This window comes from Aplidium turbinatum, chromosome 1, assembly GCF_918807975.1.
Source record: "Aplidium turbinatum chromosome 1, kaAplTurb1.1, whole genome shotgun sequence".
In the NCBI taxonomy this organism is placed as follows: domain Eukaryota; kingdom Metazoa; phylum Chordata; class Ascidiacea; order Aplousobranchia; family Polyclinidae; genus Aplidium; species Aplidium turbinatum.
In genome coordinates this window covers 18,042,140-18,106,530 of record NC_137472.1, presented here as the reverse complement: position 1 = coordinate 18,106,530, position 64,391 = coordinate 18,042,140, and the positions used below count along the sequence as shown (strand labels likewise).

Genomic DNA, 64,391 nt, shown 5'->3' with positions numbered 1-64,391 from the left:
CCTCCTTTCATTGGAAGAGTTTCATTAGAAAATACGAAACTTTGTATAGTATTTCAGGAGTGTTCGAGCTGGAGTTCAAAATTTAGGTCATGTGATCCGAAAAACAAAGAAAGCAAACTTTTGAGTAAATCGTTGTGTGCTCATAATTGGCTTCAACGCGATAGCCTTCTAAGCATGCTCTTGTAGTTTTGCCCCATCAACACAATACAGAAAGCAATTTCCAGAATGACTTGTGATCATGTTTGGGCTTATCTTCACACTGCTTCATTTGTTTTCTTTGTCTTATCCCGGTTGTATTTTTGTACACCCACTTTCATTCGAATATTTATTATTTGAAGCATTCGTTGTTATAGTTTATCTTTCAAGAGTAAATTTACCTTTTTCTTACGACCTCTGCTTGCAATGTCTCTGTTCAGGTTTCTTTTGCATTAAGCGAAACTCTACACAAAATGCGGATTCTTTTGAGCTTTGTTGAGACGTGTGAAGAAAATAGAAGTGCCAGGTTCAGTAGCGTATATTTAAATATTTTGTATATTTAAACAATAGTCCCTAACAATAAATACTATGGACACTACAAAAAGTGCTCAATGCCAACCAAAACAGCCTAGCAGAACGAATTATATCAAATATAGTTGCTATTCACTTAAAAACCTTTACAGCCTGTTTCACCCTAATTGAGATCTAACAGTTGATTCACTTTAATACGGTTCAATAAAAAAACCTTCTGATGATCCCAATTTAGGTGAAACAGGATGTAAAGGTTTTTAGGTGAAGAGCAACTATGATTGATATAATTTATTGTTAATGCTTTGGTCATCACAAAATGTCTTCTTCAGTACTGTCTCTAATTTTTGGAGGTGTCGATTGTAGTAGTAGTAGTTTAGTTTTAATCCGGTGATGTCCCCGTTACCGAGGGTGGCTGCATTCACCTCCAATTGCGCAATCGCCTTCACACCCTGCCTCCACATCAATCTGTCTAATGCGTTTTCTTAGGTTTTCCTTGTTTTATGCGACCCTCCACTTGCAGCTCCAGCGCTTTTCTCAAAACATCATCTTCATCCCTTCTCAAAACATGCCCGTACCACTTCACTCCATTCGCCTTCGCCAATTTATCAACATTCTCAAATCAGCGATTATACAATAGACCTCCCCAATCCCCGGACTTTCTTTTGTTTTCTTCTATATTGTGACTTTTCTGCATGGGTTTTCAATGCTGATTTCAAAAATATGTATAAAAATTTTTTTCAATCAACGTCTTGGAAGTTATTCGCCGTTGCTTAGCAACAACTTTTCATGAAAATTGCAAAAATCCCCTTTAAAACCCCTTTCCTTTTAACCTAGTATGCTGATATCTAGATTATCTGAAAGCACTTCTTCTGAAGAATTAAAAAAAAATATATTAAAATTGGATAATCCGTACCAGAGTTATGACTGTTTAAGTACCCAGATTACGCAGTCACGCGTGACTGATTTTTGTTAGTTTATTGCCAAATGATACTAGAAAAAGGGTGAAAGTTGCTGTCAAGGGGTTTTTGGGGGTAAGGAGTTCAAAAATTATATTAAAAAGTGTCTCAGAGCAACAGAAAAAAAGTTATTAAAAAATTGATACCAACAGTCATGCGCATAAATGATTTTGTCGCAGTCGCTTCATTCCTACAACGAGATGTATTCCTTAGGCACCACAAACGTTAAATGCCTGGAGTCATATACAGTATAACGTGGAACCGATCATCTCAATGTAGCTAACATCTGGGTACCCATTGCACCTGATGTTAGAATACACGCTTCATTGCTCAGAAAGAGCTCTGATCAAGTGCAAGATGGTCACGGTCCGCCACAATTTCAATAGCATCTCTCACCCAGCATAATGTAGTCTATGTATCTAAATCATGTGGCAAAAAATGGATTAAGTCAGCTGAACTTAACGATAACCTTCTGTAATGCATTTCAGGTTTCACTATTGATCAGTTAGCATTTTCTACTTGTATCTTGTATGATTGTAAACGTATTGTATACACTTGGACCGTCTAATATTTTGTGTGTATTCATTTATCATGGAGCTGAGGAAGAGTAAAATGAACAATGGTGGTTTGCTTGGTAATTTGCAGCCTTTAAAACATTTTAAGGAAGGACAATTTGTACCAACTACTGGAGATGTTCTTCAGAAATACATATATCATCTTCAATTAAATCCTCGTAACCACCAGAGTGGGAAGCTCGCAGCTTGGGATACAGCAGTATGTCTAGAAAAAGTATGGCAGCCTGCTTGCATTCCACTGATGACAAAACAAAAATATCCAAAACAAAATTATTCGTTTGGTTGATGAATACAAGAAATACAAACATGCCAAAAAGGAATCTGCTGCCTTAATTAAATTTCGAGAAACACTGACAACACGATTTATGATATCTGCTAAGAATGCCGAAAATCTTATTAACAAAAACAAAACATTGCTACCAGAAGATAAGGCAGAAGATATTCAGTTTCTTAAATTACTTGAAACAAACCAACCAGCATCTCTTGGACCCCTTGATAGAAAGAGGTTGAAACGCTTCAAGAATTATGCATTGAAGAATCGAATAAAGGTAATAAAGTATGATGTATGTTTGTTCCCAGTATGCTTAACAGCCCAATGATTTTTAAAGTAACATACCTATTAATTATTGATACGGATGCATAAACAAGACACTTTTTACAGATAAATGCAGATTCTCAGCCATCTACCTCAGGACTTAATTTACTCTCCTCGTCATCAGAAGAAACAGAATCTAATACTGATGAAAAATTCATACATACTGCTACTACCACTACTCATAACAAAACTATAAGTAACTTACTAATTTTGTTTTAAATCTTAAAAGAGATGACTGGATAAAAAAACTGATATCACATGCTGACAGAGGGATCCTTATCAAACATTAGTGGCTGGAGTCGAAGATGCAGGCTCTCGACTGCGAGCCCAACGCGCTAACCACTCGGCCACTGCTGCCAGCCCTATTCTAACATCAAGTGCAATGGGTACCCAGATGTTAGCTACATTGAGATGATCGGTTCCACGTTATACTGTATAGCCTATGACTCCAGGCATTTAACGTTTGTGGTGCCTAAGGAATACATCTCGTTGTAGGAATGAAGCGACTGCGACAAAATCATTCATCTATGACTGTTCGTATCAATTTTTTAATAACTTTTTTTCTGTTGCTCTGAGACACTTCTTAATATAAGTTTTGAACTCCTTACCCCCAAAAACCCCTTGACAGCAACTTTCACTTGACAGCAACTGTCAGATAATCTAGATATCAGCATACTAAGTTAAAAGGAAAGGGGTTTTAAAGGGGATTTTTGTAATTTTTATGAAAAGTTGTTGCTAAGCAACGGCGAATAACTTCCAAGACGTTGAAAGAAAAAAATTTTTATGCATATTTTTGAAATCAGCATTGAAAACCCATGCAGAAAAGTCACAATATAGAAGAAAACAAAAGAAAGTCCGGGGATTGAGGAGGTCTATTATACAATGTACGTATATCACTATGTTTTTATACATCGATTATAAGATTATAATTCTTTATTGATGTAGATCAGCGAACTAAAAAGACAGTAAAATATCTTTTTTCTGCAACTCGTATTAGTCGAAGAACTTTTTATAGAAACGGAACATATCAGTACCCCACGCAGAAATTCACGTTCCCCCAGGAGATTTTATAGTTTACGACAGTTCCTGTTGCATTGAATCACGTTTACCCAGGATGTGTTGACAAAAATCCCTTATTTGCGTTCTCAATTGGCCAATGTTTGAAGATACGGATTTGTTCTTATAATTCTCAACTCGGACAACATGTACAGCACATACAAGAGATTAATCATGAGATGCAATTTTACTCTTCTTTTCAGGGCTGTGGAGTCGAAGGGATTTTGGCGTGTTAAAAATGTCGACTCTAGCTTGATACAACACGATGATTAGTAAAATTTTTGTTCACAATCCTTTTTTCAAAATACAGTTGGTTGTTCTTCGTTTGCGCTCTAAAATTTTACCAGAAAATAGAAGTGTTGGTTCTTGGCTCCGATTTCGATCACAACTTCAGTGTTCAAAAGTAATTTTGAAAAAGGACAAAAATTAAAAAAAATCTGGCAATTCCCAAAAATCTGGCAGCACTGGCGTCGGATTCGGCTAGTTATAAACCGAGGAATCGGAGTCCGTACATTTTTCGCCCGACTCTACAGCCCTGCTTTATATCGGTGAAGTTTTACTGTATTTTATTTTTCTTTCAAATTATTTCGTAACTGCACAAGCTACTTCAAAGTTTCTCTGCCAGAGCAATATTTTCATGTAGGTAACTACATAACAACTGTATTTTTGTACACACTGTACTTGTACACATTTTGCTATTCTGGTTATGGTTATCCATCTCATCTTATTCATTTTCTTAAATGGTTATCCCTTGTTCAAAAGCACGACCTTACACAGTTAGTGTGCTTCATCACCGGGCGGTCAACATGTTTTTTTGGACTACCCGTGCCTTTCGCTACCACTGTAAAATACTTATCGCTCCTGCAATCCTACACGAACATCTACAACCATCATGTATTCATCCGTCTGCTATTTGAATACAGCGCCATTTTATTGGTGTATAAAATTAACTAGTTGTCATCCAATTCATGAAGCTTATTAGTTGATAAAACTAAATGTTACATGAATCAACTATGCTACATTGTTTCTGGGGAAAAGGTGACAAATGCTTGGACAAAAAAAAAACAGAATTCAAAATGAACAGCATTTTGAAAATTGTCTTGTTTTCTTTTTCTGCGACACTATATTTTTCAAACGTTTTTACTTCCGGTTTTCTCGGCCTGCAAAAGCTATTACAAATGTGATTACAAATTAAGCCAAACTGCTTTAGTCTACCATAATGATTTTACTTTTCTTGATGTTACTCTTATTGCCGACCAGAGTGGACTTTGTACTGATGCTCCATCACTTTATAGACTTTATATTTGTCCTGAGTTGAATATCTTGCTGAATATACTGTATTGTTGAATATAAGTCAAACGATGGCCGCTTCAAACCAATGTATGTTATTAAATGCTTGGAGTTGAAGCAAGAAAGTAGTTCTACACCTAAAATAGAATGCTTTTACTAATGCATAACGCAAGATGGCTTATTGTGTGTTTTGCCGCTGTAAATAAGAACTTGTTTAGCTTAATGCGCGATGAATGCATTCTGCAGTTTCATGTTTGAGCAATGCAGTTCGGAGAGCATTGTTGGTGATGAAATGTCTTTCTGCTATTGAGTTGGGAACTTATGAGCTATTCAATACGTGGTTTATTGTTATTGGTGTGTAGGCTTGTTTAGACTCGGGATATGGTCAGCAGTAGGCTATGTACATGTAGGTCTACTTACTTGGTGCTTCAACAAATAGCTTTATATTGTATGTTACTGATTTTTTTACATAGCCTATATGTTGACTAGTTGCTTGTGTAATGTCATTTCCTGTGTTTGTTTTTCTTCCATCATGTTCAAATTTTATCTCTAACTTTTTTACAACACAAAAAATGCGAAACCGTACTGCGCAAATGAACATCTTCTTTGTGGACCGACCGTGTTCACCAGTTTGTAAATGTGTTTTTGATCTTCCGTTTTCTGAGATATCCTTATTTATATTTCCTTCCGCCAATTAGCTACTTTTGTTTTGTGGTTGGTGTTGAAGTTGGTTTATTTTGTTATGTCACAACGTTTTTGACCACCGGTTTAAAATTGCACTGTACTTGCTAGTCATCTTTACCACACCAAATTTGAATTTTTCAGAAACATATGTTTGTCTCACTTGTTTTTCTTCAGCCTGCAACTGTATTGTGTTCATGAGAATCCGAATCAAAAGAACTAAGTGTTTTCAATGCCTTGTATGTTAAGTCAGCGGCTGAGGAAAGGACTGGCTTTCAAAATGAAGATGAAATATTAATTTTCAGAACGTGTTCACTTTTGTTGAGTGTATTGGTGTAGACGTAAACCTAATTTCTAGTTAGCCTTATCGTTACATTTGTGTTTATAATTTACGTATGGTACCTACAAAAGCCTACATATCGATAGTGCTGCATTTAGCCTAATTACAATTTCTATTCTAGTTCTTCCGACAAGGGCTTATTCAGACAGCAAATCGAGGGTTATTTTGCATTGTTTGAAAAGATAGTCTGCAGACGTTGAATCAATGTACTAAAATACTGGTTTAATGTCGGCATTCTCAGTGTTGTGGCGACAGACAGCAGCTTATTCTCGAGGGATGAGATCTATCGTCTACTGCATAAAACAGGTTGCTCTCGTGTGATGAGTGACAAAGCTGCATGGTAGGCCTATAATTTCTTAGGGAAGAGAAAGCGGAAAACTGCATCAGGAAGGCCTATTTATAAACCAGCTAGCATATTGATGCAATCCGCAAGATAAACTTGCGTGAATGTTTGCTACAATCTATGTAGCCTAACATATCGCAGCCAACTTTAAGCTACAGTGCTAGCAGACAATTCTGAAAGATTTGAGCTACCTGGCCTACTGAGTTATGTGGAGGACGTCGAATTGTCTGAACATCTGCCCACACCTAGCTGTAATTGCTACAGCACCATTCCGAGTACCAGCATAGTAGTGGTGATGATCTTCAGAATGATAACTTGTTTTTCTGCAAGTAGGCTAGTAGGCCTACCATATTTTCATCGCCTAAAAAGAGGACACGTTTCGCCAGCGAGTAAAATACAAGTAGAATGTTACGTATGAAGAATTTTTTACATCCTTTTGGATAAATATAGACGTATGCAGCAAAAGTTACAGCAAAAAACAGACAAGTTTGTTTGTTTCTCGAAAGCCGATTTGTTAGATTTGTGTGACAAAATGAAAATGTGATAATGTCATAAAAACGTGACCAATCATGCAGTAGGCTATCTGCAGGTGGCCATGCCTTAACTTTTTTGAGAAAAAAAGGATCAGCTTTAACGAAATCATAAAATTACTTGCACGAAATATAACTTAATTGAAGTTGTATACAGCTGTTAATGAGATGCTAAGGACAGACTCAACTAAAAGGCGGTTTCTTACCTTGTAAGGCAAACCGGGGCTTGTTGTCACAAGGGGCGTGTTGTCACAGCAATTTTTTTGTACTTTTTTTTGTTTGTTTGTTTATCTTTATCCTGCATTGCGGGAAAGCGGACTTGAGCACTATGCATCGGTGTACGCCTTCCGACGTACACCTGACCCACGCTGCAGCCGACGGCAATGTCAGTTTCCGGTTGTCTACTCTACTTATGACTTAAATTTGGTACTACCCATTACTCGAAATCGATCACTAGGTAGAGGCAATTATCGTTAAGCTTCTTGCCCAGAGAAACAACAGCAAGTGCGGGTGGCTGGAGTCGAACATGCAGGCTCTCGACTGCGAGCCCAACGCGCTAACCACTCGGCCACGTGCTGGGGCGTGTTGTCACAATTTTTTTTTTACAAAAATTTGATTTTCTTGAAATCCTTTTGCGATTAAAAAGTTTAACTAGTGGCAAAAGGAAGTGTAAGTGGACAGCGTACGAATGATATAACCAAATCACTTGCATTGTATAGAGCAAAAGCACAAATCGAAAAACCCCAAACCTGTGACAACACGCCCCGGTTTGCCTACCATTGTGGCTGCATCATAGATTTAAGTCATTCTACATTTGCACTCACATAGCCTAAGTTGTAAGTATCCATATGCCACGATTTATTTTGAAATAGGCAGTATGTCATCATTGTCATGCATAGTGCACTTTTTTTTGATCATTTTTCGATTTGCTTCACTTGACAAATTAGCCAAACTATTAAGTTGGTAATCAGCAACGTTTACAAGCGCTGAATCAATACAAAACAGATCTGGGTAAAATAATAATTTATTGTAAAAGTGTGAGAACCTCAAAATGTAAATATATCAAACTCTTTTGCAAGTTTTTGCGTTTTTTAATGTTTCATTTCTTTGTGACTCCTTATTTTCATTTTCATAAATTGGTTGATCAGATCTCCTCAAATGAGGAAATTTCCTCACAAGTGGATTTGCAGTTCCACTTGCACTCATCGCTGACCATTGTTTGGCTTAGACAATCGCAAAGCAATGTGATAGGCGATGTTTCAATGAACGTCTAAGATTGTTTAGAACAGCAGATCAAATAGTACATCAATGTTTTTTTGAAAATCTATAAATCAGAATGTTGTACTGGTACAGAAATGGTTGGAAATTGGGAAAAAGTCACATAACAATGATATCCTGTTGAAAATATAAGCAAGAAAACTGAAAATGTAAAAAAAGAGGACATTTGAGCATTTTTGGGTGTCCTCGGAGGACAATTTATTTTTCTTCGAAAAAGAGGACAAATCCTCTTAAAAGAGGACATATGGTAGCCCTAGCAAGTAGGCTATGAGTTTATATTGCAAGGAAAAGAACAAGCTTCTGTTCAGTTTTTTCAGGGAGGCCATGCCTTCCTCAACTTTGAATAAATAGACTATGGTTAAAAAAAATCACCTCTACCAAAAAAAAAGTTTGAATAAATGTCCAAAACTGTATTATCAAGTGCTGATAGACCAACCGCTACATTTATTCGGCAAATCGGTGTTGGGTTTGCCAGTTTCAACGTTAGAACGAAACAAAAACTGACAAAAATCTATAGGGTAGGCCTCCCCTACAAAAACCGCTGCTGATTTGAAACACGTGTAAGTTATATGACTTGCTTTAGCCTATGCCTATGGTTGCCCGGTTAGATTGATACAATGTTATTGAGCGAGAAAGAAAGTTTTTAAAAATTCGAGAAAATTTAAATGCTATTTTCTTTTTTTTTGGGTGGGGGGAGAATGAAAGCTTTCTTTTAAAAATATAGGCCTACCTCTACTTCCGCACTGATCAATTATCAGTTTTAAACAAAAAGACGGAAAGACCAAGCACTGCGAAATCAATTATCAGTTTATTGTCTTGAGCAATCACTTCAAGGACATTTCTCCATTTAGGGGCACACAGTAAATAGATGGAATAACTTACAAGCAACAACACTTCATCAAACGGAAATTCAGGGGTCACCAACCTTTTTTGCATGCGGGCCGCTTTAGCACTTAGGAGAGCTGTGGCGGGCCGCACTAATAAAATTTTGGGTAAGTTGGCTCTTATGCTGGAAAAGAACGCATTTCGTATCCTGTATTCAGCGTTACATGTTCTTAAATCTTAGAATAGCCTACCGCAGCAACAAAATTAGTCGAACAACGCTACTGCCACGCCAAGCTCCTTTACCAACACTTTTGACTTCATTAACATTGCCTAATAAACGAGGCCAATTGTTTTGCACACGTACAGCGAGGCGAGCAGTTTTATCAGAATATTCATCGCCAAGCAAAAGTCACTTCGCTTCACAAAAGATATCTTGCCATTAACAGTTTCAGTAAACATGGAAATGTTTGACACATCGCAATACAGGCAACAATAGTGACCTGCAATGCAAACATATCAGAGAAAAATAGGCTCCAATATCAGGGAGAAAGAAATCAGGCACCATGAAACAAACGCTTGTGGAAATCACCGAAAAAACGTTTCTATCGTAACTCATGAACAGTGTTCTCTATAAAAAAGCAATGAATTGGTTTTTCATCCTTTTTGTGAGAGTCTATAAAACCGTTTTTCCTTGATTAGGCTATAGACAAATGTCACTTGCGGTGCTTACCAGCATGGCAAGAATTGTTGATTAACAACATTTTGCAGTACTAAGCTAAATATTTTCATAGCAGAAAAAGTCTTTAAGTTTATATATAAATTTTTTCCATTATTTTTCCTTTAGGTTTATATATAATTATTTATTATAAATTGAGTTGACACACCGACCTATTTTGCCAACAAAAACTTGCCTAAAGGAACACTGCTCGTGAAATCTAATTACGGTGAAACGCACACTAGGCTAATGTTTACAGGACATTTACAAACTTAAAATAAGCAACCCTATGCTCACACGGAAATATTGAGATGAATAGAAATAGCAAGAAACAACTTTGTAAAAATGAAAAAGACATTAACAACACGCAAAATTAACATCAACACTCGAAAACGAATTATGAAATGCTACATCCTATGGACTACGTTACTTTACAATGCAGAAACATGGACACTGTCATCACAAATGGTTAAACTGCGGGAAAGGGTCGCTAATCCTCCTCCGTTGGTCGACGTTGCCTTACATGCGAGAGTGGGAGCTTCCGATGTTGGGTTGCTCAGCGAAGGCAGGTCGACCCTTGTGTTCTATCAGAAACAACTTAGGTTTGTGGTACGTAACGAAGTACAGCAAAATCCCGAAAACGGATTTAGCTGCTTCGTGCCACAAAACGACTTCGTGCCACAAAAACGACAAAACGACATTTGAAATATGGATTTATAGAAGAATGCTTAAAATTTCATGGAAGGATAAAATCACAAACAAAGATGTAGGCCTACTATCTAGAATAGGCTACAAATCAACATGGAAATTCTACAAACAATTAAATCAAGAAAATTGAAATATTTTGGCCACATGATTCGCAATAATTCTATGCAAAGACAACTACTAGAAGGAAAAATGAACGGCAAACGAAGTAGGGGCAGACCACCAAGAATTTGGACTATGATATTGAAGACTGGTCAGGACTTATTTACAAAACTGCAGTAAAAAAAAACTCAAAACAGAGAAACTTGGCGTCTCATTGCCTCCAACCCTCGACGAGAAGAAGGAACTTAATGATGACGATGATACTCACACACACATTGTCGAAATTTGAAAACAGACGTTTTAATCAACCACTGGGACAGTGTGGCTGGACATCGCATTGAAATAACTTTAAACGACCCCTACCTAGAACTAGAATCTGATTGGTAGGTCGGTGGAATCGTATGCAAAGCGAAAATATGCTTCTCGGAAAGTATTTTTTGTCTTCATGCTCTTTAACTCCTCAAGAAAAGTATTTTTGGTTATAGCCTACTTGTGTGCTGATACCTTCCGTGGGCCGCACAAAACAGCGTGGCGGGCCGCCAGTTGGTGACCTCTGCCCTACATCAATTAATATATAGATACATAACATACATAAATAATTAAATGTTGTGCTGGTTGGTAGGTTAGTAGGATGACAGCAAAAGATCGCAGAGCCAACGAAGTCAGCTGCCACCCTCATACAAATAACAAAAAAAAAACACGAGAAGAGGCAATAACAGCAAAAATAGGCTGCACCAAAACAATAAACAAACAGAGCATCAAAGTTAGATATAATGTTACATTTATTCTAAATCCAAATTAAATCTAAATTGAAGTGTTGTTGCCGAGAATCTTGTTCCACCATTAGACGCCGCTGAATAGACAACAGCTCTTAAAATGCGTTGATCAAGCGAACGCCCCGAAAGTCCAACCAGCGCCTCTTGATCTTGAAGCATCTTTGTTCATGAAGTCACGCCCTAACCAACTGAGATATCGGGGAGACATAGTTTGAGACTAAAAGAAGTAGCCTAGACTGGGCTACTAGTTTTTCTCCAAAAGAGGTTGTTCTAAAATTTAAAAAAATCTAAAGGAAATGCAAACGCGATGTATCACAGCAGGATTTCAACAAATGCGCTGTTTCCTTGCATTTTATTGGATCTTACTACTCATCCCAGATCCATAGGCTACACTTGGACTCACTGTCAACGCTGCCAGGCCTGTGTCAGGGATTCAAAACAAAAAAAAAACTACGTCTGTGTTTGTGGTTCATAGTCAATACAACTCTGTGAACCCGCCAAAACTAAGCTTTTAAAGAGGCATTCTCAACAAAATGATAGGCTAAAGATTCCAACTGTAAATCACAGGTTTTGGTTAATTTTGCGTGTGTAGTTTATGTAGTTATGTAGTTAGTAGTATGTAGTTATGTACCGTAGTTATGTAGTTTATGTAGTTATGTAGTTATATAGTTTATGTTGTTAATTTTGCGTGTGTAGTAATATGTAGTTTTTGAAATGGCAACTTTTGGCTGTTGTAATAAATAGTAATAGGGGATTCACCAAGCACAGTCTTTCGGAGACTCTGAATGATTGCCTCAGTGCCTCTGCTAGTGTTAGTCTTCGCAAGTCAGTCGCTCTGGTATAATTTTACAATTTTAGTACAGAGGAATAGAATTACAATCTGACTTAGGTTAAATGGAAATCAAACTGTCAAAGTATTTTATGATGAGACCTTCAACTTAAAGAACTTGTATGTAATGAGTTAGTAGAGCATTTATCTCTTTGTAACTTACGGTAAATCATTGCCGATGCGGTCTTTGACGAACCAGATGGTGAGCCCATAAACCTCCAGTATTTATAATGTGATGCAGTGCCCCCAAAGTGTAGCGAATATACATCACATACTTTTTTCTCTGCAATAGGCCTATGCCCTAAACCAGGGGTGGAGAACCTGCGGCCCGTAAATCGAATGTGGCCCGCGTGATTGTTCCATGTGGCCCGCGTCAAAATTTCTTTACCCAAAATATATTGAAAAAACAGCTCAAAAAAGAGTAGGCTCTGCATTCTTGGTATATATTGTGAATGGCCTTCTATGACTAGTTAATCCATCATAGAAGGTCATTTGTAACAACAATGTGTATATCACAATCAGTAGCGTAGGCAGGAATTTTGAAAGGGGGGGGTTTTGACCATCCAACGGCGGGGGGTCTGGGGGGCCTCCCCCAGAAATTTTTGAAAAATTACTTTGAATTTGGTGCATTCTGAGAGCATTTTCAACAAAAATGTGGGTACGAATATTCCTGTAAAATGGTGCTTTCCGGTAGCATAGCAAAAGGATAAGATCATATTTTCTTTAGCATTTTTCGAAAAAAAAAGCTAAGTCTCTATGTTTTCTTGTTGCTAATTCCTGGCTGAGATGTTTGAATGTTTGGTATTGGCAAAACTCGCTCTTTTAATGCAATTTTGTTTAAAATTAGGCAATTTGTTTTTAAACTGAAAGCATCATTCTCAATATCGTGACGTCACAAGCGTGCCAAAAGGGGGGTTGTAACCCCCAAAACCCCCCCCTTGGCTACGCCACTGATCACAATGGGGTAACACTAAAAGGCGGAAATGTGAAAACGCGGAAATAAGCCGGGCGCAAAATGGCGTATTGTCCGCAGAAGTAGTGCTTTAACACCGATGTAGAAAACGCGGAAATACGATCTTGGATTCCTAAATAGGAAAAAGACGGAATTGCAATTTTTAGCCACAACTCAATATACCGAACATTTTCTTATCTTGAAATATCATTGAGTTATCACTATGTTAAACAATATGGACGCCAAGATCGTATTTCCGCTTTTTCTACATCGGCATTAAATCGCTACTTCTGCATACAATACGCCATTTCACGCCCGGCTTATTTTCGCGTTTCCGCCTTTTAGTGTTGCCCATCACAATGTGACCCAGTGGTGCCACGGCTTGTGTTGTAGCACAAGATCTTATGTTTTTAATTTTGATCTTGTGCTTTTCGATCGATTTTTGACTAAATCTTGTGTTTTTTAATCAAAGTCAAATTAACCGTTGTTACCATGGTTTGAGTTTGGTAGAGAATTAAGGACTGGCACTAAAAGGTTTCAGTAACTAGGTTTCTGGTCCCGTACTTAGGCATACAGGCCCGTAACTAGCTTGGAGCAGCAGGGGGGGCAAAAAGTATTCTAGAGGGGGCCCAACTTTTACTTTCCGTATCATGTACGAAAACGACGTTTGTACACAATGTGGGTATATTTACGCAAGAACATTAATCGTAGGCCTAATACAACGTTTACATTAGAGTAGTTTATCATAGAACCAGTCAGTGGCGTAGCCATGAATTTTGAAAGGGGGTGGGGGTTGACGGCCGACGGGCAAAGACCGACGGCCGTCTGGCAAAGACCGACGGCCGTCTTTGCCAAAGGCGACACCCAGCAGCGGGGGGTCTGGGGGGCCTCCCCCAGAAAATTTTGAAAAATTACTTTGAATTTGGTGCATTCTGAAAGCATTTTTAACAAACATGTGGGTATAAATATTCCTGTAAAATGGTGCTGTCCGGTGGCATAGCAAAAGGATAAGATCATGTTTTCTAGGGCATTTTTCGGTAATAAAGCTAAGTCTCTATGTTTTCTTGTTGCTAATTCCTGGCTGAGATATTTGAATGTTTGGTATTGGCAAAACTCGCTCTTTTAATGCAGTTTCGTTTAAAATTAGGCAAACTTTGTTTTAGAGACAACATTCTACCACACCCTTAAACACACAATGTTTACAATTAAATAACACAAGAAAATTGAGTACGGTATAAAACTGAAAAGTCAGCAAATAGAGCTAATTAACATAATTTTTTCCAGGGTGTGCCAACATTTTTGCAGGGGGGCTTCGCCCCCCCTGTGCCCCCCTAGTTACGGGCCTGTAGGCATATTGACTAATTTTACACATTAAGTTATCATAAGATAAGGATAAAGATTCAATCAATTATTCAAGCCTGACAAGATGAGCGAAAAATTTAATCTGAAGAGAGTACGATATGTGCTCGTTGCCAGACTCAGAGGTTGTGTTGCTAGATAACAAGAGCAGCGAAATAAGTAGGCTACATCAGCATTCAGCATCAAATAATGATAATCATTTACCAAGTCCCAAAACAAAAAAGTGGTATTTATAAACAGTCTATTAACCGTCAATGGTTGAATGATCCCTATTTTAAAAGTTCGATACAAGAAGACAAAACTGATTGATATATATATAGCCTTTTGTAAGATTTATGATATTAAATTAAAGAACACGAATTGAAATTTTGAGACAGTGATTTATTAAGCATACGTATCTTCTCTATACTGTTGATTTCAGAGTCATGTTGTTCTTCAAATTGGCACAAAATGGGTCGCAGAGGTTCAATTTTGCGAGCTTGTGCTTTTGTATCCAAATCTTGTGCTTTTTTTGCTTAAATCTTGTGCTTTTTCCAAATTTGCTGTGGCAGCATTGATGTGACCAGTTATTGTTAATCGGTCAGTTATGCCATTCGTGAAAAGTGTTTTGCAGAGTAGCCTACTTCTCAATTATCAAAATTTTACGTTGTATAATGGCTTCTGGAAAGAAAAGAAAAATTGGTGATGAAGGCAGAATGTTCCAGAAAGATTGGACAAAATTTTTAGTGGCCCGCCTGTGTTATTTCTCATTTTATGTGGGCCGCAATCAGGGTTGTTGGTATTTTACCCGACCCAAAAAAACCCGGGTGGTTTTTTTTAATAAAACCCACTTAAAAAAACCCAAAAAAACCCATAAAAAACCCAGAGCATCATATTTGTCCAGTTTTTATTGGAAAATTAAAAAAATTTGCAAAAACACTACAAGGCACTTACAACAAACTTTAAATTAGGACTTAAGGATGTGATTGTGAAGTAATTTCCAAGAATAAACTGAAAACGCAGTGGATATTGCACAGTACACAAAAATCAAGTAATGTCACTTTGTGTATACTACACTAAAACTCATTTATGCAAGAAGGCCTTATAGTTAAATTGGTGAAAGTACTACTCTACTGTAGTCTGTATATATATATGATGTGAAATGCAATTTAGGAGGCTATTTACCAATTACAGATTCTGGATTCTAACGCATGGCTGTTTCAGAGCATTTGCCTAATTGGCCACGCAATCGCTCAATTGCTCATCCATTACTATATATATATAATATATATATAAATGATAAAAAATATTTAAACATGATGGCATAAATGCTCCTTGCCTTCAAATCTAAACAAATGATGCAATAATGTGATTTCTACCACGGTAGCATCAACTTAGTATAGAAATCAGTGGATGATGCAACATCCAACTTGATCTTGAAATTAATGGATGATGCAACATTCAAGCAACAACAGCCCTAGTGCATTATTTTATTGAGTTATGCAAGCATGTACTGTGAGTGAAAGGCACTTCACTCGTAAAAAGTAGTTTTGAGGTGAAATAAGCATGAATCTACCTTTTTTTGCATCTTTTTTTAAAAAACCCCAATAAAACCCAAAAAAACCCGGGTTTTTTTAAAAAAACCCGGGCGGGTTGGGCTTTTTTAAAAAAACCCGGGTTTTTCTCAACCCTGGCCGCAATACTAAAAAGGTTCTCCACCCCTTCCCTAAACAGGCCTTAAAACTCGTGTTTTTTCCGGCAGCCATCGTGGCCTACCGAGAGCTCCTTCTCGGCTGTCAAATCTGCATGCTTGGAGGCCAAAATACAAATAACGATAGCACACGTAAATAAAATTAAACTTGCAGCAATGCCAAAATTATCACTTAGTGTTGTTGAAGTCTGGGCGACGTCCTGCTATAGAATTGTTATAACTTACCACGCAATAACTGCTTTATCGGGATTGTAATCCGGTATTGCGGGACCATTATTTTGGTATTGTTTTTGTGTGTCTTTTTACCTAGTCACATTGATATTGTATAGCTGTTTACTTTTGCGTGTGTATCACTGTTGATACCTCTGTTAATCTTAATATTGTTATTATCTTCATTAGTTGTTTACTGTACGTGATTGAAAGATGAATAAGCACTCTGCTTTACAACATCTCATATATTATTATTATTATTGTTTCAACTGCTCGCTGCTCACTGCTCAGTAAGTTGTTTCAACTGCATACTGCCTTTCATAAAACCTGACCATTTGCACCATTATGATGTCACCATTTAGGGTGTGAAGTCACTAACCCACAGTGGAAACATTTCTCAACTCTGAAGACACGTGTTTTCACCTCGGATGTCAACTAACTCACCCAGACAACAAAATTCGTCATATTTACATTGATTCTACGTTTGCAGTCGCTAAATCAGGGTAAAAATGACGAATTTTGTTGTCTGGGTAGTTCTCGTTTTTAACAACGATTCAATGTTCGACAACATTGAATCTACATAAAAACGATAATATTACGAGCCGATGTAAATTAGCACTTCGGATTCACACTTTGTTAAAATAAACGTCTGGAATTACAAACAAGACTTATAGCTGGTGATTGCAGCTGGATGTTTTTCATACAATAGCAAATGTTTTCGCACAATACAACAGTGGGGATTATGATGCTCTGACCTAATTCTGTGTCACTCTTTGATACTAGATATTTTCGACAGTTAATCCACGATCATTCAATTGCAAAATTAAATAATTAGCTAGAAGAAACTGGTAGCCAAATTGGCCGACTGAGGAGGTAGCACTGGCGGTCATTCAAGCACTACTTAGCGGTCATTCAAGCACTACTTAGCGGCCATGGCTGCCGGCTGCTTTAAGGCTTGCTAAACCAATCATTTTTTTAAGTTCAAATAAATTAGTCCAATGATGTAGGTACAATATAGGATTGTTGTTCCATTTCATTTTCTATAATATTATACTTATGATGTTTTTTTATTATGTTTATTAATGCCTTTTCATCATCAATAATTTTTTAAAATGCATAAAATGGAATGTTTTATTGTTGCTGACTCCTCCTTTTTATCATTGATCAAACCCAAAACCTTGCTCTTAGACTTCCCCAATTTGTTGTAATATCATGTTAGGGGCGTTTTCAGCTATTGATTTTTTTAAACTAAGTGTTGATATGTCAGTTTTAAGTAGGCTATATAAGATAGTAAAACGTATGGTGGTAATTATTTTGGTATATAGGCTATCATTCATTTTAGTGTGGCTGGTTTGGAAATGCCTTATCAAAGATATGTTTTATAAGTGACAGTTTCAGTTTACGCATTCTTGCAAGGAAGCCGACTTGTCAAATGACATGAATGTTCATTAATTAGCCTATCTAAACTTTATTATAATCAAACTGATTGATTGATTGAATCTTTATCCTCGGACTGGGAAAGCTTCTTGAAGAGCTTAATCCTGGCAGTTTTGCATACTTGTAGAGGCTTTGAATCACTGACGCAGGCCCGGTCACCGAGATTGACAGAGTGAAATTTCCGAATGTTGAAGTCTTGTTGCCGGGAAACTATTCCATCCATTAGATGCTAAACTTTATTATAATCAAACTGCTAGTATAACTGCAAGATAACAGCTAAAATTAAGTACGCCGAAACAAGCCATTATTTTGCAATAGTCTAGGCCAGTGATTCCCAACCGCAGCTCTTAGAGCTGCATGCGGCTCCAAGCTAGCCTTCTTGCGGCTCTCATTGACCCCTGAAAATCCCACAAAAAATGTAAAAAATCCATTTATAATAATTAGTGCGATTATTTTTTGACTTGTCAAAATTGTTTACGAAGTTAAAATTGTTTACCAACTGCATTGTCGTTATGTCGTAGAGGTTGCACTGTCAGTGAACTTTTCATTTTTCATCTTACACCTTGTAGCCTAGTTTATACTGTTGTGAATCAGGGTTGTTGGTGTTTTACCCGACCCAAAAAAACCCGGGTGGGTTTTTTTGATAAAACCCACTTAAAAAAAAAACAAAAAAACCCATAAAAAAACCCAGAGCATCATATTTGTCCAGTTTTTATTAGAAAATTAAAAAAAATGAACAAAAATACTACAAGGCACTTAAAACAAACTTTACATTAGGACTTAAGGATGTGAATTTAGGGGTGTTCAATTTCGATTATTTGAATATTCGGAATTCGAAATTCAATTTATTTTCGATTTCCGAATTTCGATTTCGAATATCACAACTATTCACCACACTGCAAAATGTGATTTTATTAAAAGAAACGCTATGAAAATTCGCTAGAAAACACGAAAAAACGCCATGAAAATTTGCGAAAAAAGAATACAAAATAACGTCTACAGCTCCAGGCCCATGTTGGTGTTTAAGAACACAAGCTGATCGACATGGTCACCCGTCAGTCGGGATCTCAGCTTTGTGACGGTCAGGCCAGCTTTTGAAAACGTCGCTCCGCTGGAGCCGAGGTCGCTGGGGTCACAAACACCTTCTCGGCTAGCTTTTTCAGCAGCGGTAGCTCGCCTTCGTTTGCTTTCCACCAGGAAAGCGGATCAGCTTGCCTAAAAGCAAGCTTCTGCTTCATAAAATAGAAAATCTCGTTTGAGATTGAGCTGATTTCATCATCATCACTGTTGTTGGAGTCTTCCATCTGGACCCTGCCCATGGAGAAGAGTTCCGTCAGAGTGGTCTGGCGTCTTCGCTCATCGCCTGTGTTGGTTCAACGTCGGGGCTATCGGAATCGGAAGAACTGACACCTCTCGTTCGCTGCACGCGCGTGGAAGACAACGAAGTTGCGCACGACTTTTCTCAATGCACATGTGCAGGACTGGCCGTTGGACCCGCGAGAGCGTGTGATAGTCACGTGATTGGCGATGCGCATGCGTCGAAGTCTTTTTTTGATTGCAAAATGCGACAAGACAGATTTCGCGCCACTTGCGGTACTTTCAACCGCGTTCAGCCGAAAGGACAGCTATAATTTCGAATATGCCTGATACGAAAACGAATTTCGAATATCACCTTAATCGAAATCAAATCGACATTGAACACCCCTAGATGTGATTGTAAAGTAAATTTCCAAGAATAAACTGAAAACGCAGTGGATATTGTACACTGTACAGTACACAAAAATCAAGTAATGTCACTTTGTGTACACTACACTAAAACTCATTTATGCAAAAAAGCCTTATAGTTAAACTGGTGAAAGTACTACTCTACTGTAGTCTGTATATGATGTGAAATGCACTTTAGGAGGCTATTTAGTACCAATTACAGTTCTGGATTCTAACGCATGGCTGTTTCAGAGCATTTGCCTAAATGGCCGTAGGCCACGTAATCGCTCAATTGCTCATCCATCACTATATATAATATATATATATATATAAATGATAAAAAATAAATATGATAAAAATAATAATAAATAAAAATAAATATTAAATATGATGTCATAAACGCTCCTTGCCTTCAAATCTAAAGCAAATGATGCAATAATGTGATTTCTACCACAGTAGCATCAACTTGGTATAGAAATCAGTGGATGATGCAACATCCAACTTGATCTTGAAATTAATAGATGATGCAACATTCAAGCAACTACAGGCCCTAGTGCAGGGATGGCGAACCACTGACCCGCGGGTCACGAAGTGACCCATCACAGATTTTCAGTGACCCACTTGTCTTTTTTTTTACAACTTGGAAATGGAAATGATAGACTTTCAAGAAAGTGCAGTTTGGAAAACAAAATTTGTAGACTTAGATCATCTACTACAAAAAATTGAAATGAAAACGGATATGGATGGTTGTGACTTTCCTGCTGTTGAAAACCATGCTGAAAATATAATTCTTACAGAGTGGAACTCCCTGCCAAATTCGTTTGAAACTATGAAAAGATTTGCGGTAGCTCTGTTAACGTTGTTTGGTTCTTCATATGCGTGCGAATCTTTATTTTCGCACAAAAATTTTATACAATCAAGCACTCGGAATCGTCTCAGCTCAGATATGAGTGCTGCATGTGTGAAGCTAAAAACTACGGATTACCAACCAAGGATAATAAGACTTGCAGAGAAGATGCAGCAGCAAGTTTCGCATTAACATGTAATTAAATGTATGACCCACTTTTGCTTTTTCAAGGATTAAGGTCTCTTTTGTGACCCATGCACTAAAAAGGTTCGCCATCCCTGCCCTAGTGCATTATTTTATTGAGTTATGCAAGCATGTACTGTGAGTGAAAGGCACTTCATTCGTAAAAAGTAGTTTTGAGGTGAAATAAGCATGAATCTACCTTTTTTTTGCATCTTTTTTAAAAAACCCAAAAAAACCCGGGTTTTTCTCAACCCTGTTGTGAATGGCCCATTGTCTACTTATTGTGAATCATAAACCATTAAGTGAAATAATTAGGTTGATATGGTGTGATGCTCAACACACCTCAAAACGTGTAAAATTTATGGTAGGTCCTTTAAAACAGACTGAGAAAAGCAGTAAGTTATTGCCGCTATAAATCTATAAAGCAGGAGAATTGGGTCTTTCAAAGGCGCTTGGGCCAAGAAAAGTATTTTCAAACTGAGGTAGACAACAAAGTGCATTGCATCCTCTGCAATTGCGCCTCGTTTTGACAAACTTGTTAAAGCTTAAAGCCAATACCAAGTTGGACATTAAATTGATTTGTGTTATTTTTCTTGTTAGTGTTGCTATTCGTTGGTAGGCTACATGCTTTCATGCTTTAAAATTTTCGTTATAATTACTTGAGTGTTTTCATGCGGCTCCATACGTACTCTGAAGTTTGAAATTCGGCCCCGACACCAAAAAAGGTTGGGAACCACTGGTCTAGGCCCTCCAGGGTAGTCATTCTATGCATCAGTTATGCGTAAATATTTGGTATATTAGTTGAGGTATCTTTCATATTCACTTGAAATTCTTTACTTTGTTAGATAGTTAATGATAAAGATGTGTTTTGTGTTTAGCTGATAACTACGCATTTTTCTACAGACTGTGATCGATAGGTTGGGTTTCAGTTCATATAAAAATTAGAATCATCTGAATTTATTTGCAACAATGAATGGCATTGGCAATTTTGAGCCAACTATTGCTATAAAATTCAGTGACATTGCCTCTGATGAAACCAAGCAATGGCTTGTGAAAAGAATTACCTGTGACAAACTTGATGGTGGATGTCAATTGGAAGCCAAAATTCAAGATGATTTGCTTTTTGTAACGTATGTTTTTGTGTTACTGTAATCCATGTTTGGGCTTTACTGGCTTTTTGTTACCATAGCAGAGACAATTTTCTGAAACTCCTGTTTAACCATTTTTGAAGCACAACATTATTTTGTCATACTCAAAGCATTTGTAAACTCTAGACAGAATAGCATCGATATTCCCAAAACAACTGCTATTTCAATGTAGAATCTTTAAACTTTGATATGAAACATTACCATTGGCATTTGTATTTCTTGTGAAATCTTTTTGATTCTGTAATGTGTATTATCACGCTCTCAAAAAAGAAAAGTTTTTTCTTAATTTTCATATAAATGTTTTATTACAGTGCACCTATTTACCGACTTCTGCATGGAGCTGAGGAACTGGGATTGCGAAAAAAATACAAAGATGACACCATGCGAGAATTTTGCTTTGCCGATGGGAGCAATTTCAAAAACTTTGATGGTAGTGTAAATATATCACTTCTAAACCATAAAAATATTTCTACTGTGCATAAAAGAAAACTACATGCTGTGACTACTTCCAGTTTTTTTTTTTTTTATCTCGGTCAGATGTTCAGGTGACAGAGGGATTTTAGATGAGGTAGATGTAAATCCAAGGACAATAATCTTTGCATTCATTTGTCAGTATGTTGCCAACTCACAGCCACATTCTAGGGTTGACTTCAAATGGTTACAATCAATGGTCAATCAGCACCTAGACTAGAAAATCGCAAGGTGGTTTAGTGTTGTCAGTCCTTTCTGCAATATATGTTTAATTTGTGAAGAAGGGGTGTTCTTCCCGGCCATCAGCACAAGGCTGATCACTCGCTAGTACAGCGAGCAGCAGTAACGCTTCGCTAACCATAATGGTGTAGCTTCCACGCTAGCCATAAAGACCTCCAATAAACGATAAGTTTCTGGGCAGCTGATTGTAGCATCGAATAGACAGCGATAGACACGTGTTTCGCCCATGAGGCTGGGCTCATCAGTATCGCACCGTATTCTTGCCAATAAGTTTCTGGCCAGCCGATTGTAGCATCGAATAGACAGCGATAGACACGTGTTTTGCCCATGAGGCTGGGCTCATCAGTATCGCACCGTATTCGCTGTCTATTGCTGTCTATTCGATGCTACAATCGGCTGCCCAGAAACTTATCGTTTATTGGAGATCTTTATGGCTAGCGTGGAAGCTACACCGTTATGGTTAGCGAAGCCTTACTGCTGCTCGCTGTACTAGCGAGTGATCAGCCTTGTGCTGATGGCCGGGAAGAACACCCCTTCTTCACATGTCCTACCCCTGGCACCTGCTGGTTTTGTTGGCTCTTTTCTTTCCACAAAGATAAGAGTTAAACTGACTGGTAAAGCGGCGGTCGATTACCCAAGTGGCAAGAATACGGTGCGATACTGATGACCCCAGCCTCATGGGAAAAACACGTGTCTATCGCTGTCTATTCGATGCTACAATCGGCTGCCCAGAAACTTATATGTTTAATTGTTTATTTATTTGTACTCATTACTGTATTGTGCTTGAAAGGCAAGTAAAAACATCTCTTTCTCTCACACTGGTTAGACATGTGTAACACTAACAGTCAGTCACAGTATGTTGACTTGTAGGTAGATACAACATACGGCTGGGTTTTTTTTTTCAGTCATTTATCGGTCATTGACCGATTTTTTAGCAAAATGACCGAAAAAAATAGTCAATTTGCTCAAAATGTCTGAAAAAATATATAGTCAATTCGGTCAAAATGTCCAAAAAAACAACGTTTCTCAGCGAAACTCAATGTTGTAGCTAGTCAGGAAGTGCAAAATTTGATTTGTATCAGCTACTTGAAAGGAAATATTTTCATCAAGAAAAATGACCGAAATAAATAAAAAATGACCAAATTTTTTCAAGTCATTTCGGACAAATGACTGAAAAGTCTCAGCGAAAAAAAAAACCCAGACATACGGTAACGGTACCTAACAAGTTTATTGTTGTCTTTCAGATGACAGATTCTTGCATGAAAGTGAGTGTCACAGAATCTTGAAAACAGAATTGTATGGTCTTCGTGCAGTTGATGAAACAAATATTCCAGGACATGCGAAAGTAAAACTTTATCCTGGGAAATCTATCTGTGAGTGTAATGTAACTGCTAATGTTTGCACGACTTATTTTGAATACTTTCTGAAATACAGTATCATAGATGAATTATAATGCATGCTTGAAACAAACTTGACAACAGCAAATTGACATTTTAGTATGCCTTTTGATTCCTTCAGTAACAGTTGAATTTTGATTGAGTTGCTTGGTAATAGATTCAACAGTCATTATGACGCAGCCCTTGTTGAGATTGTGTCATTACTTTTAGTTTTTCACAATAGTTCACAGGGCATGTTTTGTTAACATGAAAACTTAAAAGATCTTATTTTGTTGTTGACAACCAATGAGTGGATACTATTAGTAGTTGCTACTGCTTTAAAAATGAACAGGATATGCTGTTGGCAGTGGCGCATCCGAGGGAGGTGTAATCGGACTGACCCCCCCACTAAAACACAGAAAAGTAACTTAATTCATGTGTATTTGAAAATTCGAATAAATGCAGACACATGTAGGCCCTAGGCTACACATCATAGGGCTTTGTTAAATCGCTCCCTTCTAAGATGGCTATGACTTCCTGGGTCTTCCCCTGGCCTGAAGGTGGACACGAAGATTGGCTTCCTTGCCTTCCCGTCCACTTAATCTAAATCTTCAACCACCGGGTGTAAGCCTGGATACGACAAACAAAAAAAACCCTGGCTGTTGGTACAATTAAATTAACCCCACTTTCTCTGACTGATCAGACCAAGACAAATTGTCCAATTCAAGTAGGCAGTTTTATCAAATCAATACAAATTGTATATACAGTACATAAAAGTAGATTTTAAAAAATGTTAGGAGTTAGATTCAATGTGCTTACATTTTCAATTTTGTTTTATATCGATTTAAGTATGAAATGCATTGTTGCTTAATTACGGTAGATTGATTTCAGTACAGTAGTCCAAAAACTTACATATAAGCTTTTAAGAGTATTTTCCATTAAGAAAAAGGAAGATTTTTGTTCTAACAGTTGTTAAACTTATAACACAACAGTGTAAACCACGGCTCACCTACATGGCTTATGTTGCAAAATTTTGCTGAGTCAACTCAATCCTATTTTACCAGATGCGATTTTATTTTACGGATAATCTTCGGTTGTTGACCTTCGGTCAAGCTGAAAGCAAATAGTTGCTTCAGTGAAGAGTAAAAAGGCGATTTCCCAATGTAGACACGTTCATTGGACCAGACGTCTTTATCATAATAATATGATTTTGAAATCATGACCACATCACTTTGTTAACCTTGCATTGTGATGCAGTTCGTAGGATGGAAAGCCATCAGCTTATTTCTGACTGTTTTCCTTTGCACAATCGAAGAGTGTTATCCAAGTTGAGGGGGATGTGGTATAAGAACCCCGAGTTATCTTTCATCCAACCAATCGGTGGGTTATATTTTTACAAGTTTTTATTTATATTCTTGTAGTTTAAACTTAACGTTTCAGACTGAATGGAGGAGTTCTTGCTTAGTACTAAATTAGATTTTCAACTTTGTTTTCGGTTTTAGTATTGTATTGCACCTGCTCTTCAGCCAGGGTGCACACAGGGGTGTATGTCTGTATGAGTATGAAAAAGTGTATAATATGCGTTCATAAAAAATGTTGGTCTGTGGAAATGACAAGACTTGCAAGCATGTGCCATATCTGTTGTTGGGTGCATGAGCTGATGTTGATCAGGAACGTGCTTTGTAAAGATCAGAGTGCTCAAAATCCGGTTACTAGTTGCATCAATGATACTGTGCAAGGGTGCATGGAATAGCGACATCAGTTGTCCAAGGTGCATAAAAAGAGAAAAGGTTGAAGAGGACTGCAGTACGGTACATATATACTGTTTCTTTTCATTTCAAAAAATTGTACTAGATGTAATTTATTGTTATATAAATGAAAACACTGAAACAATAGAACTTGGAAGCGAGCATTGTTCCATTGTTCCAACTGCTCTTAAAAACCCACTTTTTCCTGCAAGGACAAGCAGTTAAAACTGACTGTAGAATTCTAGGAGTGAAAAGTTTAGTTTCTTAGACAGTTTTAGACAGTTTTGGGTTTTTAGACAGTTTGGCAACTTGCATTGTCGGTTCTGTACCACAATGCTGAGTTTTATCTGCTGCTGAATGTTGTGTGATGAAAACTCAAGTACATTTTTCATAATCCTGTATTATTTTGATCATTGTTTAGTTTTAAAATGAGTGAAACGAAAAAAATTTTTATGAGGAAGCAATATTGTCACTTAAAGCAGCCGATACACGATATTTTTACTGCGATCAAAAATACTTCCTCCGCGCAATACCTATGCAACTTACTTGCAAAAACCATACCTATACGTAACTCCGTGCTACGTCTTAGTGCATCAGCGCAATTATACTACTTAAATGTATCTGTGCTTAGCTTAGTGATTATATTGTTACTTTGACCTTGTATGTTGCAGAGGCTATTCATGAATACTTTGGAGACACTATTGGCATTTATTTCAATTTTCTCAACTTTTACACTGTGGCGCTTCTTCCAATGGTCTTCATCAGTCTTTGCCATCTTTGCTTCAACACATCGGACGGCGTTGTCAACAATTGGGCTTTGTCTGTTGCTCTTGTTCTGTGGTCCGCAGTACTCATGGAATCTTGGAAAAGAAAATCAAACGAATGTTGCTACAGATGGGGCAGCTTTGGATTAAATGTAAGTGGATGATAAAATGTAAGTTCTTCCCCTGGTGTCGGTAAGTCAAATGTTCTTAGCCTGGAGTACATTTACCCCTTTATCCTACAGCCATACGCTAGCCTTCATCTGTTAGAAAATAAAATTGGCTATACAAATTCTTGGCAAGAACGACTGGTGAGATGAATTCATCCTCAGAAACTCGGCAAAGCCTTTTGTCGAAGCTTCAGTTACTGCTAGAAAAGCGATAAGTTAAAAGTGCGTAGTAACTGTTGATCACATCAAATGCCATTGAAAAAACGCTGTCTGAATGTGAACGTCGTAACGCTTTCAATATTTGGCTTACATCTGTCGGAAACAGTACACGGTTAATGGTTATGCTAGCTTAGCTAGTGATCGACTATGCAACCCGACTATGTTCGCATGTGCAACTGTTCAACTAGTCACATCCACATGCACTGTAGGATAGCAGTTTAGAGTCGAAATCTACGAATATTTCTTGCATCGATTTATCAACAATAAAGATGTATTTTTTATTACGATGTATTTTCTGTAAGAGTGCGAAAAAACAAGATGGTTTCTATAGTTTTCGATTTAAATATCGATTTTGGTTTCGATAGTTTTCTCGCTCACGCAGTTGCAGGGGTTTAGTTCCGAATTAACGGTCACCATTGAGCACGCTTATCTGTAACACACCCTTTCACTCAATCATTGGCATAGTCTTTGAATACATGTATAATATGTTGTGTTTTATTACAGAAAAAGTAACATTACATAGATAAGTTATGCGAATGTCTGTTTTTCTTATCCATGTTAGTTTTTTTGAATTGTTCAGCTCTGTTTGCTGCATTGAGCACTTGGTTTGCAATTGCGACAATTTATCCCTGGAATATGTTGTATCTTATACTGATAACAGTTTAATTCGTTTCCTGACAGCCAGGAAGAACGCTCTTTTCTACTCAATTTAATTTGTGTTGGTTACAAAATGTCATCTTACTGATAAATTGAAAAAAAAGGTTTGTTTAGGAATCAATGGAACCCAGGTCTGGGTTTAGAGGGGTTCTGGGGGTGAATGAGATCAGCAATCGTCCCGAACCAGTTTACCCGTCCTGGAAACGCCATTTTAGGATTGGTTTGATATCATTCCCCATCATAGCCATATGCATAAGCCTGGCAGTTGCCCTGATGTTTTACTACTTCAGGTACGTTATTTTAATATTCCTCATACGCATTGCTAACATGTACCACCACAGCAAAAAACCGCTAAACTTAAACATTAGTAGGTAGCACACATACGTTAGTTTGGCTTTATTCAGGCTGTTTAATCATTAAACGATTTTATCTATCCTTGTTAATTGATTCAACTGCTGCCGTCCAAATTAGTCGTATTAACCGCTTCTTTGCCTACGCCCATTTCAATTTCGTAGTACTGTAGCAACATACTGATTTTGACAATGGTTGTCCAAGTGTGCAGTTTCTTATTACTCTCCAGTCGCATGAAAGAATGTTTTAACATTTTTGTTTGACGTTATGCTGTAGCATTGTGCAAATTATTAAAAGAAAACTTTTGTTTTGTAAATGGCCAAGAAAAGTTGGATGATCGCACGAAGTACTTTTTACTAACCTCTTCAAGAGTTTGTCAAACTGAAGTCGATCTTGTATCGATGTTGCCAAACACTGCCAAATGAGTTTCCCCACTGCCGCTTCGAAGTTTCCTGAATTTCAATCTCAATTTACAAGCCTTTCATCGCAAAGGGTCTCAAAAAACTGATCTTGCAGCACTAAAAGCAACATTCATGAAAGCTTTGGATTTAAACTTTTCCCGCTAAATTCTATTGTTTGTACCTTAAAATTCCTTTGTTAACACATTGTTTCGCCCTGGTTTGAATTCTCATTTATTCAAAAACTTTCTTAAATCATTTTGTTCATTCTAAAGTTACTCAATTATGGTTTAAACATTCGTTTTGTTTCTTCTTTCTGATTGACCCCTTTTATATATATGCTGTTTACTTTTCTCTTGGATTATTCTAAAGACAAGTACCTGACATTGTTCTAACGATAAGCTCCTGAAAAGAATCAGGGAAAAGTACTTCGTGCGATGAACCATCCTCTCCTTGCCATCTTCAAATTTGGTACAGTGCCACCAATCAACTTAGTTGTTTGTGTTTGATAACCAACGTCGCCTAACGTTAATCAACTTGTTGTCCATTGCGTTTTTATTTCCACCTACAATGACAGCCGAAAAGTTGTTCAGTCAACGATTGTGATTTGTATAATGTATCTGTTGATATTTATGTTAGTCAGATCTATATTATGCATTTTTCTACGACTCTCTGTTGCATGATATGCGCATACTTCCTTTCCCGATGAAACAGGCGATATGCGCGTTGCGCATGATACAAATTACATTGTTGTTGTGAAACAAACGTGCAGCGGTTTGTTGTGACGACGTGAGAATCGCTTTTCGTAACTTTGTTTTGTGAGTTAGTCGTGATTGGTTGTCAACACGGTTTGTTGCGAGTTAATTGCATTCATCCTGAGATTTGCTTATCTATTTCACTATTCACAATAGAATTTGAAAGAAAGTTTAATTTTACTGTAGAGTTCCATTTACCACAAACATACCACTGTAATCATGCAGTGATCATGTTCATGCAGTTGGGAAATTTACCTGACAAAAATGTACGAAGGAGACGATGATTTCACTGCAATGGTCTACGTTAACTTGCCAAGCATAATCTACTCTCTTCTCATTTACTTTGCGGATTATCTGTACCGGAAATTGGCTCAATTTTTGACAGAGCAAGGTGAGTTGTCGTGGTTCCTTCACCTGACACTTGATTAATTTGTATTTGGCCTGTCTTTAAGACTGGTCTAACTTCGTAAACTGTTCTTATGCTTTACAGTGAGCGGTATTTTTTGTGAGATATAAAACGCAATTTTGGAAGAGAGGTGATTTTCTTTGACCATAGACAGATTAAACCAAGCAACCACACCTCATTTAACATCATACATTAGAGTGAACATAAAACTATAAACCACGAACGTTTTCGGCCATCCTCAAGTTAGCCCTTCTCAAGTAACGAAAATAGATATAGAATGGGTTGCAAACTTTGCAAGGATAAGCATAGATACGCCATTTATATCTGTTTGATTGCATTGGCATATTTGTGGGAAATTTTGGTTTTGTGGGTGTGCCAGATGGTGACGACATGTATCCTACCTAAACAAAGTCTTATCTACCTTTCGTAAGTTACCTGACAATTGTTTATCATCTCCTCCCATTTATTGACGTGCTCTTGCAATATGTTGTAACGGGAACTTTTTTTGTTGTGGCATTAAATGAGATTCATTTGAACTTAGCAGGAAACTGCAAACTATCAACATAGCTTAGAATTGACTCTTGCGGCACCTTCAGAAAATTGCTTGATATCAATTCTTACTCTGTTATTGTTACTGGGTCTTTTGCAGATGGTATTTTGTTTGAAAAAAGAGTTTATTTTTAATGATTTTTATACAAATTTGCTTTGGCAATGAATCAATTTCATTGCCTGGTATCATCACTTATAGAGCGACCATGCCCGAGCAGTGAAATTGTTTTTGTCAGCCTCCCGAAAAGGCCTAGGTTTAGCATCAAACGAGAGTGTGTTCGTGTTTCTGCCTTTGTGGTTTATTACACGGTGCTCAATGACACAGCTAAAAATAGCTATAACAAATGGGCTCTTTATTTTCTCATCCACTTTAACTAGATCTTCTGCCACCTGGCACAGGAGATACGACAACAGGTCCACTTATGCCCAATTGTACTGAACTAGATTCCATATTTGACATGTTTTCGCTTTTTCAGAAAACCATCGCCTCGAGTCGACATTTCGAAATCACCTCATTACAAAGATATTGCTAGTAAGACAATACACATTATCGGAACTGGTTATCTTTTAACTCTGAAATCTGTAAGATTACCTTCGCTCACTTTTATATCTCAATGACGTCATTGAACGTGATATTCTCTCGACTTAAATCTTGGTAAATTAATTGCAGTGTTTCTAACTTTGAATAAGAAATTATTGAATTATGTCTGGAAAGTAGTACCAACGTAAATGATTTGGTTGTGGTAGGTTAACTTGAAATTACGTCAATTGTCAAGTACATGGCTCGAGCCAATTTTACCTGTTGATGGACTGTTAAATCCGGAATGGCCCGTTTCGGCGAGTCCGATTCGGCGAGACCGATTCGGCGAGTCCGATTCGGCGAGTGCCCTATTCGGCGAGAGCCCTTTTCGGCGAGTGCCCTATTCGGCGAGTTTTTGAAATTTTTGAAAGGAAGTTATCGGGTACCGTAGCCTAATTATAATTGCCGTTTTTACGTTGAAATCGTGCAGAAAGGAATAAAAATAAAATGTTTAAACTATTAAATTAAAGTTCGTCATGTCAGTTGAGTTGTTTTTATTTGTGACCATCATATCAAAAACAATACAAGTCAACATAGCAAAGGGTAGAAGCGACAAAACGCGAACGTTAAAACGTGCTTGTGACCGAAGTAAGCTATTGAGTTGAAAGAAATTTGGCACGGTCGCAACACCTTCAGAAAAATTGAAGCTATGAAGGGAAAAAAAAAAAAAAAGATGTTACAAACCAAAAAAATAATTCATGTTTATGTCTATAAGTTAGTACTTTTAAATAGTTAAAATGATTAGTTTGGATCAACAAATGTGTGGCCTACAGCTTGGATTGAAACAAAATTATCGGGTACCGTAGCCTAGTTATCCCGACCAGCAAAAATTTGTTCCAAGAACCCAGTTAGCCTAACAGTTCATTTTTATATTGTAGCCTAGTAACAGATAACCAAATGTATGGCCTATCGTTTTAACGTCGCTAAACGTTGAAATACCGTAGCCTAGTAGTCCCGATCCCGACCAGCAGAAACTGCCGTTTCTACATGATTGATTGATTGATTGAATCTTTATCCTCGGACTGGGAAAGCTTCTTGGAGAGCTTAATCCTGGCAGTTTCGCAAACTTGTAGAGGTTTTGAACCACTGACGCAGGCCCGGTCACCGAGATTGACAGAGTGAAGTTTCCGATTGTTGAAGGCTTGTTGTCGGGGAATTATTCCATCCATCAGATGCCGCTGAATGGAGAGCAGCCCTTAACGTGCGTTGCTCAAGCGCACACCCCGAGCGCACAAGCGCACATCGTTTTAACGTCGCAGAACGTTGAAATCGTGTAGAAAAGAGAACTTTAGCTGACTAGGATACGCATGCTAGGATATTCCACAATATCGTTTCTTTTATAGTTGAAATTATCAAAGCTTTAGATGAGTGGGGTTTAGACCTAACCACTGAGATCTTAAATCATATTTACGATTTAAAACCGGAGAAACTTTAGCTGCCTAGGATACGCATACTAGGATATTCCACAATATCGTTTCTTTTATAGTTGAAATTATCGAAGCTTTGGATAAGTGGGGTTTAGACCTAACCATTGAGATCTTAAAACTAAAAAGCGAATTAAATTTATTTTTGAACTATCTGCAGACGTTGAACGTCTGCAGACGTTGAATCAATGTAAAAATGACTAATTTTGTTGTCTGGGTTCGTTCAAAATATGCGTTTTACATCAAAACAACAGTTTTCATGATTAACAATAGGGGTTAATGAGATAAAGTCTCAGCGAAAACGTGTCAACGAAAAAAAGACAGTTGCCAAATAGAATTTTCCATAAAAGATGAAGTTAAAACCTAAGTGGAAGTTTAGAGTAAACCTGGGTTTCGGCATTACATGACCTGGAATTCCTTTGGTTAGTTCCTTCGTTAGACCCTCAGTTGATGTTACTTGATCATGGCAGAGGAATCGATTAGTACGCAACGCAAAGGTGAGGTTTTTCTACATGATGGCTACATGTTTCAACTAGATCAATATAGTGCAGACAGGCTTAAGAAATACTGGCGTTGTTCTCGACGTGATGAGAAATGCAAGGCTCGCATCCACACTTGTGCGGCAACAAATCAGGTAATTAACGTGTGTTATGATAACTATATTTTGATCATTTGAGAAAATGTGCCAAGAAATGTCAAGTACTTGAATTGTAATAATTGCAACCATTGTTTACCTTCATTGACGCTGGACCTGGGAATGCACCACGGACTGGCCTACCCTAATAATTACAACTGCTTTGATAGTGACGTTGTGCTATTACTGATTACTAGGGCCATTTTTTTACCTAAAAAATTGAAAAATATGACTTTATTTTTTGAAATATATGATAATATATGACTTTGTTTTAAAGCATCAAATTTATGCTAATCTCTGTAAATAATAACTCGTATGTAAGTTTTTACATGTAGTTTGAACAATAACACACTCGAACAACTAACAAAACACTTCTGTTTCGCTTGAAAGTCACTACAAAAATTCAAATGTCTAATCATCTAATGCATGTTGGCCTACCTACCAAACCAGCTACTTAGTAGTAAGAGTCAAAGCTCTGTACTCGAAAAGTACCCATGGCTCTTGAGGTCTCAGCACTGGTTGACCTAGTCTCCGTTAATAAGCTGAACTATCGTAAGTCCAAATTTTTCAAAATTGCGTTTTTGATTGATTTGGTATCTTTATAGACTACAGTTCATTTTGTTAAAGCATCGTAAGTCCATCTGCTTTAGTTTTGATGATACGAAACGATGAACTATCGTAAATTGGAGTTACGATAGTTTTGCAAAAAAAATAATAATAAAATGGGACTTACGATACTCTGCTCTGAAAGTAATTTTACACGTTTCACGTTAACACTCCCTTTTCTTTTAGGTAATTTTTCTTTCAATCGTTTTTTGCATGTTGATGTTGAAGGCTTAGTTATATTTTTTTCTATTGCGCATAACAATTTTGCTGCATTATTGTAACTACTTTTCGACAATTTTTTATTGTTAAACTATCGTATGTCCATATTCATTTTTCTAACGTTCAATTTTTAAAAAAAAGAATTATCTTTTTATTCAACAACAAAACTCTATGAAAAACAATGTATAGTTTTCATGTTTTTTCCGTTAGAGAACTTTTAGAAAGATCAAAAAATGTACAGCAAACACAGCGTGAACTTTAAAATTCAATTTCCCAAAACTGCATTTTTGGAGTTACGATGGTTCAGCTTATTAGCGACGTAGTGGCCTACTGCAAGTGTGTATAATGTTCAGAGACTGGATTGTGTGTTGCAAAATAATGTGTCAAGATGATGTCACAATGCAAATTAACATCAAACAGCAAGTGCTAATACTAGGCTACAGAAAGTAATAAAAATGTTGCTTCCAATGCTTCGTGAGACTCAGCGTGAGAACTCTCATTACCGTACCTCCCTTATTGACAAATTATCAAATTTCAATGTCTACAGGAGCTGTTTGAACTGCATTTACAAAGTTACTCGGGTTCAATCTTTGTAGTTTAAAGTAAAAATGAAGTCATATGTTATGATCTAAAACAGAAAATATAACTTTTTATGACTTTATAACTTCTTAAATAGACAACGTAGAAACGTCGTTGTTTCACTGTTATCGGTTTGACAACTTTCTGCATTACCAAAAAAAAAATGACTTTAATGACTTTTACTGGCCCTACTTATTACACAGGTAGTGAACACTGGCAAGAATCAGCACAATCATGATGTTTGTGCGAAGTCGGTGGAAGTCGCGAAAGCAAAAACCAGCGTTAAAAGGCGGGCTGTTGATACAATGGAGCAACCGGCGCAGCTCATCAATGCAGCGATTCAAAATCTAAGCGACGCATCTTTAGGCGGTCTTCAACGCAATAATCTGAGAAAGATGGTTCATAGGTCAAGGACAAGTGTTCAAGTCGCACCACCAAATCCCTTAACTTTGACGCAGTTGATGATACCACATAGGTACACTACCATTGCTTCCTCTATTGGTCATGGTAAGTCATAGCCTACACTTCGTGACTGCCCACGTCTAATCCTTATAAGCAGTGTGATTTTACCGGCAATTAGTTTTCATAACTGCTATTGAAACCGAACTGATTTGTGCTTTTTTTTCCTTTTCTTAATTGTGTAGCGATTTGACTTGCAATAGCCAGGCACAAGATTTAGGCTACGATCTTATCCTACAGATGAAAAGTTTTTACTGCATGATACTGGACCAAGTCAGGAACGTATTCTTGTCTTTGATAAAGAGACAAACTTGCAATGGGTAAGAAATCCCAGTGATCCCCCTCACCTTTTTGTGGATGGGACATTCTCCGTGACTCCGTCAATTTATAAAGATGGTCAGGTAACAATTTTGTTCTGCGTTGACATAGAATTCCTGTAGCTAACGTGAACTGCCTTCAATGGAAATACAGACGAAATCGGTTAATAGTACACCGCTTAAACTTATCAATATTGCATACTTCGAAAGAAGTATTGTATATTTCATCATTTAATCGTATGATTGTACCCGTTTACAAGCGAAAAGAGAATGTCGCTTTTTTGCTTCGCATAATTGTCTGCAATGTTCAGAGGTGAAATTAAGCAAAGGTGAGACAGACACATGCTATCAAAACAAAGACAAGTGTCTGCAATCCCAGGCCATAATCTTATGTGGTAGACATCGCACTGCAATGAACCAATTTTCGCACAGCGGGGCTTCATTAAAACAGACGAGCGGACAAAATGAATAATCAGTAATCTCACTTCCCAATAAACAAGTTTGAATGTTTTTGATGTCATCCGTCGGCGACTGGCCTTCCAAGAAATGGACGCAGATTAATTATTTCGGCTTGAGAGGGAAGTGTTGGAAAGCATGTGAAAAAGTTTAAACCAGAAAACTTTGGAAATTTTATTTTTAAATTGCTGAATAAAAGTAGCCTACTGTTGTGAAATGTAGTTTCTTTTTCCCTGTGTTTCCCTGTATCAACGGTCAAAGTTCGCGTTGTGACGTCACAAAGATTGGTGAGGTGAAAATACGTCCGATTGCTGCAGTTTGCAGAAAAATGCTTTGATCGTACCAGGGTCAGCAAAGCTAGTCTTTTTTACATTGATTCAACGTCTGCAGACGTCAACGTCTGTAACTAGGACCAGCTTTGCTGGCTGGAACCTACAGCAAACCATTTCGTCTGTACTCAGTAACTCACCTCTGCACAAAGAGAACCAATCAATTTGTAATAGCCATATGTTCAATCAATTCATCGATATTAACTTGTCTTATTTTTGGCAGTTATACGTGGTTCTTCTGAAAAAGCAAAGTTGGGTTTTCCCACTCCTATATGCTTTGCTACCCAACAAAACACGAAGGGCATACACGACATTGTTTAGCGTGATGAAGCAACTCATGCCTTCTCTAAATGTAAGTTATTGACAATAAAATGAATAACCAATGAAATAAACCAAACATCTTGCATTTAGTAAAACAATGTGCGATATGCTCTGCAGCCAGGAGCAATCTCTATGGATTTCGAATTGGCAGCGTATCAAGCCGCTCGAACAGAATTTCCGACTGCACAAATCTTTGGGTGCTTATTCCACCTGACACAAAATATGAAGAGGCATCTACAACGCGTCCCTGGGGCAATGCAACGTTACAGGAGCGATGCCACTTTTGCCCTGCACTGTAAGACCGTGGTTGCGGTGGCGTTTGTTCCGCAACATAAAGTTGATGAAGCTATGTTTTGCCTTGAACGCAATCTGCCAACGGACGTGATGTGTTTGGTCGACTGGTTGGAAGATACTTACGTTGGTAAGCACTGCCCTTTTCTTCATATTTTCTTGTGTTTAGTTCAGCACGACGGAATTTCATTTTTTACAGTAGAAAAATTCTGAAAATTTGATTTTTTTTTCTTGGGCGTCACGGGGTTGACCGATGTTGCAACCAACTTTTGTAGCCTATTCTTGCATTGCTGCTGAACCACAATGATGCAAAAAATAGATTTATCCAATGTCATGAACCTGACCACAGCCACACACACAGCTTACACATAGCCTACATCTCCGGCCCGGAGCCGGATTGTTCCATCACTAGAAGTAAGAAACACTTTGACGCAAAACCCGAAAGGTTCATTGATGGTTCTTGCCTATGTAGGCTCATTTGTTTTTGACTTGCGATATGGAAAGGCAAATAAACATTCTCTCTTTTCTGATATTATGTCTTAGTTGTCATTGAAGTTGACCATTTAAATGCTTGCGTATGTTCACAGGTCGTCCGTCTCGTCAATCGAACGGTGGACGTCGGCCGGCCATCTTTCCCGTTCCAATGTGGAATGTCCATGACCGGGTGATTCATGACCAAGTAAGTGACGTTGGTAAAAGTTCTTGAGATTTGTATACACATTTTCGTATACCGTATAGGCTATGCTCCAATGTACGTCGAGATTTTCAATTTAAAAAGCAAGGGTCGACCTATAAGCTGCACGTGACAAGATTTTGTCTCCAACTCGATTGGTTTGCATGACTAATTGACTATTGGTCGCTCGCTCTCGGTTTTATGTAACACAAAGCGGACCGTAGCCTGATCATAAAAAGTGTAACCAGGTTGAATGTAATCTTTCATTCCCTTTAGGACAGAACCAACAATCACGCAGAGGCAGCTCATCGGCGCCTCAAATGCGAATTGGGCATGGAACACCCAACACTGTGGAGGTTAATCGATGGATTCAGGGCAATACAAAAGTCAAGGGACATGGAGCACGCCCGAATGATAGCCGGCCATAGTCCACCTCGCAAGTTAAAAAAATACAGAGATGCTGACGACCGCATCAAGAAGCTTGTCGTTCGGTTTGATGGGCATGGCGAAGTTCCACCTCAGTCCATGTGGGACTTCCTGTGTGGTATCAGCCATAATTTCCAAATGGACGCATAAACAGTTATTTGTTTGCTTTGTTATTTCACATTGATTGTATTGACTTGTTATTAGGATGGGTCGAAAATTTGGACTTTGTCTCCGATTTTATTGCTACAAACTTTCTTTCTTGCAAATAATCATAAAACGACATTCCTGAAAGTTTGAAATTGATCGGACATCGTCTTCATTTCTAAAAATCGCGATTTTTAAAGGTACTTACAACGTTTTCAAATCTCGTGAAAACAACTTCCTATAAAAACAATGCATTTTCAAGCCTCGAAAAAAATCGCTTTAAGTACCTTTATAAATTGCGATTTTTAGAAATGAAGACGATGTCCGATCAAGCTCAAACTTTCAGGAATGTCGTTTTATGACTATTCGCAAGAAAGAAAGTTGGTAGCAATGAAATCGGAGAAAAAGTCTAAATTTCGACCTACCCTACTTGTTATGTATTGATTGTATTGACTTGTTAAATTAGGGATTGGAATTTTCTAATAGTTGAGGATTCGAATATATTCTAAGTCTGCATAGCCTACAGACTGCGACGCAGGATACATGTCAATTTTATGTGAGCAAACATTTTAATTTATTAGTCTAAAAATAAATTTAATTCGCCTTTTATTTTTCGCTAAATTTCAATTCAATTTATTTTTCTTTGTCGGAATGCAAAAGAAACGATTGATGATGATTATGTGCCTGATCTGATACAGACGTTGGCGATCATGGTCTTCCAATCTTCTTTGTCATTTGCCATTCGTGTAAAATCGTTCGTTTTGACTGTTGTGTTTGTGGCCCATTGATTCAATCTGTTTAAATAAGTTAATCTTTGTCGACCTTTGCTTCTTTTTCCCATCCCCTATTTTTCCAAATCTCCATGTCTGTGCATATCACCTACAAATTGCATCTGGCGCCTTCTAACTGTTCTTATTATCATATCGTTACTTATTGTCCAGCATTTACATCCGTAGGTTAGAATTGATTCTACGTATGCTTTTAAAAGTTTAATTTTGGTCTTTGTTGTCATGTTGCGATTCCTGAAGACAGTGCTCATTTTACTAAAAGTAGGCTATCCTTTGCTATAGCAATTATCTTTTTAATTTCAGGGTCACTTTTGCCATCGCAAGTTATAGTGTACCCAAGATATTTCAATTTATCAACTTGTTTACTGCAACACCATTGAGTATAAGGTTGCAATTTGGATAAGTTTTCTTTTTGGATACGGTCATACATTCTGTTTTTGAATTTAACTCTAAACTCGTTGGTGTACTGTTATTGACAGCACAATTTAATAAGTCCTGTAGATCGTTTGCAGATTCTGCTATCAAGACTGTATCATCATTCATCAGCGTATCTCAAGTTTGTTACATTTTGTCCCCCAACCTTTACTCCATTCATATGTTCGATGTCTCTCAAAATCATCCCACTGTAAGCGTTGAAAAGATCTGGAGATCGGACACGTCTTTCTGTTATCATTTTTAATGAAAAATTCCTTTTGTGGTCCCTTTGTCTGGAACAAATAAAAACTGTGCTGTTGAAATTTCCGATTGTAGTTTTGGTCTCAATCTCATCAACATGATTCGGAGTAAGATGTTTGTTAGGTGATTCACAAGGCTAATTGTTCTGTGGAGTGAGCATTCTGTTGCTCCGGTTTTCTTTGGTAAAGTTATGAATATGAAACGTACCATAGCACTAGGGATGTTTCCGGTGTCATAAATATGATTTAAGATCTCAGTGGTTAGGTCTAAACCCCACTCATCTAAAGCTTCGAGAATTTCAACTATAAAAGAAACGATATTGTGGAATAAAATACAAAATTCTCTACTGTAAATAAACAGAAGGCGTCGTTGGATTTAGAATTTTGTAATACAGTAGTTGGGGATTCTAATATATTCTAAGTTTGCATGCAGTAGGCGACGCAGGATACATGTCAATTTTATCTAAGCAAACATTAATAGTTCAAAAATAAGTTTAATTTGCTTTTTAGTTTTAAGATCTCAATGGTTAGGTCTTAACCCCACTCATCTGAAGCTTCGATAATTTCAACTATAAAAGAAACGATATTGTGGAATATCCTAGTCAGCAAAAGTTCTCTTTTCTACGCGATTTCAACGTTTAGCGACATTAAAATGATGTAGAAACGGCAATTTCTGCTGGTCGGTAACTAGGCTACGGTATTTCAACGTTTAGCGACGTTAAAACGATAGGCCACACATTTGGTTGTCTGTTACTACAATGTAAAAATGAACTGTTCGGCTAACTGGGTTCTTGGAACAAATTTTTACTGGTTGAGATAACTAGGCTAGGGTACCCGATAACTTCCTTTCAATCCAAGCTGTAGGCCACACATTTGTTGATCCAAACTACCGGTAATCATTTTAACTATTCAAAAGTACTAACTTATAGACATAAACATGATTTTTTTTTTGTAACATCTTCTTTTTTTTATTTTCCCTTCATATCTTAAATTTCTGAAGGTGTTGCAACCATGCCAAATTTCTTTCAACTCAATCACTTACTTCGGTCACAAGCACGTTTTAATGTTCGCGTTTTGTCGCTTCTACCTTTTTCTCGACCTTTGCTATGTTGACGTGTATTGTTTTTGATATGATGGTCACAAATAAAAACAATTGAACTGACGAATTCAAGCACGTTTTAACGTTCGCGTTTTGTCGCTTCTACTTTTGCTATGTTGACTTGTATTGTTTTTGATATGATGGTCACAAATAAAAACAACTCAACTGAACTGACATGACGAATTTTCATTTAATTGTTCAAACATTTTATTTCTATTTTTTTCTGCACGATTTCAACGTTTAGCGACGTTCAAACGGCAATGATAATTAGGTTACGGTACCCGATAATTTTCAAAAGAAAATTTCAAAAACTCGCCGAATAGGGCACTCGCCGAAAAGGGCTCTCGCCGAATAGGGCACTCGCCGAATCGGACTAGCCGAATTGGACTCGCCGAATCGGACTCGCCGAATAGTAGCAGACCCGTTAAATCAAAGTTTATACTTTAATGCTGATCACTTAAAACAAAAACTACAAAAGGCTTATTTTGCATTCATTTCTACTTATTCAAATGCATTTTCTTTTTATTGAAAAAAATCTTTTTTGTTCAGTTTGATTTTGCCAACAACTTTATCTGTCTGTTTTACATCGCGTTTGTTTACGACGACATGCCCATGCTACGAATGGTGAGTACCGTTCTATATTTTAACAAATACTTCATTATGTTTAAATGCAATGTAGTAAGAAGAGCTCTACCTGGCTGTCAGCACTAAGCCGCTCACTCACCAGTACAGCAAGGGTGTGTGTTTTGCTCATCAAATTGGTTTAGCTTTCAGGCTAATCGTGAGAATTTCTATCGCACACTGAATGTCTTCAGTCCGCCGTGGAAAGATAGGAGTAGGCAGTTGTATCAGTTTATTGTTTATATTTGAAAACCATATCTGGACACAGAACTTCTCTTACTGCGAATTGTGCTCGCATGATGCCTACTACGGCCTGATCAGTTTTTTTTTCTATTTATGGAAACGTTACAATAAACGTAAAGAAATTCTCACTTTTTAGTGAATGTCTATCTGAACAGCGACATAATAGCGTCCACTAGGCCGAAACAGCTGAAGTGTCTTACTGAATCTATGCCATTGCTTCAAGCAACATCGACTTTACTCGTTTTCACGATTCAATCGTTTTAATTTTTTGCAGACTCTGCGAAATTTATTCTTAGTTCACTTGCTCGTTTCTCAAGCCTCGGAGTCTTTGCTGCCGTACTGGCACTACAAGTACCGTTCCTCGTCGTATCGAGGCAAGCTCAAGTATTCTAAAGGCTTCACTTCTTCAAACATGGCTCTGGAGAAAGCTGAAGTATCGCGAGTGGAGCAGACGAGGTTAGAATTGCAAAGAGAAACATACGGGGTGAGATTTCCATCAGTACGTTGTTAATCTTGACACGGTTGCTGAAAACATTAGTTGTATCACGACAGTTCATTGCTCACAGCTACATAGTCGAGTGGTGATAGCCTTGGTACGGCGCTCGAAAGTCCGCTGGTGCGACACCGCTCAAGAGCATGCTGCTATGTCTTTGGCAACACTTAAAAGCATGTCTGAAAGTGGACACGAAGAAATGTTTCCTTACCTTTCGTCCACTTAAGATACATCTTCAACCACCGGGCGTAAGCCTAGATAAGACAAAAAACTCAGTCATCGGTTTGAGAAACAAAAGGCACGAAGTCTTGTTGTTACAACACCACAACTCCAAAGCAAGGGTTCTCAACCGGGCGATTTATTAAGTGGTAAATTACCTAAAGTAATAAAGCTTGCAATGATGAAGGTAACAAATGTTTTTCAGGGTACATTTGACGATTATCTTGAGTTGTGGCTGCAGTTTGGCTACGTCGTATTATTCTCCTGCGTTTATCCACAAGCCGCCATCTTTGCTTTTTTAAATAACTTGGTTGAAGAGAGGTCAGATGCATTCAAAATGTGCAATGTGGTTCGTAGACCTTTTGCTTATCAATCCTCTGGGATTGGTGCATGGGAGGTATGTCTAAAAAGAAATGCTCGTTGTTTATTGTGCACTATTCCCACCTGAAATTCATATTAGAAAAACTGGTTTGCCTATCAAAAGCGCTCTGATATGAAAATTGAAGTTCATTCAAACTTCAAAGTCTATCTAAATTGTGTGGACAATACAATTTGGTGTCACAGATGGTCATTCAGATGTCCTTATTTTTATATTTAACAAGTAACACCTTGTTTTATGTCGTATTATTCATGTGCAACGAACACCCTCAGAACAGAAAAGGTCTTTTGAACTAAAATATGTAGGCCTAACCCTTGCTTTTGTGTCGCATTCTTTAGATGCAACAGATTTCCTTTTAATATTTTTTTTTCACTGTGCAGGTTGCCTTTCAAGCGCTGTCTTACCTAGCCATTGTATCCAATGTGGCCTTGATATTTCATTCCGAATCGTTCCTTAAAACTGTCAGAACTTATGAGCCATCGATCACTGATCTACAAATTGTCGTATTGTTTTTCTTTCTTGAGGTAAATGAAGATACCTGCCGCGATAGTTCAATATGGCGAGATCAAGCTACGCCGGTTTAAATCTTTGTGTGCGCTTTTACAAACCACTCCCAAAGCAGCCATTTAGAGACAAATGGTGTGACAGACAAAACCGCAACAGCACATGGAAACTTCACTCTGCCATTCGCGATAACCGAGTCTGCGCCAGTGATTCAAAGCAGCCACAAGGATGCAAAACTGCGAGGATTAAGAATCAAAAGAGGTCTTCTCAGTCCAAGGATAAAAATTCAATAAAATTTCATAGAAGTTTCAGTCCGGGAATACATATTTAAACAAACTTGTTTTACCATGAACACAAGTTTCACCTTCAGCACGGAGCTAAAGAAGAATATTGTTGTCCAAGAAAAGTAGTCAATACAGAAATATTTATTGTTTGCAATTGATATATTGTTACTTGTTACACCTTTCAACGACCACACTCTATTTGATACTGCTCCAGTTTTGATCTGAATACTATACAACCAGTTTTAACTCTTCCCTAGAAGCGCAGCTGAACACATTTTTATCATAAACTCCATTAGTAAATGCTGAGTTCTAAACTGTAACACAATGTTCTGGTGTGACCCTAATTCAAAGCTTGTCGATTTCAGTTACCACAATAGCTTTAAACACAAATTAGAAGCTTATCCTCCTAAGAATATTTACATGAGACAAAATATTAAAAAAGACGTCGATATAAACAACTTTTGTTTTCCAGCATATTCTGTTGGCCATCAGGTGGCTCGTTTCTCTTGTTGTGCCTGACACTCCTCGCTGGATTAGAGTTGAGATAGCCAAACTGCACTACTGGTCATTGCAAGCTTTGAAACAACAGGTAGGCACTTCTTGGCTTTTCCTCTGTACTTTAACAATGACTTTGCGGTTTTATCGATAATGAATGGGGAAAGTATGAAAAAACTGCCAGAAAGTGGAAAGAAAGAAAGTGGAAAGGATGCCACTTGTGGCAGTATGCTTTCTCGCAGATTGAAAGGAAGGTTGTACGAAGTGTGATGTATTATAAAAGTCAATGTTGGGCGATGAAGAGGGCAGATATTAGGAGAATGCAAACGACAGATATGAGGATGGTTTGTATGATGTGTGGCAAGACACTTTTCGACAAAATTAAAAATGATGTCTTGAGAAAGTGGACTGATGAGAATATTGAAGAGTACTTGCGAGGTCATTGTCTGAGATGGGTTGGACATCTTGAACGAACGGAAGAGAACAATTTGACAAAGCGAGTAAGGTAGTGACGGTTAGGTAGTGACTGGAAGAATCAGAAAAGAAAGGCCAAAGAAAACGTGGGATGATACCGTGAAAGATGACATGAACACAAGAACCTGGAAATACCTGAAGATAACAACAATACAGAGAGATGGAGGACTCGCTGCAGACAACTGGTCGTACCTGATGTTTCGGGATAAAGACCAGGTTTCTTTGAAGCAAAGTGGATGATGATGAAAGGGAAAGAGATAGCTTGTAACAACGCAAGTAGACATTGTTTGACCCTAAGTCATTTTAATCAATCCATGGATTTGGATATACGATAGCAATTTTATATCTTCATTATTGAAATTAAACTTTTTTTAAAATTATTCACTAATACAAATGTGATCAAAAAACGATGCAATGCATATGATTTTTATTCTACCGAATCTTTACGTTATAGTTCTGTATCCTCCACGAATTTTCGCTATCCCAGGAGGGGGCGAACACGGGAGCAAGTCTTTTAGGCGCAGACAGTTAGGCGCCGGTCAAATAGGTGCGCACACTGTGGCGTCTAGATATTTAGGTGCGGAGCACTGTGGCGCCCATTCATTTAGGTGCTATTCCTAGTAAAGTCTGCAGATTGTATCAGCTTGGCAGGTAGGGCAATGCTTTTCACACAAAATTTTATATTGAACAGAAAAATATGTTATGGGCTTCCGTGCCGCCGTACGTGAAGCTGCTTAAACCGGCAATGCTTTTCACACAAAATGTTATATTGAACACCAAAATATATTGTATTTTAATGCGCGTGCTCGGCATTTATTTGTTGTTAGTCCAGGTTTGCGTCGGCGAATACTTTATCAAAAATTATTCAAGTTTCCGAACATGACTGGGTTCACCTTTTAGTGAGTCAAATAATAACTACACTAAACATCAGTAAAAAATGTACCGTAGCCTATATTCAAACGGGTGGTAGGCTAGAGTGAAGAGTAACTTAGTTTTCCGTCAAAACCGTGACTAGGTTTAATAACGAGCAAAGTCGCACCATTATGCTTGCAACTTGTAGCCAGAGTACATACGCCCTATAGAAATGTATTCATGTAGTAGAGCGTTGTCTCATACAAACTCGACACACGACCAATCCATCCCGAGTAAAAGTAATTGCGAAAGATAACAGATTAAGTAAGGTTCCATCTGGCTGCAACCTGTGTTCAGGATGCATAGAAAATGTCCTGTGGAGATGTGTTAATATCAAGAGTAGTAGAGCGTTGTCTCGCACCTCATCTCCACACGCGCATTAACACAACAACATATTTTTCTGTTCAATATGGCATTTTGTGTGAAAAGCATTGCTCTACCTGCCAAGCTGATACAATCTGCAGACTTTACTAGGAATAGCACCTAAATGAACGGGCGCCACAGTGCTCCCCACCTAAATATCTAGACGCCACAGTGCGCGCGTCTATCTGACCGGCGCCTAACTGTCTGCGCCTAAAAGACGTGGACCCGCGAACACCCCCAATAGGGAATCTCTGCTTTAGACTGTTTAAACTTTAAAGTATTTACTGTCTTTTCCAACCAATTCATGCTCAGCCAAAGTTTCCGAAACTAGACACCACTTTCAATGCACTCAATGTCACGTTCAATGCACTCAAGGGTCACCACGTTCAATGCAGAATACGAAAACAGTTTAGTGTTTGAAACGTTTGCTGAACATTAGTTTAGAATATCAATTTTAGGCTCTGTATTTTCTGATTAAATTGAGCATTCGCTCCAACCATTTTACTATATTTTTTGTTTTGTTTCAGAAATCGTTCGTGTTGCGGCGTACATCAAGTACTTAACATCACTATATAACGCAAGCTCCATCAACCCACCGGTTTCAACCTAGTCCCATACGTTTCATTAATACGTTTATTAATATTATTTACGTTTTCCTACGTTTCATTTGCACGCCTGCAATCTCATAAGCATCTTCAGTTTTCTGCCGATTAATTTATTGCTTGGATCCTCGAATACGAGGGATTGCCTGCATAAAGCCTAGTTTACTGATTGTTGAGGCGGTGGTATGACGGAGCGAATAAAGCACTTGCATGCCAAAAACGCAAACCTGGTCCAACACCTGGATTTTGCTCACTTCCACTCAGAGTGTAATAATTTGGGTGGATAAAGCTGAATGATAAGTTATATCATAATATTAGTTGTACAATATTATTCAGTTATATGTAATAAGATATAATAATACTGAACACTCGTTACATGCTGCTGTGTATGGTTTTCTGCCAACCGCAATTGTTTAGTGGCGTCAAATTGCATTGCACTTAGTATTTTACGTGAACATACTTTAAGTTAAAACAGACATAGATTATTTTGGTGGTGTTTTTGTTAGAAGCGTATGTATCAATATCTTGCCAGTTTGGTAGCCTATATTTTCAACAAAGGATTTGGTAGATTTAACCAACCTGAAATATATCTTACTTGATGGAATTGTTGTGTGGAAATCTCTACAGAAAATGCGCAATAATTGTGATCGATTGGGAGAATTTTCTTTCATTTTCGTAATGAGAAAGCCTTTTTGGTGCTTAATCTTAGGTCAGTTTGTCTCTTTTGGACCACTGACGCATGCCTGAGTAAGGGTTAAACTGACTGGTAAAGGCGGTGGCTGATAATGTGGCAGGATTAGTGGTGCGATACTGACAGCCTCATTGCGAAACACGCTGTCTATTAGGGTGTTTCATTTTTTCCACACTTTCGAAATTAAAAACGTTCGGGTTTGCGTATGATGGGATTTTGGACACTGATTTGAAAAATGTAATCCATTATGACGTCATTTAGATGTGGCGTCGCGTATGGTCGAAAGTCGTGTTGGGCTAAAATAGGGGATTCCCCGTAACTCGATAACGGAACATGGTAAAGAGACGAAATTGGTGTCAAAATGCGCAGAAGGGCCGCTTTCCTATACCTTCTTAAGAGGCTTCATTGCTGTATCTTTCCCGCAAAGCGAATTATATCGAAAAAACGATATTTCGCATGCACAAGGTGTTGCTATAAGTTCAAATTTTTCCGTCAGTAGAGCTGTTGCTGCAAATTTACCTTGCATTACTGCTACAAAGCTAAGAAAAGGAAAAATAATGAAAGTTGAGAGTGAGTCCCATCTGGCGAACTTGGAAAGTTCCGACGAAGACGAAACTGATCCAACTTTTTTGCTAAAACCGATCACAGATGTCAAAAGGTGGGAGTCAGTACGCAAAACTCAAGCCTCTGAAAGTGAGCAGTGAAAGTTGCATACTCGCAGACCGCCGAATGACAAGCATCCGTCAGCAATCCGATCAACTCTTGTGCTATGGAGGTGCTGAAATCGCTGCTTCACCATCGATGATATTCCGTCAACGTGAAAAAGTTCGCATGATGGCATTGCAGAAAGTTGAAGTGCAGAATGTTTTCCTTGGCCAGTTTATCGATGAGAAGCGTAGCAAGGCGGAAGCATTGATCGCAGTTAAATCTTTTTCCTCCGGTACATCTGTCACAAGTGAAATTTTGTACAATACCATCACACAAGATGCTTGCAAAAGTATTTTGCCTAATATTTATTCAGTGATGGCAGACACTACGGCTGTCAATACTGGTAAAAAGTCGGGGGTTAATAAACGTTTAGCATGCAGTAAAATCATCAGAAGGTCAATTAAAGAATGCACAAACAAATCGAATGGTCTACTGAACAGAAGGAAGTTACCAAAGGACAAAACGACGATTTTAGGGGCGATCAAATGTGCATGCTGGTGTTGGCTTGTTCTACATTTATGGATATACCACACAATTTGAAGCATCTTTTGATTTATAAACACGAAACCATATGCAACTCCAGATGGATAACGACTGCCAATGGCTATCTTCGCATGTTTGTTTTTCAATTTGACAAGCTTTCTACAGCAGACAAGTCAAAACTGATCAAGTTAGTGTCCTACAATCCTACATCGTGTCTGTTTGCGTTCCTTCATTTATAATGATTCGTTTAAAACCAAAGGCATGTGATGGACCATTTATTACTTTGTTTCAGCGAGATTTGCTTCTAGTATACCGGGACAATGAAGAAGAAGGGATTGATGTAGTTTAGAGATATATTTGTGGAGCATGGTTCTCAGTGGCTGTCTTCAGAAAACGTGACTTTGATTTTTTTTTCGGAGTCTCCATCGTTTCCCCTTGAAATTGTGTAGCCTAAATCCCTACTTCCTTTCCAGCAACAGTTGATATTCGAAATCTGTTGAAGAGCGGAGCAGCGAGATTGGGGATTTTTTTTTCACAGTTCAAAGCCAATTTGCAACATGCGTCATGTGCGCCCATGTACCTCCATCTTTCTGCAGGTCGATTGATAACAAAAATCGTTCCACTGAGCGACGAATCGGAAAGCTCAAAAATGTTATAGGAGAGCGAATTAGTGATGAAAGCAACCGCCGTGCCGATTTGCGACTTCGTGCATTTTTGTGCAACATGGAATGATAGTGCTTATTATAGTAGCGTTGTTTGCTGTTAAAGTTATTAGCCTACAACAATCAGTTAATATAGACAATAGCCAGGGATGGAGGAACCATTTTAAAGGTAGGTGGGCCCATAGGCGCAGCAGTCAATGTCAATCCAACTTCTGGGGGGCTACGCCCCCCAGACCCCCATAACATTGTTGCATTCCTAATATTTACTATCGTTTACACCAGGAGTAGGTAAACCTACGGCCCGCCGCTCCTTTACAAATTATAATAATGTGTGGCCAGGCCAGTGGTTTATTACAGTATAGTCGAATGGAAGAACAAGTAGCCTACTTTTCATTAATCATTTTAGTGGTAGCCACTTTAACAAGTCGAAATTCTGCCACTGAAATTGACTACAATGCAACCGCCAACCAATCAGAACGTGTTATAAGAGGCTACCGTCCAATTGTGACCCTTCTAGCACTCATCCAGAGAGTTAATGCTTGTTTTGAACTTTATTTGGTAATTACAGAAGAAAAAGATCAATAGCAGTGGTGAGAATCGAACACGCGTCAATGAAATGACTACTTGCTAGCCCTAACCCCTAAGCCAACCAGCTGACAAAAAATCCATCACTTAATTTGCTTTCTATAATCTTCTTTTCGCTATTTTTTTACGTCACTTAAACCGTAGCTTATGATTGGTTGGCGGTTGCATTCTAGTCAATTTCAGTGGCAGAATTTCGACTTGTTAAAGTGGCTACCCATTTTAGTAGGCCCACGCAGGGCTCCCATTCCTGGGTCTTTAAACCCAGATCTGGGTTTTTTGCTACCCATCTGGATTTTTAAGTTGTTTTTTTTTGTAAAACGTTAATATCTGGATTTTTTCTGCATTTTTAAGTTTTCTTAAATATCTATTGATTTTGCATAAAGTTATAGGAATCGCGAGGTGAATTAACCATTTTAAGTAATTATTTCGCTACTGAATATAGCTATTTAAAATAAATTTTCTCTGATTTGGAAGCTATAAGCTAGTTCCCCCATCCTGATCACAAATAAAGCATTCAGTTTCCACTTTGAGTACCGGTAATGACTTTCAGTCAAGTTCAATTGCAGTTTTACCAGGCTGCTCTGCTGAGTGAGTATCACTAGTTTTGGTTCAATTGCTAGTTTTGTGAAAGATTTGTTAATAGCAAAACAGGCATGAAAAGAGCGAGGCAAAACTGTCATACCTGAGAACCTAAAAGAAAATTGGTGAACGAAGTAATGGACGATGTTTGACTGTTTGCGATCAATGTTATGAAAAACGACTCCAAAGACAAAAAGACTTGCAGAAAATAACTGTTGTACTGTAGAATGAAATGTATTTGAATAGTCGATGGGTGGTATAAAATTTAAAGATAGCAGAAAGTGTAGTAGACATCTTGAAGCTTTTCTATGAGCTATTAGCCTATAAACATCCGGGTTTTTTTTTTTAATAAAGTCTAGGTTTTTTTCAAATTTGTGGATGGGACCACTGGGCCCACGTCTTTGATTTGCTGCGTTTCTGGTTGTAGAAACAAAGAACTCAACATAAAGCGCCATTATGATACAAAACATATCATTTTTTTCAAGTTAATGGGTCAAACAAGGAACGGCAAAGTTAATCTACTCAAAAAAAGCTTTAAAACAGCAAATTTCTCTGTTACAAAAGAAAGGAAAACCAATGAATCAGAAAATTCTTTTGCTAGCTAGCCTACAAGGAATAGCTACAATGAGTGGTAGCCTAAAAGACAAGAAATCGTATGGTGATGGAGAATTTGGGAAAAGGTGTAAGATGGATGTTATTGAAAACATATGTCCAGAGAAAAAACAAACAAACTACTTTTCAGATATAGGCATAAGTCTTTCAACAAGAACCGTAACTCGACGAAAAGAAGAGATATAGGAGAACGTAACATCTAGCAAAAAGTTATTGTCTACAGTTCTTCGCAATGGGAATAGATGAGAGCACAGACACGACAGATAAGCCTACAGCTGAGCTGGCAGTATTTGTGCGTGCAGTAAGCTAAGATTTTGATGTTTAAGAATTTGTTCAGCTGATTCCCGTCAAGGATATTAGCCTAATAGCTGATATTCTGAAGGCATTAGGCTACGTCAACGCCTTGAAATCATGCTTCTAAATCTATCAAAACTAGTATTAATAGGCTACGGCCCGCCAAGACCATGTAAAGTTTGGCTTTGGCCCGCTGTTAGAAAAAGGTTGCCGACCCCTGGTTTACACATTGCGTTTCACATTTTCCATTTTTGGGCCGGATTTGGTCAAAAAAAATTACAAAATTGTTGAATTGCTCTATAATAATCATTCGCTATCTCCGCTTGCAGCAGATTGCGCATCAACATGGGTTACTTGATAAGGTGTCATCTGCAAACATATTGTGTAATTGTGCGCCGCTGAAAACATTCACGTGCTTCCGTTTAGTAGCACGTGAATGTTTTCAGCGGCGCACAATTACAAGCATTTTATCGCTTGGTCGAAAATCGTAGGGAGAGTTTTTTTTGCTTCTACAAACATAACTATAGTTTCAGGGCGGATTTATTTTAACTGAAATCCAAGTTGCTGAACCAGACTCAGCATCTACTCCACTCCAGAACTTTTTGAAAAATTGAACTCCGAATCCAATTTATTTCTTTAAAATCGTGCAAACTGCGGGTGTCTCCGACTCCACTCCATGCTTAATAATTCTACATGGATTGTATTTTTAAATGTAATTTTAAATTACCTTTTCTGAGGCTGGCAACTCTGCGTTGTCTGCTGGCTAAACTTTGAAACTGAACGCTTGGCTTGGTTTCAGCGTTGCCAACCTTGCGGTTTTTCTTTAAATTTGGGCTTGTTTTTTTTTGCGTTTGCAGATTGTTTGTTTTGGTCTTATTTTTTTCCGGTTTAAATTTTTTTTAACTTGTTTTTGATACTGAAATGAAGAGTTTTATTTTGTGGCAGTTAACATTGCATCCTTTTTCTAAGATAAATATTGCGTACAATGGCGTAAATAAGTGTCATTTTTGAAATATACGTGATGCATGGACTTCTAAAATTGCGTTTAAAATTTTTAATTGTCAAACTGCGTGCTTGAGTTTGATTGGTATTAGTTCCATATAAGGCTTGTTTTTAGGCCTGTTATAAGTTTATTTTTTGATTTACTTACCTGCTTCAAAAAACATAACCTGGTATCACTGCTTGGTTTGGTTACCGGTACGGTTTTTCGTCTCAACTTAAATCCAAAGAAAAGCATCATGAAAAATGTGTTGCTAGATGAATTATTTTGCCAAATTTTTTAAACTTTTAAACATTTTATCGGAAATGAAATTGCAATTACATAAATTTGGCATATTTAAGACCTTTTAGACCACACTCCATTTCTTGTGTGTGCAAGTGTGGAGTGAAATTTCACACGATGTAAAAGATTTACCGTTCCATTGCTTTAAAAAAAATCTCAAAAACCAACTGTTACATGAATATACATGCGTACCTTAAGTGCTCAATACAAAGGATAACTTACCTTTACAGTAGGCCTATATCATCATATCGTAAGTTAGGCTACTTATTAATATTTGTTCTCTACAGTTATTAGTATCAAATTGCCCTGTTTTTGTATGCTTCACATAAAAATTGTTGCAATTCGGTGGTGGTTTCCACGTTTTTCCTCGTTATTTCAGGAAAACTTTCGCAAGTGCTGTAGCCTATTATAGCACACAATCACTAATTATTGGTGGTTGGTCAATTCTTGGTCGTTGCTCGTTGGTTTGAATCTTCATCCTCGGCTTACTCAGTCTGAGAATGCAGATTCAAACCAACAGTAGTTGTTTTTCAATCTCAGTGGCGAACTCTTTTTATTCAATGAAGTAGTGTGCCTGCCTCTGCACACTAGTGTGTATGAATGTGTAGTTAGATTTAATGTGATGGGGTGGTGGCTGACTAGATGACTGCTTATGGTCTTTCGCTACCATCCTGATTGCGCCATAATCTAACCAACAGTTGTACAATGCATTGTTTTGACAATTACATTTTACTCTGATTATTTGTTAATATATGGCGCTGTTAAAACAAAATAAATTGACTTGACTTGACTTGACTTGACTTTTAGTAAATCAAAGGTTGTAGAATTAATGACCCTTGCTCAGCATTACACCTTGGAGAGATAAAATCAGGATAATAAGCAGAAAAAATAGTAAAACTTTGGAGAACTACAGGGAAATTTATTTATGGGAATCTGGTTGCTGGCAACACTGTTCAATGCGATGTTGAGTCCTTGTCAAACCGGAAAAGACTAGAACATCACACGCCCAGGGCAAAAGAGAAAATTGAATTGAGTCCTGTCTTCTGTGTTGCCAGATTGGGCTACTTGTCGCAAATTGGGCTACTTTCCATATGTGATTTGCGACAAAAAATTGAGCTTGGCGACTTGCGACTTTTTGGGCTACTTTTAAATTTAGATTGGCGACAATATTACAAGATTGCGACTTTTTTACATCGGAAATTTCTTACTAAAGTAAGTTTCGCTTGCAGTCTACTGACAATTTATTTGTAGTTTACAAATTTTACAGCGCATTCTCATGTTTCCAAGACGTAGCAAGGGACATGGTTGAGTGAGTTTCTAGTCATTCTAGCGTTACGTTATCTCCGTTCTATGTCTTTACAGTTTACTCTTACTGTAGAAGTCAGAACGCAGAAGTGCTTGAAAAGTAGTGTGCTGAAAAAGTGGTGAGAATCTAATCTGTACCCGATAGAGCCTGATGTGAACGTGCCTTACTGTACCGGTAACTCTGTTGCTATTTAGCAGAGTAATTTGTGCAATTTCACTGGGTTTGTTAAGCTGATTTTTCATATGTGTGTTTTTTAGCTGTACATTCAAGAGCATTTGACGGCTTGTATGTTATTAATTAACATTTTTTTTCAGGTTCTTCCACTGACTGGCATGCAGTTTTTACATAGTTTACTAATCAATGTAGTAATAATTGGAATAAGAATGAATGGCTTGATGAAAATGTATGTTTGTTAAATTTGTGTAATGATGATTGTACACCTTGTCCTTCAGTGAAAAAAAACCAACACATGACAAAACTGAGGCTAAGCAGTTCTGTTATGAAGTATGCCTAACAGAGACATCCAAAAGTGTGACAGTGTTAGAACGCCTCACGGGGGTCTGGGGAGCGAAGCCCCCCAGAAGTTGGAAAACATAGTTCCCGCGACCCCTGCTATAAATTGGGCTACTTTGGGAGCAAATTTGCTACTTTTTTGGCTACTTTTTTTTTCAAAATCTGGCAACTTTGCCTGTCTTTGTCATGAGTTACCAAGGGGGGTGGGGGGGCACTTATATACCAGTCCCAGGTATAACCTGTCCCCTCCCACCCCCCATGGTAACTCATGACAAAGACAGGACTCAATTCAATTTTCTCTTTCGCCCTGGGCGTGGGATGTTCTAGTCAGCGCTTCCACTTTGGTGGTAATTACCACAATTGTGGTATTTTCATCATGCTTGTGGTAAAAATGTGGTAATGATAAATTTGTGGTAAAAATGTGGCAATATGGAAATTTTGTGTGGAAATGTTGCCAAAATGTGAAATTTATAAATTTTGAAAATTTGACATAAAATACTATCAATAAGTAAGAGCATTTAAACTGTTGTCTTCCGAAATCGAACAGATATGCAAAAACTACTTATAACAGCATGCGACTAGCATGTTCCGCTGTTTTCGGTTTGATTTTGGAATGCGTCCTGACTTTTGTGTTTGAACGTAGGCCGTAGGGTGACCAACTGACCATGTGATCATATTCATAGCCAATATGTCTTTTAGATTCTAGCTGCGGTGTCAAGTACAGTACTTTGCTTTCTTATTTCGGACGTTTTAATAACTGTTAATAAACTGAGTAGGCCTAGTTGTTTTAGACCTTATTTTACACTATAAAGTGTAAATATAGCCAAGTAATATCGTTGCCAGATAAGGAATTCTGTCCTAATCTGAGAAAAATTTAAAGCTGCTGAAAATAAAAATTTGCACTTTGGAATTTTATATTGGTTCTGGGTAAAGATCAAAACCCTAACCTTATAACTAGGGCCCGCAAAAGCCAATAAAGTCAAAATTTTTTAAGGACTTCGTCTGTCTACGAATCAAAGAATAAAGTTGTTTTCAGCACCTGGGGGACTGTTTCTAAGAAGTTTATAGGTCAAAATAAAGTCAAAATTGACAATAAAGTCAAATTTTTTAATAAGGTCAAAATTTGTCAAATTATGGTTTTTGACAAACTTTTTGTGTTTCTTGAGAGTAATTTTTGTCAAAATCTTCGTAGAAGAATTGTAAATCAGGAACTGCGACACAGTTAAGCCATATTAACCCATAAAAGCAGGAAATATGTCACAATGCCCACTTGGATCAGCAGTAACTTTTATCGCAAATTGTCCATTGTTTATTCATTGTTACGTATTTAAATAATTTTTATAAAACACTTCCTCTTCACAAACGTCCGTGGTCTTTTCGAAGATCAACAGTTTGGGTTTTAGGAATAGCTTAATGACATTCTGTAATACAAAAATGCCTGAGCAAGCTAAATCGTCTTCAGCAAAGGTTAGACAGATTTGTCGAGATTTTCCTGATGAATTTAATGCAACTCTCGGGGGTGATGTAAGGTGCAATTTTTGTGAGTTCATAGTGAAGTGTGATAAAAAGGATTTTGTTGAAAGCCACAGAAAAAGTAAACGCCATCAAGCTGGATTGGAGCGACAACAAGCATCGCAATCAAGGCAAACTTTTATTGTACAAGCCCCTTTTTATTGAACACGTTTGGGTCTGAAATCGACAAACTATTATGTTTGGGTAACTGGTATCGATTCAAGAAAGAACTGTGCTTTTTACAAATAAGCAATTTCATTAGGTCAAAATTTGATAAAAATAAAGTCAAAAAAAAATTTTTTTAGGTCAAAATAAAAAGGGCCCTAGTTATAACTAAGTCTAACCCTTACTAACTTTAATCCTAACTCTGGCAATACCTGATTGTAACTATGGCAACAAGTGGGTAAAAATAGCCACTTTGTTATGTAAAAGTAAGTCGAAATGCGGTTAAAATCGGGTAGAAAATCACAGTAAAAAATGTGGTAATCTGAGGACAAATGTGGTAATACAAGTGGTAATCTAGCTTTGTAAAAGTGGAAGCACTGGTTCTAGTAGTTACCTGTCAATTGTCAAACCAGTCAGCAAAAAAGGCTGTTGTCACTTGTCAGTATTTAGTTCAGAATTTTTTTGACCATCACAATGAAAATAATACGTAGCAGAAGCTTTTCTTTATTATATTTTATCTCTAAAGTGTAGTGCAAACAGTGGATGTCATGAGCGATGAGAGTTAACTAAAAAATTTTAGGTATGACAAATTAGGGGCAAGGATAAACAAGTCATCTATGACAATTGAGTGATTTTTGTGCAGTGATGTTTTAGATTCAAGCAATTTCTGTATGAAATGGGATATAAGGCGTTCAAAGATGGGAAGAATGTTATGTGCATATACACAGAAAAAAGGACATTCAGAAAAACATTTCAGCAAGTTCACCTAGATTAGGACCCAACATTCAAGAATAGGCAACTCAGGTGATTAGCTATCACGGTCGATGACTGTGGTAAGTTCCTGATATTGTCCAATTATCCAAAATTTGATTTTATAAAACAGACTCACTCGTATTTTCCATACACTTGTGCAAGTATGCTGTAATGCTTTCAGATTTTGCGGTGCGGTGCGGGCACAGTGGGACATTTTCAGAATTTTTGCGGTGCAGTGTGCGGGCAGCGGGCAAATTTTTCCTGCCCGTGCCATCACTAACAAAGAGATGTATGTCCGATTCTTCTGTTTATTTAGAGAATTTTGTATTTTATTCCACAATATCGTTTCTTCTGCATTCTTGCATTTTATCCAGTGTTTACCTTTGAGTGCCTTCCCAGATGGCAAAATCCATCATTTTTACATTGATTCAACGTCTGCAGATGTTGAATCAATGAAAAAATGACGAATTTTGTTGTCTAGTTTTGTTCAAAATAAGTGTTTTACATCAAAACAACATTTTTCATGATTAACAATAGAGGTTAATGAGATAAAGTCTCAGCGAAAACGTGTCAACGAAAAAAAGACAGTTGCCAAATAACGTTTGACATAAAAGATTAAGTTAACACCTAAGTGGCAGTTTAGAATAAACCTGGGTTTCGGCGTTACATGACCTGGAATTTCTTTTGTTACTTCCTTTGTTAGAAGTTATGAATATAGAACGTACCATATCACTAGGGGTGTTTCCGGTGTCATAAATATGGTTTAAGATCTCAGTAGTTAGGTCTAAACCCCACTCATCTATAGCTTCGATAATTTCAACTATAAAAGAAACGATATTGTGGAATAAAATACAACATTCTCTAAATAAACAGAAGGCGTCGTTGGATTTGGAATTTTGTAATAGTTAAGGATTCTAATATATTGCATACAGATTACAGACGTTGACGTTGGGTACATGTCGATTTTATGTGAGCAAACATTTCAATTTAATAGTTCAAACATTTTGCACTAAATTTCATTTCAATTTATTTGTCGGAATGCACAAGAAACGATATTGTGGAATAAAATACAAAATAGAATTCAAAACTGTAGCCGAATAGGGAACTAGCCGAATCAGACTAGCCGAATAGTAGCAGACCCAGAAGAAAGCTATCACTGGTTGGTTCTGTACTTAGGCTAGGAGCTATTGCCCCAAGTACAGAAATTTGGAAACAGGAAGTTGAGGTGATTTGATTATTTTTTACTGTAGCCTATAGGTATTCCTGTTAAGTGATTTCACATGTAATTATAAAACTAGCAAGATTGATCGTTATTGTGTATAATAAAGAAAGATATCTAGACTAGTGGTTCCAAAGTTTTTTTTGTGCTGTGCACTTATCAGAATTTGCTAAACTCCTGTCCTAATTAGCACAAAAGAAAAGTACCTCCACCACAGCTTGACATTGAACAGAATCAGGATGTGTGGTATGCTCATATTTAGGGGCCCTCATCATATACTGTCAATAGTTCAGTTGGTTGAGCTTTCAGTTTTATGAACAAAGAATCTACAAAATGCAGGGTGTGCGCTTGAGCAATGCACTTTAAGGACAACTCTCCAATCTTCATCTAGTCACTGGAATAATTTACAGTCAAAAACTTTAAGAGGATACTATTTAAAGCCTCTAAGTATGCAAAATTGCCAGGATTAAGTCTCCAAACAGCCTTTTCAATCCTTTACACAGCCAGAGGGTAAAGATGAACCATTCCACAAATAAAAATCTATGGATCATTTATAAGTGAGCTGCCCCTTGATATAGCTCCGAATCAACATTGTTTCAGCTACCATGTTGAACCAGTGGAACATGTGTAGGTACAAGGAGGTTCTGACTTCATGCCAACTTTCAGTCACTAGCCTACAATGATTGCATTTTAACTTAATTCCTTGCTCAGTTTTTGAGGACGGTACTTCAAAAACCACATTTTACTCATTAGCATCGAACCTAAGCTACTATTGTTGTAATTAGCTGTGCTACTTGTTTTTGTTGAGGTTAAATCTTTTCCAATGTGATTCCAATTGGGTACTTTCATACGGTAGCCTACTAACCTTTTAGACTTGCTGTAAAGTCTTTGACTTTTGAATTGTGGTGCATTATGTTTTAGTCCAGTTTAGTCTACTTATCTTTATTCCAGCTTTTAGGTTGGCATCTTGCTTTGAAAGTAAAGATTTAAAAAATTTCAACATTAGATCTTTAATTTTTTTGTTCTTTTGTTAAACTTTCACCAGTGATAGCTTACACTTATTGTAAGAAGATTCACAGTTGATGGCTTAATAAAGGCCATGAATCAAAACCACACACCGGTCTTAAGCCGTGATACCTCATTAAAAGATGCCAGCAGCAGCAGAACAATTTCACCGAATGCGTTGGATGACAGTGAGTCGAAAAGCACTTACTTGAGCGTTCTGTTTTGTGACCAAAAGTTGGGAGCTGCCTATTACGAAACAGACACAGCTCTGATTCACATGCTACTAGAAACAATTGAAGGACCACCGTTTAATTTAATCTGCAGTCTGATTGAAGAGCTACAACCAGCTTCCATCATCACGAGTGCTAAACAAACTTTGGATTTTCTAGACTCTTTTCAAAGCTCTTTCGATGTTGCCACTGATCAAAGTATGCAAGGTTCCAACGTTTCAAACAACTCAGCTTCATCACCTGATAAAAACGATAAGACATATCCATTTTCTCTGGAAATGTTGTCTAGTGTTGAGTTCCGCTTTGAAGCAAGTAAGCTTAGATTGTTAGCCGTTGATCTTCCTGGAATTCCCGATCATTTCTCTGACATGGAGCGCATGCTTCATATGTCATCCTTGATCCCTTTTGAATGTGTTACATCAGTCCGTGCAGCAGGTGGTTTGCTTCGGTATTTGGAAAAGAAAAGAGTGGGTGTAATGTTGGAAAATGAAGCTATGCAAACGCCAATTTTTGGCTTTCAGACTTTTACTTTCAAAAACGTAATGCATATTGACAAGGCATCATATGCTGCTCTTCAGATATTTCAAACAGTCAGCCACCCTTCAGCATACAAATCTAGCTCAAAGGAAGGTTTGAGTCTCTTTGGCATTCTGAATCGTACCACAACGCGACACGGGCAAAAGTTGTTGCGAACCTGGTTTCACCGCCCTACTTTGGATAAGTCAGTTTTGAAGCGTCGTCTGGATGTTATTTCGTTTCTTATTGATCCTCGGAGAGATGAAATTGCCAATGCTTTGAAGAATCATCTCAAGCAAGTCAAAAATGTCACACGCATGATTTCTAAGATGAAAACCTCAAAACTTAGCGTTCCAGATTGGATTGGGGTTTGGCAAACTTGTCAAAGTGCTTTAGGCATTGCTGATATTTGCCGCAACGTGTCAGTTTTGCCTCATCAACAATCCAGATTTCCATTATTTGAAGACATAGTGAGATACTTTGCTACCGATTTGGTAGGTATTATGACAATGATAGCTAACTGTATGGACATGAAAGCGAGTAAGCAAGAAAGCCATTTTGTTGTTGTTTCTGGTGTGTCCAGGGTGGTCGATGAAATGAAAAGCATGTATGCCAAACTTCCTTTGGTTCTTGGTACAGTTGCTCAACAAGAGTTGGAAAACTACAAGGAGTTCTTATCAGCCTGTCAGATTGTTTACATGCGACGGATCGGCTACTTGTTGTTTGTAGAAAAGGATTCTATTTTGAAAGATCCTCATCCAGAAGATAACCTTGAGATGAAATTCATCGCGTCCACAGATGGGACTGTATTTTACAAAACTCCTGCTACCGAAAAGTTAGATCTTGAATTCGGAGATATTTTGGAAAATATTGCTTATCACGAGATGGAGGTAATGAGTCAACTTCAGAGCATGATCATCAAGCATTCTGTTGTATTTGTGAAAGTTATGCAATACACAGCTGAATTGGACTGTTTGCTTTCATTTGCCATCGCTGCAAAAGAATACAGGTACATCCGACCGGAGTTGACAGATTGCCCTGAAATAAAAGTGATTGGAAGTAGGCATCCATTGCAAGAGCATGCTGTTTCTCTGTTCGTTCCCAATGACATCATTTTTAGTCCGGTAAAAGGATTAATTAGTATTTTAACCGGGCCTAACGCAAGTGGAAAAAGTGTTTACTTGAAACAGGTAGGTTTGATTGTGTACATGGCTCATATAGGCAGCTTTGTTCCGGCTGAAAACGCGTCCATCGGTCTGCTATCAAGTATCTACACCATTATAAGAAGCCCGGAATCACTCTCCATGCGTTTGTCTACATTTGCCAATGATTTGAATTACATTTCTTCCGCTACCCAAAAAGCAAACAGTCATAGCTTAGTGCTGGTGGATGAGTTTGGTAAAGGTACAGCCACTTTAGATGGTGTGTCTTTGCTTGCGTCATGTTTAACGCATATGCTGGAGAAAAAAGAAGTCCCACTGGTTTTGTGTGCAACCCATTTTCATTGCCTAGCCCGACAAAGTCTTCTGCCTCCATCTCCTATGGTCAGGTTCCAAGTTATGGACACAATCACCTCATCAAACACAGACACAGTTTATCTGTACCAGCTGGTTGACGGAGTGAGTGGAAAAAGTTATGCATCCTCAGTGGCTCGCACAGCTGGGATTCCAACTGAAATTGTCACTCGTGGCCAGGAAGTTAGCGAAATCATCAGATGCAATGCTCCTGTCCGCAGATTCAACAGAACTTCCGCAATTTCGTATCAGAACCGTTGCAACAAACTTGCAGATCATGTTCAAAAATTTTACTCCACTGATTGTGGCTCAGTTCGGCAACTGGTACAAGACATACAGGTTATAATGGATGAGCAAAAAAGGTATAGTAGTAGCTGATAAACCTTGAGACAGTTTGCAGACTCTTCGCGTTTGCCAAAAGTTGTGTTTGTGTGAACCAGGTATAAGCCGCACGATAGCCAGCTATGCGGTAACTGAAGTTCTGATTTTAATTCGTACTTTGTGAATACTAATACTGTACTTCGTCAGTGTATCAAATGTAATATTCCAAGACTAATGGCCTATGGGATTTCATAATAAGTCATGAACTTTATGCGTTTTATCGAGCTAGCGGATGTTTATTGAATGAGTTGCTGTTGAATTTGAAATCTTCCACGTCGTTTTACAATAGATCAGTTGACCTCGTGACGTCAAAAGTGATGTCATCATTTCTTGTATATTCATAATTTATGAAAATTCTGCAGTTATATCTTCCCAGATAGCAAAATCCCTCATTTTTACATTCATTCAATGTCTGCAGACGGTAAATCAATGTAAACAGACGTTGAATAAATGTAAAAATGACAGATTTTGTTGTCTGGGTTGAAACAGAATGACGTTGCTAGGTTTGCTGCACTTGAAAGTTGGACAAATGTAAGTTATTACCACACGTTATTGTCTTAAGAATTTATTTGATGTTTCATTAAATATTTTTCAAATTCCGTTTATTTCTTCTTTCTCTGTTTAGGCTACAGATTTACATTGCTGTTACACTTGTAGGTTGCGGACGTTATTAACAACAACTAATTCGTCTGATGTTCCTTCCCCTCTTAGGATGTTATCAGTTTGCACAGTTCTGATATAAACTTCAGCTTTGTTTAGAACATCATCGAGTGAAAAATTTAAGTTCGTCAAACATTGACGCCTGACTTCAGGGTGTGGGGTGTTTAACACAATAACATCTTTATTTTAATCTGCTCGTCAACATAACTGAGATCAGTGGCGTCTCGTGCCATGGAGCTGCAGGGCTGCAGCCCCACCTGTAAGAAAGAGAGGAGGGAAATATGTTTTCTTTGTTTATCCGACGCGGTTACTTTTTCACTTAAGAATTGCGGATCGAAAATTAAAATATTAAAATTTCGTTTGGCAACACCGATTTTGGGCAAATTGCTGGTAACGACTAGAACATCACACAACTAAGGCGAAAGAGAAAATTGAAAAAAAAACTATTAGGGAAATAATTAAAACATCGCACTCTTGAGTTTTTTGGCGCTAAAAGTAGGCCTAACTACTTTCAATTCTCCCATTTTCGCAAACCATCATTTCTCCCGGTTAGTTTTCTTTTTTCAATTTTCTCTTTCGCCTTAGTTGTGTGATGTTCTAGTCGTTTCCCAAATTGCTTTGCAGCCCGAGATTCTGGATTTCAAGCGCTCTGATTAGCTAAAAATTATCCTTGAAGCTCCACCTCTTTTGGTATTTTACAGCAATTTTTGAATCTGTTTAGGCTGCATGGAAAACAGCCCTACCTAACCGAATAACTTTTTAAGGTTAGTTTTTATTTCGCAGAGTAGCGATGAGCTATGAATGTAAAAGTGTTAGCTGTAGAATTAGGGTATTCAAAGGTAAGCACTTTCACAGCAAAGTTTCAGTAACTGTCAAGAAGCCTCGAGCCAATCAGAAGCTACGTTGTCCGTGAACCGCCAATCAATCAGAACATATTATAAGAGGCTACCGTCCAATTGTGACCCTTCTAGCACTCATCCAGAGAGTTAATGCTTGTTTTGAACTTTATTTGGTAATTACAGGAGAAAAAGATCAATAGCAGTGGTGGGAATCGAACCCGCGTGAATGAAATGACTACTTTCTAGCCCTAACCCCTAAGCCAACCAGCTGACAAAAAATTTATCACTTAGTTTGCTTTCTATCATCTTCTTTTCACCATTTTTTACGTCACTTAAACCGTAGCTTCTGATTGGCTCGAGGTTTCTTGACAGTTACTGAAACTTTGCTGTTAAAGTGCTTACCGTATTCAAAAGGTTACCTTATAGGAAGTGCTAGGGCGTCTCAAAATCACTTGAACCTTGTATGCAACTGCTAGGCTAGTCAAGACTAAGCTCAATACTAGTAAAGTTTGTCTCCAAAGCAATAGGCCTACTGTTGTTTTTTTTTTATTACCGGTACAGCTTAGAAATACATCAACTTTTCAACAAAGTTTAAATGCATTTTTTCAAAATTTGGGGTAAAAACATGCTGAAAACGCACCAAATTTAATGCGATTTTTCAAATTTTTTTGGGGGGAGTCCCCCCGCGAAGTCGTTGGCAGCCCCACTGCTCACAAACAGCACCAGTCGCCACTGGCTGAGATGATTGCACTGCTCACTTTTGCATGGAAACTCACAATTTTGAGCAAGCCCTCGTAAAATTGCTATTCAATGTTTATAAGACTTTCTATTATTCAATGTTTATAAGACTGACCGACTGACAAGATTCTCAACCAAGCTTTACGTCTCGGGGCCAACCCAGGATAACAAACATGCTTTCTTGTCATCAGTTGTAACATTGTAAATGTCCATGTGATGCAAACATCATTGCAAATACTCTTTCCTTGTTGTTGAAACCAGGGATATCTATAACTACGGGATTGGAAACTCTGGGGAACTGAAAACCATTTTATACACCAGTAGGGTCACTTGTTTGTGCGTGGCTGTGATAAATATTCACATAAATTGACCTCAAAGGGAAGCAAGTACTACTAGTAGGCTAAACCAGGGGTCACCAACCTTTTTTGCATGCGGGCCATTTTGGCACTAAGGAGAGCTGTGGCGGGCCGCACTAATAAAATTTTAGGTAGATTGACTCTTATGCTAGAAAAGAACGCATTTTGTACTCAGTATTCAGTGTTACATGTTGTTAATATTTATCTTAGAATACCGCAGCAACAAAGTTAGTCGAACAACGCTACGGCAAGGCCAAACTCCTTTAACAACACTTCTGACTTCTTCAACAATGCCTTATTAACGAGGCCACTTGTTTTGCACACTTATAGCGAGGCGAGCGGTTTCATCAGAATATTCATCGCCAAGCAAGAGTGGTGTTGTCACTTCGCTTCACAAAAGCTATCTTGCAATTAACAGTTTCAGTAAACAAGGAAATGTTTGACACATCGCAATACAGGCAACAATAGTGACCTGGAAACATATCAGCGAAAAATAAGCTACAATAACAGGGAGAAACAAACCAGGCACCATGAAACAAACGCTTGTGGAAATCACCGAAAAAAACTTTCTATCGTAACTCATGAACAGTGTTCCCTCTAAAAAAGCAATGAGTTGGTTTTTCATTCTTTTTGTGAGAGTCTATAAAACCGTTTTTCTTTGATTATATTAGACAACTGTCACTTGCGGTGCTTATCAGCATGGCAAGAATTGTTGATTAACAACATTTTGCAGTACGAAGCTAAATATTTTCATGATACAACCAGAAAAAGTCTTTAAATTTATACATAATATTTTGCCAATTTATTATAAATTGAGTTGGCACACCGACCTATTTTGCCAACAAATACTTGCATAAAGGGAATACTGCTCGTGGAACACAATAACGGTGAAACGCACACTAGTGTTTACATGACATTTACAAATTTAGAATAAGCAACCCTATGCTCACAGACAATTTCGAAAACAGTCGTTTTAATCCACCACTGGGACAGTGTGGCTGGACATCGCATTGGAATGACTTAAAACGACCCCCCAGCTAGAACTACAACCTGATTGGTCGGTGGGTGAAATCGTATGCAAAGTAAAAATATGCTTCCCTGAAAGTATTTTTTGGTAGCCACTTTAACAAGTCGAAATTCTGCCACTGAAATTGATTAGAATGAAACCGCCAACCAATCAGAAGCTACGGTTTTAGTGACGTAAAAAATGGCGAAAAGAAGATGATAGAAAGCAAATTAAGTGATGGATTTTTTGTCAGCTGGTTGGCTTGAGAGTTAGGGTTAAGGCTAGAAAGTAGTCATTTCATTGACGCGGGTTCGATTCCAACTACTGCTATTGCTCTTTTTCTTCTTTAATTACCAAATAAAGTTCAAAACAAGCATTAACTCTCTGGATGAGTGCTAGAAGGATCACAATTGGACGGCAGCCTCTTATAACATGTTCTG

The 64,391-nt window shown here is 37.8% G+C and overlaps 3 protein-coding genes across 3 annotated transcripts; all 3 read left to right on the top strand.

The window, feature by feature from the left end:
* The first annotated feature begins 21,403 nt into the window (after nt 1-21,403).
* Nucleotides 21,404-45,965, top strand: LOC145770294 (anoctamin-10-like). The gene is made up of 14 exons (XM_082581896.1): nt 21,404-21,615; nt 21,945-22,063; nt 23,589-23,717; nt 24,978-25,100; nt 26,140-26,384; nt 27,390-27,565; nt 29,022-29,170; nt 30,211-30,266; nt 40,303-40,377; nt 40,892-41,101; nt 41,535-41,726; nt 42,089-42,232; nt 42,969-43,085; nt 45,268-45,965. The coding sequence occupies exons 1-14, from the start codon at nt 21,455-21,457 to the stop codon at nt 45,301-45,303; spliced, it is 1,932 nt and encodes a 643-aa protein (XP_082438022.1). The 5' UTR covers nt 21,404-21,454; the 3' UTR covers nt 45,304-45,965.
* On the top strand, nt 34,151-38,696 carry LOC145780435 (uncharacterized). The gene is made up of 6 exons (XM_082592082.1): nt 34,151-34,283; nt 34,476-34,636; nt 35,561-35,689; nt 35,776-36,079; nt 36,537-36,628; nt 36,899-38,696. The coding sequence occupies exons 1-6, from the start codon at nt 34,172-34,174 to the stop codon at nt 37,196-37,198; spliced, it is 1,098 nt and encodes a 365-aa protein (XP_082448208.1). The 5' UTR covers nt 34,151-34,171; the 3' UTR covers nt 37,199-38,696.
* Nucleotides 45,966-57,691: 11,726 nt separating the features above from the next.
* Nucleotides 57,692-60,896, top strand: LOC145773403 (mutS protein homolog 5-like). The gene has a single exon (XM_082584801.1). The coding sequence runs from the start codon at nt 57,806-57,808 to the stop codon at nt 60,347-60,349; it is 2,544 nt and encodes an 847-aa protein (XP_082440927.1). The 5' UTR covers nt 57,692-57,805; the 3' UTR covers nt 60,350-60,896.
* The last annotated feature ends 3,495 nt before the right edge of the window (nt 60,897-64,391 follow it).

Coding starts and splice junctions, on each gene's coding strand:
- LOC145773403 (XM_082584801.1), top strand. CDS start 57,806: ATGAATCAAAACCACACACCGGTCTTAAGCCGTGATACCTCATTAAAA.
- LOC145780435 (XM_082592082.1), top strand. CDS start 34,172: ATGGTTCATAGGTCAAGGACAAGTGTTCAAGTCGCACCACCAAATCCC. Junction 34,284..34,475: donor TGCTTCCTCTATTGGTCATG/GTAAGTCATAGC, acceptor CTTATCCTACAG/ATGAAAAGTTTTTACTGCAT. Junction 36,080..36,536: donor GTTGGAAGATACTTACGTTG/GTAAGCACTGCC, acceptor GTATGTTCACAG/GTCGTCCGTCTCGTCAATCG.
- LOC145770294 (XM_082581896.1), top strand. CDS start 21,455: ATGAATGGCATTGGCAATTTTGAGCCAACTATTGCTATAAAATTCAGT. Junction 27,566..29,021: donor CTGATGTTTTACTACTTCAG/GTACGTTATTTT, acceptor ATGTTCATGCAG/TTGGGAAATTTACCTGACAA. Junction 29,171..30,210: donor TCAATTTTTGACAGAGCAAG/GTGAGTTGTCGT, acceptor TCGCTTTTTCAG/AAAACCATCGCCTCGAGTCG.